At 41.7% G+C, this 72089-nt stretch overlaps 2 protein-coding genes and 1 pseudogene across 3 annotated transcripts; all 3 read right to left on the bottom strand.

The window, feature by feature from the left end:
* Positions 1-1143: 1143 nt before the first annotated feature.
* API5 (apoptosis inhibitor 5) lies at positions 1144-28285 on the bottom strand. Of its 2 annotated transcripts, none has more exons than XM_008146789.3 (14): positions 28107-28285; positions 22801-22962; positions 20510-20603; positions 19854-19919; positions 18733-18884; positions 17225-17431; positions 16189-16293; positions 14344-14433; positions 13223-13404; positions 12133-12226; positions 10854-10910; positions 10129-10205; positions 9492-9628; positions 1144-3277 (listed from the first exon to the last, which is right to left on the bottom strand). In XM_008146789.3, exons 1-14 carry the CDS (start codon positions 28173-28175, stop codon positions 3195-3197), a joined length of 1575 nt encoding a protein of 524 aa, XP_008145011.1. In that variant the 5' UTR covers positions 28176-28285; the 3' UTR covers positions 1144-3194. The 2 variants fall into 2 exon arrangements, with proteins under 2 accessions (XP_008145011.1, XP_008145012.1); XM_008146790.3 differs by having other exon boundaries at positions 3189-3272.
* On the bottom strand, positions 12236-12662 carry LOC114233468 (small nuclear ribonucleoprotein E-like; annotated as a pseudogene).
* Positions 28286-42667: 14382 nt separating the features above from the next.
* On the bottom strand, positions 42668-43099 carry LOC103291033 (baculoviral IAP repeat-containing protein 5-like). The gene has a single exon (XM_054725570.1). The coding sequence runs from the start codon at positions 43097-43099 to the stop codon at positions 42668-42670; it is 432 nt and encodes a 143-aa protein (XP_054581545.1).
* Between the last annotated feature and the right edge of the window lie 28990 nt (positions 43100-72089).

Genomic DNA, 72089 nt, shown 5'->3' on the forward strand with positions numbered 1-72089 from the left:
GGCTTTTTCTAACCATTCTTGCTATGCTAGCTCTACCACACACTATCCCAACAGAATGCTTCAGTGTCGTTATAAACTCTTACTAGGCTCTGCATAATGAACTCCAGGAGTTTGCTTGACTTGTTCACCACTATATATCCAGAGCCCGAAACACTACCTTTGACTTATTGAAAGCACCGTTTTTAGAGGCTTGAGCAACACGCAAAAATCCTTACTTTGTGGCATTTTAGCCACATTATAGTCTCATCAGGGGGAGACAGAGAGTAAACATATAAGCAAATTATATGCTCCAGAAAACATGGTAGGGTAAGTGGGATCTGGAGTCTTAGCAGGATAGAAAGGGGCATTGCAATATGAAATGATTCCGTGAAGTGATCTTTGAGGATCTGAATGGAGTAGGCAAGCAGACATAAGGAAGTGTGGCTAGAGGGAACAGCTAGTGCAGATTCTAAAGCAGGAATGTGTTTGCCTAGCCTGCATGAAGCCAACTGACTTGAGCAGTGTGATGGAGAGGAAGAGTAGCAGCTGAGGTCAGAAATTAAAGCCACCGCAATGCTTTTGATTTTTATTCCGAAATGAGGAGCCATTGAACAGCTTCAAGTAAAGGAGTACATGTCTCTTTGCTGCTGTGTTTAGAGCAGGCCAGAGAGTCGTGTACTAGCAGGAAGACCAGGTTATTGTGAAACTCTTAAACGAGAAATGATGGACACAAATTTGGCAGTCCACAGCATATAGGTGGTTTTAAATCCACAGAATGTGACTACCAAGGGAACTTATCTTGTCCTGGTGCATTTTAACTTTTGGCTTTAGAACATTCCTAACCTTTGATACTACTTCAGAAAGATTTTTTAAAAAAATTATTATTATTATTTTTTATCAAGGCTGGTAGTCAAATTAAGAAGTTCCAACTTGTTTTTGCATATTAACTTGAGGATGGAAATATTTCATGATTTGGCAAGTATCCGATGTTTTGCTTTGATTAGAGCCAAATCCTTTTTTTCAGAAGAGTGAATTAGCTTCTAAAAATAAATCCAAAAGAATGAAAATTAAAGATAATTTGCAAGACTGAACTTCTTGAAGGCAGAGCCGTAGCTTGTCTATCTTTGTATTTTCATGGTAAGACACACTGCTTGGCACATGAAAAGCAATCAATAAATGTTTAATGAATATCCAAGAATCTGAAGTTATCATAATCATAACACATCAAGACACAAAACAAAATTACAAAAGGAAATTTATTTCAAAAGCATAAGGAAACATTTACTTTTGAACAATGTGATAAACAGATGTCTTGCAAAAGAAAAACAATCATGACATGAAGTTTTTCATTCAAATTTTTGAAGCAAAAGTAACCTAAGTTGTGCATTATTGCCTTAGGAAAAGGGGAACAATGAGGTGGCAAAGGAAGAAACACAGTCAACTCAATATCAAACTTAAAGTAGAGTCAATTCTGCTCAGCTTTGAGTTTAAAATTTTCTCTAAAAAAGAAAAAGAGGAAAAGCTACATTTAATGTTCAAATTTATATAACTGTAGTCCTAATACAGTTCCTATACTTGAAATGGCTTTTGGCCACCTGGTCACAGTTTTCAAATAACAATTCCAGATTCCTATGTCTGTTCAGATTCCAAGGGAGCTCAGGTTCAGCTCATTGTCTTTTGGAATGTTTAGATTATTGCCACCACTCCACAATCAAGCTGACCAATTTCTTATGCTCACTTGTATAATTCTAGACTTCAAAAAATATTTATCCCATAAACATGTGCAGTAATTCTAACAAAGGGGTTTTGTTTTTCCCCCACTATAAGGGTTAACAGTAATGAAGACACTGCCATTGGAATTACTAACTATTCCTCAAAAAATATGCCAAACTACTAGAAAATGTTATTCAGACATTGGATTTGAGTAGCAAACTTGGGGAGGGAATATTAACTGTGAAACAAAAATATATGAAACATTCAAATGCAGAGCAAAGGACCTATGCTACTAAAAATGCCCATGACATTAAACACTCCACAAACCCCCCATCTGTTTTTTAACCTAAAGATTCTATTGGCTAACTTATACAATAATTTTGATTAATAACCTGAGAAGTTAAAATCTTCAAAGTGGCAAAAGCAAACAGAGAGCATCCCTTATTATTGGTAGAACATGTTATCAAGTCACTTTTCCTGGATTGCCCTGGTTATTCAATTCCCAAAGTCTAAATTATTCTATGTCATCCTGTAGAAACCTATATGTACATCAGATTCAGTATTTTGGCTGTATTTCTCCAAAAGGGTTCGCCAAACTCATCTTTGAAAACGCAGCCTTTGTTTATTTTCAGTTTTAAATAACAATAATCATGTAAGTGCAACGGACTCAAAATCCCTCACTACTGGGAAGAAAACCTAGATAACTAGTTAATAATGGATTCAGCCTCAAAAGGGTAATCACCATGTCAAAGATTACCTGTTCCTGGAATTTTAAAAAGTGATTTACGTTGTGTAGTCAGCATGCATATATATATATACACACACATATATATCTTAGGTATGTATGTATGTATATTATACATATACATTTCTATTCAAATAGTAAGATCCCATATTCAAAAGCTTATTATCACAACATATGGAGAAGAGTTAAGTAAGCAGTGCAAAGAAGCTTACATTCTCCTAAAATGTAATACTTCTACATTTAAGTATTTTGCTCTTAGTACACTAGGTAGGAATGCTGAACCATTGCCTAGCAGCTTTATTAAAAAAAACACACAATGAAAACCAAATGTTAAAATTGACTATTACTCTTCTCTATACATTGGGGGAAAAGGACAGAGGGGAGAAGAAAATCAGTAAGCTTTCAAAACTGATCATCTTTACCAGTTATCAGAAATAGAATTTCATTATATTTTAGATTTGAATAGCTCTCAACAAATTATTAAGATGTTTAAAAGATTCACAATATGAAGTCTGAATAATGATGATATTGCAAAAACAAGATTGCGCACAAAGCATCCAAAAATATCGCTGTGGTTTTACCTTGGACACAACCATGGTCTGTTACAAAAGTAGATCATACATACAAAGGTATAAAGAACAATAAGTTTTTAGCTGAAGGCAGCAGTCCTTTTTAAGGGACATCCCCGGCAATCCAATGAGTAGTAGAATTTAAGTATATTAAGCTCATGACGATGCTGAAGAATGTGATGTCTTATTCAGTAGAGTCTTCCCCGACTACGATTTCCTCGTGCTCCCCAACCTCGGCCACCTCTACTTCCCCTGAAGGCTCCTCTCTGCTCTACGAAAAAACGAACAAGGGTTTAGGTCTTGCTCAGGACTTCATGGTACAGCAAATACAGCTCAGTGCTCTGAAGGAAGCAGTAGGCACTATAAAAGCAGCATTGGTATTCTGCTACACCATCCACAGATTTATTCTGTACATAAAACCAGGACAACATGTATATCAAAGAACATATAACAAGGTGCAAAATATAGTCATAGTTGGTACTCAATTAAATGTACCCCATTAACAAAGATGTTTCAAGGTCACAATGTTATGATAACTACTTATTAGTTCTTTATTTCAGTGCCTATCATTATCACAGATAATTAATGAAACTATAAAAATTTCTATACTTAATATGAAATTAAAAAAGCCACTGGCTTTCAAAAGTTGGTGACATAAATGCAAAATATCTTAAACTATGAATGATCAATTATGAAATATTAGGCTAGACTGACAATTTTTATTTCAAATGCGATAGGCAATTTGTTTTGGGTCATCATATTTCAAGCACCAAAACTCAAGAAAAATATAGACATAAATGCTGACAGCTTTTCTCCCTGCTTTATCAGCTATATGAGCTGCTCAGAGATGCTTCCAAAAAGTGATGATGTGTATACATATGATATTTGGGTTACTGATTATAAATTAAGCACATCTTTTGCTGAAAAATCAGTCACGTGTGTCATATGGTAGAATAAGATGTTGACTCACTAGGCAGTCTCTTTTATAGCTCCAGAGACATATTCCTGAGGAGTCTTTCCAGTAAAGAAAATTGACTGAAGTTATCAGCAAGCTTGGATTTTCATCATACATAAATTAAGAGTCTCAAATTTCTAATTCCAGAGATCAAATCTCTGCATTGAACTTTCAAACTTCCTCATTGCAGCAATATTATTAGGAGCAACAAAAAGAACCTGTGTTGCTATTTTTGGATCCATAATGTTGGATACTTGAAAAATTCCTATTAAGTCGGCACTGCAACGCATTTTTTTTTTTTTTTTTGCCATTATGGTTAGAAATATAGTTATCTTATTTGGGTGATGTTGTGATATATGTTTTTTTCCTCCAGAAACTCTGAGTTAGAAAACTAGGTCTTTCTCCAGCTTAGCCAACATTTCTAATAGAATGGGATCTGATTCAAAGTCACCTCTCATGACACATTTTTCTAAGTTGATCAGTATGCACACCATTTAAATGAAACCATCATATTTATTACCCCAGTGAACACATTCATAATATTACTAGATGTTCTGAGGGGAAGAATGCAGTGACCATGGGTCATTCAGGTAGTGTTGCAACCTATATGTAGCTATAACTCTGCATTTTTTACCAAGAATGGGCCTCATCTATTGCATGTCTGCACATTTCCCCCCACCATCCTACCTAATAAAAGGGAAGTATGCAAATAACCATCACTCCACTATGCCCATGATTGGGCCGGTGGCAGGCTGGGGGCGAGACTCGGGGTGGCCAATTGGGCTGGCGGGTGCGGGAGGACCGATGGGGCCAGCGGAAGGCGCCAGTGGCGGAACTCGGGGTGGCTGATTGCGTGGCTGCTGGCACCAGTTTTCCTTGAGCACCAGTTTTCCTCTGGCCACCCGCTGATCGGAGCGCCTCCCTATTGGAGTGCCTCTCGGGGTGGCCGATCGTGCTGGCGGGTGGCCAGAGGAAAACTGGTGCCGGCAGCCACAAGGAACTCGTGGTGGCCGATCGCGCTGGCAGGAGGCACTCCAATGGGCGGGTGGCCAGAGGAAAATTGTTGCTGGCGGAAAACTGGTGCCGGCAGCCAGGTGAAGGAAGGTCTATTGCACGAAACTTCGTGCAACGGGCTTCTAGTACTCATTATAAAACCTTAATTTGTCACCCTAACTGGTTTGGCTCAGTGGATAGAGCGTGGGCCTGCCATCTGAAGGGTCCCAGGTTCGATTCCGGTCAAGGGTATGTACCTTGGTTGCGGGCACATCCCCAGTAGGGAGTGTGCAGGAGGCAGCTGAATCGATGTTTCTAACTCTCTATCTTTTTCCCTTTCCCTTCCTCTCTGTAAAAATTCAATAAAATATATTAAAAAAAACCACACAAAAAACAAAACAAAAAAAACCCCCTTAATTTCTCAGTAAATTTAACATCAACACACTAAACATCCTCATCAATATCATTATTATTAGCTATAAGCTAATAACAGACTACTAAAACCCACCCTTTCAATTGTTTTTCAATCAATTTTAATATGAAGAACTGGGTTCCCCTAAATTGGTCGGCTATTTCTAATGACAATATTTAAATATGCTGTATGATGGCATTACTTGATCCTGTTATCTTTTCTAAACTGGCTATTTCTTTTTGATCTGCAACTGATATAGCTGTTATTATAGTACAAAGAGTCACCAAGTTTTCTTTTTGAAGGGCTTCATCCTGAGAGACCATTCTGCACTTCTATGTTTTTTCCAGTGGTTTCAAGCTTATATTACTAACTTAAAACATCACTACTCCCAGTTAAAATTATGCTATGAAAATTATTTTTATATTTTAAAAAGGTAAAAGGTAAAGGACACAAGTCACAAAATATAGAATGTTTACTACTCCCAGGTTACTGGGGAACTTTCTTCATAGGAAGGAAAACTAAACATGGGTATATTTATTTGTAAGTGATTTGATTGAAAATGCACCAGAAAGCTGAACTCAGTTGTGGAAACCAATACTATGTTCATAAATAAGTGAGACATGGACTAGTAAAACAATAAACTTGGATAAGGAAGCAAAGTCTAAATATATCTGCATGGACTCAAAGAACAATCACAAATTATGGCTCCTTCTTTATAGTGAACAAGGTTAGGCCCATGGCACACATATTATCAGATGGTAATAATGCATCTGAAAAATGCAAACCCTTAGATTGTATGTGATATTTTTTAAACTATCAACGTGAAAAACATTTTTAAAATGTTTTGTACAGTTTATTTTCTTTACAATAGACCTGTTCTATAGGGTGGGTGGTAATATTAACACTACCTGTTTCCCTAATAACACAAAAGGAATAAATTTCCCAACCCTTTAGTGTATATGACTTAAAAAAATCAACAACAATTCAGTCTTCTCTGGAAAAAATAAAACAAAGCACAAGCTTGGCTGACATAGAAAAGTAGAATTATGATGATTTTGCCAAATGTAGGTAACAAAATCTATTCTATTTTTATTTTTGAGGGATAAATGGATAGTATTTATTAACATGTTTTGTAAAATTTTAAATTCAATACAATGGAAAATTTTATTAGAAAGTATTGCAATTGGGACATTTTGCAAAATGCCCTGTTTTTTCTTGTAATGTAAATCATTTAATCCCATTATAAGAAAATTTAAAAATATAAACAAAATCTATTCTTAAAAAGACCACAAAACATTTTCCCCCTCCAATTTTGAGGCAACAATAACATCCCAGAAAAAAAGAAATGCAACATGCTTCTGATATGTAACATCTTCCTGATATGCTGTCATTTCCCCAAGGACAGGCATAAAAAAGGGGTAAAAATTCTGAGTTAGATGGCCCCACCAATTCTAATCTGTAGTACTGCAAGAATATGCATAAGCAGATAACCAACTCTCAAAAATAAAAACTAGAATTTACTCCTACTTTCTATTAAGAATCAGAGTTGAGTTTGCTTTATATTCAATTTATGACAAACCCCCAATTACAAGTTGCGCCCTATAGAAATATTAAAGTATTGTAAAGTATTGTAATACCAGACACAAAAGATAATCATTGGGCATGCTTGTTTGCCCTTTGTTAACTACAGAACTGAAGTTGTGACTCCTGGATTTTTGTCTTGGGTAAAAATGTTTTTCACGTTGATAGTTTAAAAAATATCACATACAATCTAAGGGTTTGCATTTTTCAAATGCATTATTACCATCTGATTCTCACTATCAGGCACAGGGCAGAATCCTCATGGAAATGCTGGAGTAACTGACCTGCCCAAGTGAAGTAATACAATTCTCTATGTATTGCCATAGTTCTTGATTAGGTTCATTAAGTCAAATGCCAGAATCTGACCTAATAGTTGATTTTAAAAATGGTTAATTTTAAGATATCTTATTAACTCGTAAAAGTGCCAGAGGAAAATATTTGGACAAAAGTCTAAATATGCCTAAAGTAACACAAAATCCTTTCCATTTACAAAATGCTTCCACAAATATTATTTGAAGTTGTTAAAATCTTGGTGTTACACCTATTTTTCAGGTAAGAAAAGAGGCTGAGGTGCATGTTTTCATATTATTACATAAGTAAAAGGATTCAGGGATCTTTTCCCCACTAAAGTTGCTTCAAAGAAAAAAGGCAAAAAGCGAAAATAGTATTTAGTGTTTGTTCTGCAGCAAGCCATTATCGAGGCAGCATGCAACGAATAGTGTAAGTGGCTCCACCAAGTTCCTTTCCCAGGAACTACACTCATTCAGCATCTCAGTATCAAACTGCCATAGCTTTGAACAGTATCTGTGAGCACCTGTACTCTATCTTGATTTTATGCGTACCCGAGCAAGATGTGTTCTAAAATATCAGAAAAGCCTGAGACTTTGTAAAGGTGTTATGCTTATTTTAAAACTGGATGTAATTAAGCGTTTCGATTGTGGTGAATGAAATAAAGATGCTCTGTGTTGAACCAGCCTCTGTCCACCATTTGTACTACTTACACAGAGAATGTTGAAAGCTGCTGGTTACCATAGATTCTGCTCGTATCAAAGTGATCTTTTACTTGGCATCCAGTAACAGAAAGTATACTGCTTGAGTGGGACTGATGCGTGTAAACATGGTGTGCATTTATCATCATTCCTGCTTTGACTATATGTATATTTTTATGTTTTTTTACTAGAGGCCCAGTGCATGGAATTTGTGCATGGTTAGGGTCCCTAGGGGCTGCCCGAGGGGAGGGGAGTGGGGGAAGCCTCCCTTCCCCTGGCTGCCTGCTGCTGCTGGCCCTGCCCCCTGGTCAAACTCCTGATTGAGGGGACAATTTGCATATTAGGCTTTTATTAGATAGGATGTATAATTTGGTAGGTTATTTTTTGGGTTTTGGAAGGCTCTAAAATTATTCTACATAAACATAATTGCTTCACTTCACACCATTTCGGCTTATGAAAGGTTTATAGGAATGCTCTACTTATGGATAGTTGGGGAAACTTGTACTGCAGAATTACTTCTGATTGGTAATCAAGGCCAATAACAAGTATGTTTGAGTGCTAGTATTATTAAACTAGAGGCTCAGTGCACGAATTGGTGCACATTGAAAGGAAATTAATTAGAAGAAATATTTTAGAGGCCAGGGAGGGACCAAGGGAGGTTGGCTCCAGGGTGTGTCCAGCCCGTCTCGCCCATTCCTGATCAGCCAGACCCTGGCAGCAAGCTAACCTACCAGTTGGAGCATCTGCCCCCTGGTGGTCAGTGTGTGTCATAGCAACTTGTCGGGCGGTCGACCGATCAGTTGGACACTTAGCATATTAGGCTTTTACATATATAGATGTCTTAAAACGAGATTTGTGGAGTCAATGATATTTTCGTCTATTCTTCATTGAAGGGAACTATGAGGGAATAAGTCGATGAGAAACAAACTTCACTTCTCATTCGATAGCCCTGGGAGAGAATAGATTAGTGGGCAATCCTTCTGGCACTAACAGCTGAAGCTGACAGGAGGACTGCACTCTGGACAGCAGGGAGACCACAATGGGTCACATCTTCCTTGCCAGGTGACACTTTAACATCTGACTCCATTTCTATGACTTCTCCTTTTGAAACAGTTCAGAAGACGGGAGGACAAGCAGTAGGCTGACAAGGACCAGGGGGGATCACTAACACCACATCTGCCAGAAGCTATAGCTCTATCCCTGAAGGAGAATGCACAGATTGTCTTGCCTTGAAGCTAGAACAGGGAATACCAGGAATGGATGGTTCAGGCTAATTTCATTTCTTTCTTTTTTTTTCTGTTGGCTCCTCTGAATACAAGAGGCATATTTTTCTTTTTTAAGTGCTTAGTGCTACATGCTCAGTTCAATGAGCCCACAAGAATGTGTCAAAAAGAAACAGGGTCAATTGTTTCCCCAATAGCTCTAATTCCCCAAGCTAACTCAGAAAAATCACACAAAACAGCTATAATCTGTATATAAATGATAATGAAAACCAAGTACAACACAATTTCTGTCTAATCTCTCATATTGCTTATACCCAAACGGAAACGCTCACCATAATTAAAGTTGCCCAAATTGCTGCTATATTTCCCACTAGGAGGATTATAAATCTGCCTTGCATCTCTTTTTGGTCCTGCTGGAGATTTCTTGGGTGGTGAACCAGAAGTTGTATCTTCAGTGGCTCTCTTTTGCCTATAACAGTAAAAAGAACCGCAATAAAAAAAATTGCATTAAACCAGAGGCACTTATAATTTAGCATAGTCACTCTAAAGATGATAGTCATATCAGAAAAAAGGAATAACATTCTGATGTCATCAAATTAACTGTGCCTTAGTTATGCAGACATTATCAAAAAAGATTTACAAGGCTTTAAAATAATCTAAAATACGTAGCTTCAAAGACTATATGCAAGTGACCCATTTTGTAAAACTTGTCAGAAAGTCTAGTTATGCCGCATGAGTACAAACAGGCTGAAAAATCTAGGGCTGTATTCTACCAGTTTATTTTATAAGTACTGGAATTAGATTTTATATTTTAAGTCATACTTCTAATAGTTATATTTTAACATCTTATTAAGAATCACTTAATAATGTACCATTTTGTACAGTAAATGTAACATCTGAATTCAGATTTTTATATTTGTAAATCATAAGTATTAGAACACTTAAGTTGCTTTTAAATATAATTCTTACCCAATTTCAACCTTCTGTACAGGTTTCCAGGATAATGTTACTGTGCTCTTATAAGAGGGAGGAATGTGGAAGAGATCCTGAAGAGACAAAATTAGACAAGATTTCTATGTATTTGATGGTGAGTGGAGTGGTTGGGTGGTGAGGGTAAGAAACAGAAAGACATCTTAAAGATTAATTTTAGGAAAGGAAGCTTTCTTGCTCTTGTGCTGGTGATTAAGGTCCTAAAAAATGCTGCAAGAAAAAAACTAAACAAGGACAGTTTTGTTAAAAGTTACACCCCTATTACTACCTTGCTGGTGTTGCTCAGTGGTTGAGCGTTGACCTATGAATCAGGCGGTCACATTTGGATTCCAGGTCAGGGCACATGCCTGGGGTTGTGGGCTCGATCCCCAGTGTTGGGCATGCAGGAGACAGCCAATCAATGACTCTCTCATCACTGATGTTTCTATCTCTCTCCCCCCCCGCCCTTCCTCTCTGAAGTCAATAAGAAAAGTATATATTAAAAATAATTCTTTTTTAAAAAGGTACACCTATTATTAATCCCTTGTTGTGCACAACACTCAAGAAATGGAAGCTAAGTTTTTTCTAAATGTGATTTCAAGTTTCAGGATAAAATATCAATAATAATTAAGTATTTCTCTTGCATATTTTTAAGTAGTTCAAAAGTAGAACACTACTTTTCTAGCAAGCTTGGGAGGACTGGGTAAGAAAGGAATACTTATTACCTTGATTAAAACATTGATGTTATTTGTTATTTTCAATGCAACAACTTTAATCTTGTTCTGCAAAAAGAAAAAACAAACATAATGCCAATAACTTTTACAATGCATATTCTATTACACTACTCTTTCAGAATCATTATTCCTATTTTTTTTTACTTTAAACCCGTGCAGAGATGGCAAAGAAAGCAAATAATCCTGAGAGGTTAGAAAAGTGGTCGGCAAACTCATTAGTCAACAGAGCCAAATATCAACAGTACAACGATTGAAATTTCTTTTGAGAGCCGAAAACCGACTTCTGCGCATGGGCCACGAAGTTTTAATCGCACTATACGTGCGCGCCCGCACGTGGTATTTTGTGGAAGAGCCACACTCAAGGGGCCAAAGAGCTGCATGTGGCTCGCGGGCTGCAGTTTGCCGACCACTGGGTTAGAACATTAAAGTGTTATCTACAATCTACCTGAAAAATGAGTAAGGGACAGGTCATATGCACATAGGAATTATTTAAAAAAATAATCAGTTTAAAAAACACACATCAGTTTAGCCTGGCAGGTGAGGCTTAATGGTTTAAGCATCAACCTGTGAACCACGAGGTCACATATCCACTCCTGGTCAGGGCATATGCCCAGGTTGAGGGCTTGATCCCCAATGGAGGATGTACAGGATGCATCTGATCAATGATTTTCATCATTGATTTTTCTATCTCTCTCTCCCTTTCCCTTTCTCTGTGAAATCAATAAAAATATATTTAAGAATACAATCAGTTTAAGTTAAAGATAGACATGATGAAAACTTAAAATATTTCACTAGGATTGGGATAAAGAGTGATCAAAATAGATGAAACCAGGGAACCAAATATCCCAACACAAACATAGTTTGGTATAGAATTGGCAATTTAATATTTTTCCTAATATTTTCCCCCAATTTAATATTTGGGTTTCAAAAAGATGAAATTAAAAATATGACAACCATCAATCAAATATTTAAACAATACTAGTATGTGCTGCTAATGAGACCCTAGTGAAAGATTGGTATGTATCTAAGTTTGGTAACATTTTCCACAAACATTGGAAACATTCAAGATATTGCAACGATGACAAAAATACAACTTAGCAAATAACTAAGTATGTAGACAATCTTCTAACATCGTGTATCACAACACAGACTTAGAGCACTATTTCAAATAAAGTCGCATATTACATTTCAATGTATGAATTCAGTCTGAATTGGTAATAAATGGTGGCTATTATAAAAATTTCTTTGAAATGTGACCCAGTATTCCTACCTCATCTGTTTTTAAGGCCTCGCCTGTTTTACCCTGGAGTGCCAAGCGAAGTTGTCTGATATAAACCTGCAGGCCCCGTGCAAAGTACTGCAGCCTAAAGGAAGAAGTATTTGTTAATTAGCAAATTATCACTTCAACGTTGTTTTCCTACTTCAACTTAGACAAAGGACACCTAAAAAACACAAACTGTATTGCCTTCTCAACAATTTCTGACTTCAACTAGTCATTTCTAGTTGGAGACACTTCGGAGCAGAGTAATATTAACTCCTTTTAGCATGATCCAGCCCATTTGTTTCCCTGACTGTTTTAGAATGAGTACCTTCTGTATCATCTAATATGAGGTTCATATACGTATCATAACCAACAATAGAACCCTCTATCCGAGTATTCTCTTGCTCATAAAGTCACACCTGAATCCAAGATCTATTCTGCAAATATCTGAAGATGAGGTTGATGGGCTGTACCATCACCTACAGTTTTTGGCCCTGGCCAAAGTACACCATCTTGGGAGCTGACAAAACCACACTAATCCGCTAGAGTAGTGGTTCTCAACCTTTCTAATGCCGCGACACATTAACAGCAGCAAAATTACAGTTACGAAGTAGCAATGAAAATAATTTTATGGTTGGGTGTCACCACAACATAAGGAACTGTATTAAAGGGTTGCGGCATTAGAAAGGTTGAGAACCACTGCGCTAGAGTAACTTAAGTTGCCTGCTTCTGATCAAATGTTTCATATTAAACCTCTGCTCTACCAAAGAGTAGAGGACAGTAACAGATGATACAGCAGCTAAGCATTTCAAAATTTAAGATGTAAATTTGTTAATTTGGGGTGTTAGAATGATTGGGGAACCTGCCCAAATCATAAAGCAAGTGGGGAGAGCCAGAGTCCATTTTTTGGAAAAGTTCTTTCTCCCCCATATATGACAGATGTTATATGTTTGCACCCATTTCTCTTTTGTGGCTCTTCTTTTTGTTCCAGTGGAGGAAGGCAGGGTGGGAAGAAAGCTCTTGTAAAAATGAAAAACCCAGGGAGCATCAGATAACCATCATCTTTGCCAAGGAGTGGACTACTTCAATCATACATCACCTAATTTTAAAATCTTTGAGCTTTTCTGCATTCAGTTTGGCTGTTAAGAAATCTGGAAGTTTTCGGCCCAACTGGTGGAAGCTGTACAACAAACACTCCACATAACTGAACTGCAGCTTAGGTTCTTCATTGCCAGCATTCTCCCCATTTTCTGCTTCTTCTGGAGGGAGAGGCATGTACTCCTAAGAGATGAAAATACAGAGATATTTGCAATCTGTTCTAAATAATTATAAACATATATTAAACTAATTGTAGGGCATGCTTTTACGGTAAGGTATGAAGCATTAAAACGTACCAAAATCAGAAATTTAAGTAAGATATGTCTTTTAGACCTATTGGATAAATGATCTATACTGTCAATTCTCCATATTAACCTATGTTATAGCTATTACTAAAACTAATAATGACAATGAAAGTAGCTAACATTCATTAGGCACTCAATGTAGGTGGAATTCTGAAAGCGCAGTATCTTTCCTATGGTGAAAAAATTAGTCAACCTAGGTTCAGCCTCATAAGTTGATGATCTTAACCTAATAAATTATGCTAATTCCAAAAATCTTCTTTGAATATTAGTCCATATTCTCTAAGTATTGACTCTTTTTTCATTCAAAGTACCAGCAAAGGCATTTGTTATCAGTACTATAGCACCCTAGTAGGTATTACAGATACTGGATGACTCCATTCACACTATGGACCTAATCCTTACCACTGTGTCATAACTGCTCACACCCAACAAAATAATTTGGTGACTCTGATGACTTTATCAGACGGACTATTTTATCCACAATTATGAATTAAATTTGACTTTATTTACTAGTTGCTAAACCTACCAGGCCTTGGGCAGCATCCTGAATGGTGGAATATTTTGATAAAGGGCTAGCAGAAGGCCCTACTATATAAATCCTGTATACTTTATACAAAGCATCAACAACAGAAAAAATGCCAAAGATTAAAAATAGATTTTTTTAAAAGTAGAAAACATGTGGCCTGAGCAGCTAACAGCACTTGCTAGTATTGTCTAATACTGTAACTTCAAAATCTGGCTCTCCATAATGTAGAAATTAATACTACACTACTATACTCAGGGGCTATATAGTTTTCATGGGGGAGGGGTTTCTTACCAATAACTTATCAAACAGTTTCCTTAAATTTGTTTCTAGCTTTTCCATGTCACCACAAAAGGAACTCATTTCCGCCAACAGTTTCAATACCTAAAATACACAATTCACTGTTATTAGTATTATTTTCTTGAATGAGAAAGAACTATAAGGTCAGAGAGATTATGTGACTGGTCAAATCATAATATATGTCATTTGCAGGGTAAGACCCTAAAAACCAACTCTCAGAATTTTCAACAATCAAATATAATAAGGAAAAGAATATGTATGGTATTTTCTGCTACAGGTTAATAATGATAGTGCTAAATACAATGTAAAAATGACAAATACATTAACTAACTTGACAATTTGTAGAAAAAACTGAGGAAGTACTCTTAACAGCAAATAACATGTTTTTAATCCTCATCTGAGGATATTTTTCCATTGATTTTTAGAGAGAGTGGAAGAGAGCGGGAAAGACAGAGAAATATTGATGTGAGAGAAACATCGATTGGTTGCTTCCTGCATGAGCCCTGACCAGGGCCCGAGCCCTTGACTGGAATCAAACCTGGGGACCCTTTGGTCCGCAGATCGATGCTCTATCTACTGAGCCAAATCGGGTAGGGCAGTGGTTCCCAACCTTTTTTTGGCCATGCCCCACCTATGTATCTCTAAAATCCTGATACCCGCCTGTGACAAATAATTATTATTCAAAAAGTGAACTTCTATTCACATGGAGGAAGCCTAAAAGGCCATTAGCTTGGTCTAAACAAGCATCCAAAGAACATGGCATCCATGAAAGAGAAAAATAAAAGAACGAAAGGGTAGTTGAAGTACTGGGAAAGAAATCACTAAGAAATTGTAAAAAAAACCACAAAAAAACAAACAAAAAAACACACACACAATGAAGTGATATGAAAAATTAGCAAATAAAGTTTCAAAACATATAATACAGAACTGAAATGCATAAATATGTCACAATATATATTTATATACTGTATTTGAGGCCCCTAGAACCATAAGAAATGCAAAAAATTCACTGTTAATAACCATCTCGAATTGCCCCCCTTAAAAATCAAATTGCCCTCCTGTGGGGTGTGTGCCCCACATTGGGAACCACCCAGCTAGGGGTTAGCAGCAAATAACTATTTACTAACACTTAGAGAGGGCCTCATTTGCTATTAAAATTTAGTCTCTGGTATTTGCCACTATTCTTGAGGTTCATCTTTGCTTTATTCAATCCAGTCTGATAAGCCAAACCGAGAACATTTGAAGCAAACTACAGTGTACAGTGAGTCTTCTCTACCCCAAAGACCTATGAGGGAAATACATTTCCATATTTCAGTTTGATTCAACAATCATCAAGTGCCTTTCAGAATCAGGCACTAGATTCTAGGGATACAGAGATGAATATGGTTAAATGTGGGGAGATAAGTAAATGTAAAGTATTACACATGCTGTGAAAAAATGTATATAAACATTGAAGCTGAGATACAAAGGAGCGAGATGGAGTAATCAATTCTATTGGAGAAAGGATAAAGGATATTTTGTGTTAATCCAGCTTAAATCTGGCTCTATCAGTTGAGGATAGAGATGGGAACTATCATTAGTTAAATACCTTATTTAAAAGTATTAAGGCTACAAAGGTAGAGACTGACTACAATGACAACTACAAGCAGTGCTTTCCCATTACAACAACCTTTAAGTGAATTCATAAATCATTCCTATGTAATTCATCCTAGGACAGATTACTTGCTAGTCATCACCAGACCTCTATTGTCTTAGAAATCGGATTTAAGTTAGTGGTTTATATTTTTATTAAAATAGGAGAATGGCTTTTCAGTACCAGAAGGAGAAATCTTCTCTTACCTCCAACTGTATATCAAGACCCTCCACTGGAGTAGTTAAGGAGCTGAGGTTAGGTAGAACCTGCTCACAGAAGTAAGTCACAAACCTTGTGGAATGCACATTTTTCTGTAAAAAACAAAAAATACTGAGTTGTCAAAAAAGGGAGACATATTCTCTCAAATACAACAGTAGAATGTCATTCCCCAAATGCTAACTGAGCACTACAGCATCAAGCACTGTGGCTACAAATACAATGCAGTGCACACCCCGGAGCACCCCAGAAATAAATCTTTGTTTTTTTAAATCCTCACCCGAGGATATGTTTTTATTGATTTTTTTTTTTTGGGGGGGGGGGCAATGCAAGAAACATCGATTGGTTGCCTCCTGTACGAGCCCCGACCAGGATCTAACCAGCAATCCTTTGGTACACAGAATGATGCTCCAACCAACTGAGCCACTCGGGCAGGGCAACATCTACACATCTTTTAACTGTTGCAAATTTTGGGGAAGATTTTAGTGTTGAATTTCAGATTATACATTTTCATAAAGGATAGATCCTTTAAACTTTCTTTTTAAATTATGGTATGCACATCCCAGAACACTGATGGCTAGAAATAGCACAAAGCCAGAGATAAAGAGCATATATACTTAGAACAACAATCTGTTAGAATTTTTAAGAAAAAAGGTTAAATTACTAAAGCAACTATTTTAGAAACTCAGCCAAATTATAATTTATGATGCAAAATTCTCAAGACTTTAAAAAAGTCTCTTAGAAAGACTTTAAAGAAACTTCTTACCACTTTGGTCTCTCACCAAACCTACTCAAGCCCCCATAAACTAAATATTGATTCCACTATATAGGAACCAGGAGGTCACATTTGGATTCCAGGTCAGGGCACATGCCCGGGGTTGTGGGCTCGATCCCCAGTGTGGAGTGATCACTGATGTTTCTATCTCTCCCTCCCTCTCCCAAATCAATAAAAATATAGTTAGAAAAAGAAGAAATATAAGCTAACAGAGTAATAAAAATAGCATCTATGTAAAACAAAGAGCTCACAGAGAAGAGGGGTACCGCCTGCCGAGTGCACTGTAAGAGCCTGTCCACACAGTCGGGATCTGACGGGTTGAAGGTTTGTTCCAGGTCAGCCTGTTCAGCCACCAACTCTACAAGTTGCTGCCTTCCACTCACTGTCTGTAAGCTCTTTAACCCAGACAGTATCTTCATGAACAGGACAAATTCTTCACCAGTCACATCTTCTAGGACCTGGAAAGAGATAGTAATTAAAATTAAGTGTCTTTACCACTTGAATGGAAAAGATCAATATTAAAGTGTAACATTTATTTCAGTTACTAAAGTCAGTTTGCTCTTAATGTTTCTGAAATACTAATGAGAGTATAACTTCTAGCTTCAGTCAATTTAACTTCAGAGTAGAACATTATTATCAATACTAGAGGCCCGATGCACGAAATTCGTGCAAGAGTAGGCTTTCCTTCCCCCAGCTGCTGGCACTAGCTTCCCTCTGGCACCTGGGACCTGGGCTTCCCTCTGGCCGCAGGCAGGTACCCAGGCTTCCCTTGAAGCCCCAGCTTCATCCGGAAGGATGTCCAGTCTAATTAGCATATTACACTTCTATTATTATAGATGGGACACAATGTTGTCTCCAAGGCGGCAAATTTGGTTCTTGGAAAATTTTAATTTATGTCTAAAGCACAAATTTACATACAGTAAATAAAAAGATATACAGTATATCTGTGGCATTAAAAATGCCTGGAAGAGTAGTGAAGGAAAAAATAAGTCTAAAAAGGCTCTTTTGGGAGTGACAGCAAAATAGAGATTGAGAAATTATGTAGTAAATCAGATGCAGTTTCCTATATTTAAAAGCAGCCTCATTCACACTAATGTGGTAATTGGATACAAAATAGAAGACCTATTCCACCAGATTATTAGTTGGAGCATAGGTAAAATACGCTGACACTCCCAGCTGAATAACTGCTCCTTTCTCTCTCACTGAAGAAATCTTATTAGTAAGCAAGTGAACTTTGGAATTTTCCTAAACATATAAAAAAGTAAATTATTCCCAAACTTTTGCATTTCATAAGTGAAAATTACTTGTGACACATCTTGATAATCTCAGCATCTATACTTATGCTAGATCTGGGGGCACGAAGAGCTTAGTGTGCCATGGGGTAGGACAAAAAAAAAAATAGGTCATTTCAATGTGATTACATTTTTATTTTGAAACTATCCAGAATACTGAGAGATCAACCTAAGACGGGTGGGAATTAGATAAAATTTCCTGAAGGAGTTGATCTGTAGACTCCTGGAATATGCATAAATTTTGAGGTTAGCAACCACAAAGGATTTAAATGTGATCACATCCCTTTAAATTAACACGCATTCATCATTATAAGCAAGCAAAATGCAAAATACAATATAAGAAAAACTTGAAGTTCTACAATGGTTCTAATGGGATATGTCATTTTATATACATTGATGAATACTGCTAAGTTCAAATATGTGCTTTTGTTTTAGAGACGTTCTATTAAATGATGACTGAAGCTTACCTTTTTGGATTCTGTTAGTATAAGTTCCTCTACTTCCTTTGTTAAGACTTCATCTGGTAAAGTCTTAAGTTTTGTAGAAAGGAATTTGATTGCTCGTTCTCTAACAATGTCTTCTCCTTGAAGGATTTGGCTGAATAAGCCACCTAAAGTCCCTGCAACATAAAATAGTTTTGTGTAGCAAGTTAATTCTATATCATAATGAAGTTTTTAAATATAACTCAGTTTACAGTATTTCTTCTCAAGTGAGTTAACAAACATCCTGAGTATCACTGATACTGGTTAAATTAGTATGAAGCTTTTAGAGCTCCAACTGTAAGAGTGATCACATGCTTTCTTCATGAATTCAGAGTTAGACTAGCATGACTTACCCTTTTTAAAAAAAATAACATATTTATATTGATTTCAGAGAGGAAGGGAGAGGGAGAAACATCAATGATAAGAGAGAATCATTGATGAGCTGCCTCCTGCACACCCCCTACTGGGGAAATGAACCTGAAACCCAGGCATATGCCCTGACCTCCTGGTTCATAGTGACACTCAACCACTGAGCCACACCAGGTGGGCTTATCATTACTAACCCTATATAATAAAGATGTAATATGCAAATGGTTGGTCATGGCGTAATGACTGGATCAGGGATCAGGAGGGTGGGGCAGTGAGCTACAAGAGGGCAGCAGAGAGCTACAGGAGGGGGCAGGGCAGCAAGCTATGGGGGGTGGGGTGGGGCAGAGGAAGCTACAGGAGGGCGGCAGCAAGCTACTGGCTATAAGTGGGCAGCAGAGGGCTACAGGAGGGGGCAGGGCAGCAAGCTATGGGGGAATGGGGGGAGCAACAGGAGGGTGAGGCAGCGGGCAGAGAGCTACTGGCGAACAGATTCATGCGCAGGGCTACTAGTAATAAATAAAACTCAGGCATTTTGGAACTGCTTTTGCAATTATTTCTGCTGGGTTTTCGACTCAAACCTCTTGAGCTAAATAGCTTTTTAAAAAGAACACTTAATATATTTATGAAATAGATATGTGGGTGAATTCCAGACTTTATCCTTTATGAACTGTGCCAAACTCCCCAATTTTTAAGACATAAGACTAAGAAGAACAATTCAGAACAAGAAGTGGCCTTACCTTTTGCATCCATCTTAAATATACTTAACAGGGCATTGTTCACTAAGTTAAATTCTGCAGAGTCATCTATAAAGAGAAAAAGTGGCACAATGCATAAAATAAGTAAAAAATATCATCTGCTTCATTTTCAAACATAAGATTCAACATAGACTCTCATGGATTACATTGAGACACATAATTTAAGTAATTTTCTTAAGTACTGAGAAAATACATCTTCCTTAAAAAGGTAGAGAACCTGATATAGCATGCCTGGAAAGGTTTTATATTAAGATAGTACAATTATGAAACTATAGGAAACTGGAAGGGAGGGGATCATGATGCATCAAAATCCCCCAAAGAATCTAGTAATTTTGACTTTATAAGTAGAACTAAACACAAAACAACACTAGAAATTAGATAATCACAAGTCATTAAGTTTCAAACTATTAAATACAAGAGAATTTTATTTTTAAAAGCTAAAAACAGAGTCATTTCAGAGAGAAGTTACATATATTTAAACTGCAGATTTAAATACTATTATTTAAATAAATTTATTTATATCTTTGTCTTAAATCTTTATTGTTGCAAGTATTACATATGTTCCCCTCCCTGCCCATTGACCCCTTATAGCCTGGAGAAGTTATATTCATTAAAAGGATAATGTTACTATTCCTTACCTGTTTGCAAAAGTTGGGTTAGAATATCTGCCACTCGGGGAAGATTTTCTCCAGTGGCAAATTGAGGAAGCTCTTTAATTGCTTGCCGTCGAATCTGGATATAATTTCAAACAAAAATTTAACCAAATACTATCATCAACAAAAACAACAAACCCAATCTTTAAAGAAAACTAAAACCACAGAAAAACCATAACTAGGGGGCAGATGAGTCATAAAAATATAAAACATGAAAATTCTAGCAGTTTCAGAAATAATTTGCTTCAATTTAACATTCAAGCTTCACAGAATAACTAAAATAAAATGTGGTGGGAAGAGACATTAAATATGATTGTCTGACTGGAGTAGACAGATTTGAGATTATAAACCATGGTTTATATATATTGACTAGAGGCCTGGTGCACGAAATTCGTGCACGGAGGGGGGTTGTCCCTCAGCTCAGCCTGTACCCTCTCCAATCTGGGACCCCTCAAGGGCAGTCGGACATCCCTCTCACAATCCAGGAAGGCTGGCTCCCAACTGTTTGCCTGCCTGACTTCCTGATTGACCCTAACCGCTTCTGCCTGCCAGCCTGATCACCCCCTAACCACTCTGCTGCCAGCCTGTTTGCCCCAAACTTCCCTCCTCTGCCGGCCTGGTCACCCTTAACGGCCCTCTCCTGCAGGGTTGATCACCTCCAACTTCCTTCCCTTGCAGGCCTGGTCCTTCTCAACTGCCCTCCCTTGCAGGCCAGGTGCCTCCCAACTGCCCTCTCCTGCTGGCCATCTTGTGGTGATCATCTTGTGTCCACATGGGGCAGGATCTTTGACCACATGGGGGCAGCTATATTGTGTGTTGCAGTGATGATCAATCTGCATAGTACTCTTTTATTAGATAGGATAGAGGCCTGGTACAGGGGTGGGGGCCAGCTGGTTTGCCCTGAAGGGTGTCCCGGATCAGGTGGGGGTTCCCTTGGGGCGTGGGGCGGCCTGAGCGAGGGGCCTGTGGTGGTTTGCAGGCGGGCCATGACCCCTGGCAACGCAAGCGGAGGCCCTGGTATCTGGAATTTATTTTCCTTCTGCAAGTGAAACTTTGTAGCCTGGAGCAGAGCCAAGCCTGGGGCTCCCTCCGAGGCCCGAAGCCATTTGTGTTGGGGTTATAATTGAAACTTTGTTGCCTTAAGCAGGTGGCTCGGCCAGGGTGTGCAGAAAGCTTTGCTTCCCCTGTTGCCGGGGGCAACCCTGGCCTGCTCTCTCAAGCTCCATTCTGCCGCCATTTGTTTGAATTTGTTTACCTACTATAATTGAAACTTTGTAGCTTGAGTGGAGGCTTAGGCCTGGCAAGGGCAGGCGGAAAGCTTGGCTTCCTCTGTTACCTAGGAAACCTTGCTCTCTGTGGCTGTAGCCATCTTGGTTTGGGTTAATTTGCATGCTCGCTCTGATTGGATGGTGGGCGTGGCTTGTGGGGGTGTAGGAGGTATGGTCAATTTGCATATTTGTCTATTATTAGGTAGGATTATTAGGTAGGATATATTATTAGGTAGGATTATACACAACTGTTGTGTTTTTTTTTAGGGCACATAATATGTATCCCTTAAGAAAGCCTACAGTGGCAATGTCATATCTTGTTACTATTTACTTTCCAATATTCAGTATTGACTACTTAATACACATTTGTGAATATTTTGTGTATTTCACTCCAAATATGTGGTCTTGGCTTATTTAGTTTAACCTAAAAATGTATGGGAGTTACAGCTAGCAAATTCTGCATGAAATGTTAATTCACAAATTTCATTTGAAAGTCATGAGTAGCTGAAAATTCTCAGGAAACTATATCAGCAGGCAGAAATGCTAAAGGCTAATTCTTCTTATTCTAGTTACCATACAATTATTACACATATCAAATATTTTTCTGCTATGAAAAATATTTAGGGTTGTTGAAACTATGTTTTATGATGTAATACTACTAATACTTTAAATATCTAAGGTAAGCATAAATTGATTGAAAACTAACATTAGCCTGATTTCATATGCACAGTGTATAATGATTTATAAAATAATGGCCACAACCCATTTTTAACGAATAAGCAAAACAAAGTATCTTGTAATTCTATGCATTTTTCAGTTGAATGGTGGTGAAAGAGCAAATATATTTTCTCAAATGTAGAGAAATAGTCTGACATTGTGCCAAGCCATATTGCAGTATTTTTTTGGTCACTGATATGATTGGTACTTAATTATAGTAACTACGCACATACAATGTCTGGAAATGGTAACATCTGAAAACTTGTTGAAAAGCATCAATCATAAACTTACTGATACATCTTCATCCTCACAGAGGTCTAACTGTGCATTGATAGCAGAATCAGCCAATTCTGGAAAATGCTTAAAGAATTTTGGAATAAACTGAGCTGCTAATCTTTTTTCCTTGGTACCACCTTTCACACCATCCAATATCACTTGATAGGCATCTTTATGCTGAAAGAATAAAGCAGAAAAGAAACACAATTTTGAATGATGAAAAGCTAAACAAACTTGTTTGAATCTAAATTAGTAAAATTTTACAAAGGCTAAGCTTAGAAATAGGGCTTATTTTGGAGTGTTACTGCTTAAAATGGACACCTACCTTCCTACCATCTGTTCCCTGCCCCCTGCCCACGAGTTATTTTGTGAGTAGGGAAAGAGAGAAGGATGACTCTAATTTTAAGTGGAAAAAGCAACTAAGCTTGTTGATGTACCAACACTTCTTCATTCTAGTGATTACTGACCCCAGCCTGTGACTGTATCATGCTTTAAAAATTGTAATGAATGTGGTAGAATCCTCAAAGAATTGTGTTACATGTATTTAAATATATTTGTTTCCAATTGGCACTTTAAAGCAGGTGAAGAGAATACATTCCTGAAATTAAGCAATACCACAAAGGTTAGAAAGCTTTACTTTGCCTCATATTTTAGAATATGAAAATGATCATTCTATATAGCCAGCCAATTTTGGATTAAGAAAGATTCTAATGTCACGTATTTAACTTTTTATTAGAATAATACATTCAAAGCTCATCTGTTTCCTTAAAAAACAAAAATTTCAGAAGTGCCCTCCTTCAGATACTCATGTCAACTAGTTCTGAATCCTCCTATATCCCTGCCTCCAAACCAGTCCTTTCAATAAATGACAATGACCAACCTGGCAAGAACAGTAACAAATATGGAGACTATAGCTGTATCTCCTGTTTGGACATCAGGATAAAACTTTTAAATTACTAGAAAACTTTCACCCTTAAACATTATAATAATGATACCAAATGTATAAACAGCATAGTGTTTACTCTGTATAAGGCAATTCGCTAAGTGCTTTAGATATGTGAGCATACTTCAGGCCATCAAGAGGGGAATAACTAATAAATATCCAATGAATTATAGAATCACCAAAAATTTAATTAAATAAAGCAGGATGCAGTTACTGAGTTACAGTAGAATCTCAATTAAGGACATTCCCTTATTAAATACTCAGAAATAAAGTGTTCTATGTATCGAAAGGTTAGGTCATATATTGCCAACCTACTTAAAAAACACATTCTAAAAATCAGTTCTAAAAAAACATATATTCCATAAAAAAAGATACCAAAAGAATGCTATTTCATGAAATATAAGTCAGTAAAGTTTGTCCTCTTCCACCCTGAAAAGCCAGTGTATCCCTGTGAAAGGATCTAATCTTAGAAAACCCTAAGTGTCAGTCCCTTAACAGGTGTTTGTATTTTGTTTTGTTTTTTAAACTTTAAAAAAAGTTGACTACATCAAATTAAGTATTTACACTTTAACATTAAATAAATTCATAAACATCTGAAGCACAATTTAAAATAATGACGGCCACAGCTCTATTATGGCTGGTCAGAAGCCCTGGGCAGAGCCCAGTGGAAAGGGGGTCAGAGGTAAAGGCACACACAGCAGGGGAAGGAGGACTGAAGGGGCGGCAGATCAGAATGGGGAAAGGAAGGCTGAGTAAGTAGGTGGAACACAGGAGCTACAAGAGGAAAGGTGACAGATGGACTGGAAGGTTTTGAGGTATTAAATAATGCTTCATTTAGAATTTATCAATCACAGTTTGCTTATCAGAAAATACATGTGCATGGACTGAGTGGACTGCCACAGTTCAAACCCGTTTTATTCAAGGGACAATTGTAAAAGGATGCAACCCTTAACTCTAAGAGTTTTTACAATTTAGTAAGGGAATAAGAAAAGTCCTCACATGAAATAAAATACAAATCTGAAGTACTATAAATGAATACACAGTGCCAAGGAGGTTAAAAAAGAGAAAGATGTGATCTGCTTGAGGAAAATTAGCTGACAAAACCTCGGAGAACTTACTTAGTATTGACAGTAGTGCCAAGCGCACTCCCTCAGTGAGGCAGCAACGTGAGCAACTGTGGTTCTCAACTCTTTGTCCAAGGGTGAAAACCACAATAAAAGTCAGAAGGGAGGTCTAGACTAAGAAACTCAAATATGGTCTCAGAAGTGTCCAGATAGGTATCTATCAGGAGACTTGAGTCTTTTTTTTTTTTAAAAATATTTTTATTGATTTCAGAGAGGAAGGGAGAGGGAGAGAGAGAGAGAAAAAAAATCAATGATAAGAGAGAATCATTGACCAGCTGCCTTCTGCACGTCCCCAACTGGGGACTGAGCCCAAAACCTGAGCATGTGCCCTTCACCGGAATCCAACTTGGGACCCTTCAGTCCGCAGTCCGGCGCTCTATCCACTGAGCCAAATCAGCTAGGGTGAGGAAACTTAAGTCTTGACTGTAAATCTAAGTTAACATGAAAATCAGGCTTTGCTTCACTATGAAAAATTTTTTCTCTCCTTAAAGAAAAAAAGGCAAGCAGTGTCCCTTCCATTAAGTTGGCTCTTGCTTTTGTTAAAATTCACCAGCAGAATCCTAAAACCCACCCTTCTTTTTGGCTGAAGTTTTAGAGATTTTTTTCTAAAAGGGACGACGTATTACACAAGAGAGAATTTGTGAGCATTATGGTTTAGTTGAGCTTTAGGTCCCTCAGAATTCACTTCATTATGCAGAGGTCTTTTTGTCTTAAGCAGTTGCTTGACAGCTGTCATTACAGTATCATGAAGGTCCTGATCTCCCATCATCAGGGAACTGTGCTAAAATTTTATTGCCCAGCACAGTGTCTGCTACATGGTAGGCACTCAAATGTACTGAATAAATTAAATCATGGGCCCTCAGTGAAGTCTGCAGGAAAGATGCCTTTTCTGCTTTTCACAAACTTATGGCTCCTAAGCACTCTTCCTAATTTAAAAGCAGATTTTTGCTTTGAGGAAGACATTTTTGACCTCTTGAGGGAGATCAATCTAATCTGGTAGTATTTATAATTAAAGATGCCATGATGGGAATGCAAGCAATTCTCAATTATCCATAATACTGCACAGATAAATTCTAGTTTGGCTTTCATTTGCCCTATCGTACACTGTAAATAGGTGGCTGTCAACCGTTTTTCTACTCCAGCAAAAGGGTGGGAATAGCCAAGATCTGGAAAAAGTCCCATCAGTGCATGAGTGGATAAAAAAGCTGCAGCACATTTGTACCATGACTACTACATAGCTGTAAAAAAGGAACTCTTAAAGTTTGCAATAGCGTGGATGAATCTGGAGAGCAGATTATGCTAAGTGAAATAAGCCAGTCAGAGAAAGACAAAATACCGTATGATCTCACTAATGGGTGGAATCTAATAAACAAAATAAACTGACAAACAACATGGAATTGGGAGCCGGAGGAGGTGAGTGGGTGATTGGATAAAGAAGGTGAAGGGATTAGCTAAAAAAAAAAATATACAAATACCATGGACACGGATAATAGTGGGGTGAAGACCAAGGGATAGGAGGTGGGAGTGGGTGGAAATGGGCAAGTGCAATAATCAGCACTGCAAAATTAAAAAAAATGAAGGTGGAAATATGGGACATCACTATGCATATGATTTCAAAGTTTCCCTACAAGATTCCTAATCCACCTCTTTGGGAGAGCATCATATGCAAACCCACTGAGAATCACTGTTGTAGCTTCTACCCTTCCCTCTGCTGATGTACAATTTTAAGTAGAACAATCCTATCTAATAAAGAGGGAATTATGCTAGTTAGACTGGACGTCCTTCTGGACGACCTTCCGAAAAAAGCGGGGGCTGTGAGGGAAGCCCGGGTACAGGGTGCCTGCTGGCAGCCCAGCCAGGGAAGGAAGGCTTACTCTTGCACGAATTTCACGAATCGGGCCTCTAGTTTTCTATAATCTTCCCCAACTCAGCCACAATGAATGAGAATATCTTCACTACTACTTCTTTCTAGGAACAACAACAAAATCGAACTATGATTGACCAGTTTTTCCCACATTGTCTTATTAGGCAGACAGTTTCTCCTCCACAGCAGATCTATAACCCACACCTTACATTCATCTACAACAGGCAGCTTATATTTCTCATTAGTGACGTCAAAATTCCCTACTGAAGAGGGAGGTATGTAGGGAAGGAAAATCATGATACTTGAAACTGTCTATTTACAATTCCTGATTAAGCTCAAATAAGGTTCCAACATTTCCCCCTCTTCGGCTCAGAAATGACACATGTCCAGAGAAGGGACCGGGAGGGGGCAGTACCACCGCTTAGCTAACGTGAGCAGCTCTAGGATCGTCCACTTCCTACTTCCAGCAGAAGAATCCCATGAAGTTCTAAGCACTGAAAATACAGATGGCATGGGATTTCGGACAAAAACGGTCAAGATCACCCTCCGGGAGAACCTGGTTCTTTTCCCAACAAAACACAGGCACACGCACAGCTAGCAACTCCTCAACGTCCCCGCCCCCGGGGCTGGGAAACTCACAAAGAGGCCACGGCCGGTGCGGACAACCGCACTCCTCCAACTGCGTCGGGGCAAGCGCTGCAGACAGACCTGCTGCCCGACACCTCTATTTATAACGCTGCACTCTCCTCCCCCCTCCCACGGCCCTGCTACATTTTACAACCCTTTTCATTAAAAAAGTAAAATAAAACCTATCTTCCTTATTGATTTATCGCTAGTCTCCCTCTTTAAGAAGACATCCCGGCAGAGCGCCGGTCAGTCCATCTTGTACTTGCAGCGCCCGGCACAGCGAGCGTCCCGGTGGGTGGTAGGCGCTCAAATCAGGTCCCGAATAAATGAAATCCCAAGCCCTCACTCAAGTCCGGGCGAAAGGCTCATTTTCTTTCTTTTTTGCCCCCTACAAACTTCTGTCTCCTAAGTGAAGAGCAGGTTTTTAGCTCAAGAAAGACATGTCTGACCTCTCGAGAACTCTCCATCTAGTCTTTGGAGGGACTGAACTCCACCGGGAAGGAGGAGGAAGACGGGCTCGGGAGGCTGAGTTAGAAAGCGCCACGGGGTTAGGAAAGGCTGCCCCGGGGAGGCGGAGGGGGGGCCGCGCTCGTCCTGGGGACGCCGGGGTCCACACTCCCAGACCGGGGCCCACCGCGACGAAACAGCCGGCGCGGCCGGGCGCTCGCGGGGCAGCGCAGCGCGGTCCCCCCCGCCCCGGCCCGGGGAGCGCTCCCGAAAGGCCGCGGAGCGCAGGGCCCTGCAGGCCGCTCGGGGAACCTACCTGGCCCACTTGCTCCGTGGCATCGGCTAGGATGCCATAGTTGCGGTAGAGCTCCTCCACCGTCGGCATGGCGAGCGACAAGCCGAGGGCTCGCTCCTGCGGTCGTCGTTGTCCTCGCCGGCTCCACCGCCGCCCCCGAAGTCCCAGCCCCAAGCCCGCGAGCCGCACTATGAAGCCTCCAGCAGCCGCCAGCACCGCCTCCAGTCGCCGCGCACGGGGAGGCTCCGCCCCTAACGCGTACGTAAGGACGTGCGCGTCGGGAGCGGCTTTATTGACAGCCGAGGCACAGCCTGGGGTTGTATTGCCCTCTAACGCTTGGAGGTGCAAAAGGCGGCAAGCACGATGCCTTTGGAGAGCACTGCGCCTGCCTAGGAGCTTTTTGGTTTTGAGGGCAGGAATGTACAAAGTTGGCCAGAAAAGTGATCTTAACGGGAGGAAAACAGAATGAGGGGAGGGAGTTCAAGCTGTATGAGATGAGTCATAAACTCTATTTCCTCCTGACTCAAGAAAGATAACAAAATCTCTAGCAATAGGAGGCAGTGGGTTCAGTTTTATTAATGAATGAATGAGAAACCAAAGGCTGTTAAAAAAAAAACAAAAAAACTATGTCCATCAATCTAAACAAATCTCGAGGTGAAGTGTAGCCGGATGGAAAAGTTCATTTATTTTTGCTTGCTTCCAGAATAAAGTTAGGGCCATTTGATTGTCTCTAATTACAAGAGGGTAATAAATACGTGAAACCATATGCACTTACTGATAAGAGTCTCTAAAATACAAGTTTAAAATTTAAAAATGGAAGTTGTAACAACAGGTATAAAGTAATCACTATGTAAACAAATGACTTTAATAAAAATAAAACAGACAGTTATTTTATCAGCAAAATGGGTTAATTTGGGAATAGCAGAGGATAAGCAAACTGTAGCAAAAAACCATGGTCAAGTTCAATAAAGGAGAGGACCGTTATTCTATAGAGAAAAAGGAGGAAATTGGAAGAGGCTGTTTTAAATGAAAGTCTATTGGAGGAAAGCAAAGTTCAGGGTGGTGACGGTTTCTAATTGGCTGTTTTGGGGAAGGAAAGAAATCTTCCATTCTGCTGGGTAGTAAAGTAGTAAAGGTGCATTTATTTCTTCCTGTTGAGGGTCTATAATTGACATAGAGTAATAATGGGTGAGGGCTCCCCCCTCTGATCTCTCAACTCCATTTTAAATTTATTTTATTAATTTGCACAAAATTAATTTTCACAAAAACAAAAGCATACAAAACAAAGTTATGCGCATATGTGTAAAAAGATGCTAACGTTAAAATCTCAGTATTGAAACAAGAACCTTTAAAAGGTGGTAAATTTCAAAGCCAGATCCACTTGTGCAGAATATATGCAGGAAATGGTTGCAAAACAGATCCCCTACCCTTGTACTCCTCAGTCAGATTGAAGATATTAAAAAGGATTAGGAGAGGGTGGATAAGACTTTCTTCTTTTTTTATGAGAGAAAGATGCTCTGCTGGTGAGTAGCTTGAAGCAATTATTACCTTCTTTCCCCAAGTCCTAGGAGCATTCTGAGGAGCTTGAAATGTGGTTCCTGTAGTTGGGAGACACAAAAGTCTGGTGCCTGACATGCATGAAAAAGCTTCAGTTACCTGTGGCAGCAGAGTGCTGGTGTCTATGGGATTTGCATGTATGCTCTTTAGCTAATCCTTTCAACTTCTTTATCCAATCACCCCCACTCACCTCCCATCTGGCTCCCGAAAGACTGTTCCACGTATCCGTGCTTCTGGTTCCATTTTGTTTGTCAGTTTATTTTGTTCATTAGATTCCACATATTAGTGAAACCACAGTTTTTTAATCCACTCAGTGTTTTGGGCACAAGATCTTCCAGATCTTGGCTATTGTAAATAACGCTGCTATAAACATACGGGTGCATATATTCTTTCTGATTGGTGTGCCTTGTTTTACTTATTTGGCAATGTGTTTCTATAGATCTTTCAATGACAGTATTGCCTAGTATCAATGCGCCATAGTTGATTTATCCATTTATTTTTGGATATGTCGGTTGTTTCCTATTTTTCTTTAGTATAAACTCCGATGAATGGGTGATTTTATTTCCTACTTTGTGCTTTTCTGAAGTGTCCAGCTTTTCGACAGTGACTTCTGTCATTTTATTTATATTCTCTCTCCTTGCCATTGGATCTGTGAATGAGTCCAGAGGTTGTTTTGTCAAGGTCCCTTTATTCTTATAAGGCAAAATTAAGTCCCAGAAAAGAAAATGATGGATGGCCTAGCTTAGGTCATATGTCTGCTGTGGTACAATCAGTTAAGACCAGGAAAGCAAGGTCAAACAAAGCAAACTTGGCTGCTGGGGCCCATATATACAGAAGGAAGAGAGTGGGGCGGGTCCCAGAGAATGTTTGAAGGCCACCTGAATTCCATTCTACCAAGCTGCGTGCTTGAGTGGGGGCTATGTTTGGCTCTTTATTCAGCAAGTATTTATTGAACACCTTCTATGAGCCAGGCACTGCTTTAGAATGCAGCCAAGCCAAGAAGGCATGCAGCTCACATTCTGGTAGAGGGAGAGAAACCATAAACAAAATGCACAAATAAAATACATTTGGCTTATAAAAGTAAAGCAACAATATCAATAGTCAATACAACCAACCTATAGAAAGATTTCATATACTGACACTGTGGTATGTGACTGATGTCATGGTCTGGAATCAGCCTTAAGATCTGGGAAGTCACTCTCCCCTGGGATCTGCAGTGAACATCACTTCCCTTTTATTGTCCTGCTACAGCACTATTTTTTTCCTAGCCTGGGTTGCAGTTGTTTGTGTACCCCACCACTAGCTAATAAAACTTGATGATCAAGCCCTAGCCAGTTTGGCTCAGTGGGTAGAGTGTTGGCCTGCAGACTGAAGGGTTCGATTCCAGTCAAGGGCACATGCCTAGGTTGCAGGCTCAATCCCCAGTAAGGGAGTGCAAGAAGCAGCCAATTAGTGATTTTCTCTCATCATTGATGTTTCTATTGCTCTCTCCCTCTCCCTTCCTCTCTGAAATCAATAAAAAGAGGCCTGGTGCACAAAATTTGTGCACTCGGAAGGGGGTGTCCCTCTGCCCAGCCTGCACTCTCTCGCAGTCTGACATCCTTAGCGCTGCTTCGGAGGCAGGAGAGGCTCCTGCCACCGCTGCTACACTCGCCAGCCATGACCCTGGCTTATGGCTGAGCAGCGCTTTCCCTGTGGGAGCACACTGACCACCAGGGGGCAGCTCCTTAGTTAAGCCTTAAGATCTGGGAAGTCACCCCCCTGGTGGTCAGTGCAAGTCAGTCAGTGCAGGCTGACTTCCCAGTTGTTCAGCCGTTTGGTTGATTTGCATATTACCCTTTTATTATATAGGATATATGAAATCAAAAACTATTTATTCATGGTCAACAAATGTTAAATGAATGAAGGCATGAACCAAGAAATAAACAAATAAATCCAAACTTTTCTGACCAGCTTATTAGAGTACTAGAGGCCTGGTGCGCGAAATTCGTGCACGGAGGGGGGTTGTCCCTCAGCCCAACCTGTACCCTCTCCAATCTGGGACCCCTCAAGGGGGATCGGGCCTAAACGGGCAGTCGGACATCCCTCTCACAATCCAGGACTGCTGGCTCCCAACTGCTTGCCTGCCTGCCTTCCTGATTGACCCTAACCGCTTCTGCCTGCCAGCCTGATCACCCCCTAACCACTCTGCTGCCAGCCTGTTTGCCCCCAACTTCCCCCTCTGCCGACCTGGTCACCCCTAACTGCCCTCTCCTGCAGGGTTGATCACCTCCAACTGCCCTCCCTTGCAGGCTTGGTCCTTCTCAACTGCCCTCCCTTGCAGGCCGGGTGCCTCCCAACTGCCCTCCCCTGCTGGCCATCTTGTGGTGGCCATCTTGTGTCCACATGGGGCAGGATCTTTGACCACATGGGGGCAGCTATATTGTGTGTTGCAGTGATGATCAATCTGCATAGTACTCTTTTATTAGATAGGATAGAGGCCTGGTACAGGGGTGGGGCCAGCTGGTTTGCCCTGAAGGGTGTCCCTGATCAGGGTGGGGTACCCTTGGGGCGTGGGGCGGCCTGAGCGAGGGGCCTGTGGTGGTTTGCAGGCGGGCCATGACCCCTGGCAATGCAAGCAGAGGCCCTGGTATCTGGAATTTATTTTCCTTCTACAATTGAAACTTTGTAGCCTGGAGCAGAGCCAAGCCTGAGGCTCCCTCCAAGGCCCGCAGACATTTGTGTTGGGGTTATAATTGAAACTTTGTTGCCTTAAGCGGGTGGGCCCGGCCAGGGTGTGTGGAAAGCTTTGCTTCCCCTGTTGCCGGCGGCAACCCTGGCCTGCTCTCTTAAGCTCCATTCTGCTGCCATTTGTTTGAATTTGTTTACCTACTATAATTGAAACTTTGTAGCTTGAGTGGAGGCTTAGGCCTGCAACTGCTGGCAGAAAGCTTGGCTTCCTCTGTTACCTAGGAAACCTTGCTCTCTGTGGCTGTAGCCATCTTGGTTTGGGTTAATTTGCATGCTCGCTCTGATTGGATGGTGGGCGTGGCTTGTGGGCGTGGCGTGTGGGTGTGTCGGAGGTATGGTCAATTTGCATATTTGTCTATTATTAGATAGGATGGCAAATGCTCTTTTTGGCAGAAGGAATTTTTTTTTTTTTACCTTGGTTTTATTTTTATTTGTTATTTTCAGGAAAACCATTCCCTCTTTCTTATTACTCTCCCTTCCCCAACCTACCTAACAATCAGTGGCTTCTGTTGCAGCAAATTGTGACATTTCAAGTGCTGTGACTATCTTTGAATCTATTTATTTTGTAATCTTGAAATTGGGTTTAATTGTCTATTAAATATATGGTGAAAGGCTTAAAGGGCCACCCCCTCCCCTGCCATTACTTTACATGCCTTGTACTTTGGATCAATCTTAGAGCCTACACTCTGAGAGCTGTTATTTTAATCCAATTTCTGTCTTCTAAGGAGGCCTTTTTAATTCTAGCAGAAAAAAGATCACGGCTCTAAAAAAAACAGAGAAAGATTAAGGTCTAGCTGGGTCTTAATTGAACTAATGATAATAATAGCAAATATCCATTGAGTGTTTGCTGTGTGTTTAACAGCATGTGTGTTAGAGGAATAGCTAAACCTTATGGAGAGGCTGCTATCTGCCAAGCTTGGCCCTAAATGCTTCACAGGCTTTAACTCACAACAACCTTATGTAGGGTGGGTTCTTGCACTATCCCCATTTAAGAGATAGAAAAACCAAGGCACAGAAAGGTTAAGTACCTGCCCAGGGTTACACAGGTGGTGAGTAGAGGCTTTGGAGTGCATATCCAGGTGGTCTGGCTTGGATGGCTGCACCCCTAACTACAGTGCCTCACTGCCTCTTGGTTCAATGCTTTTCTTAGATGTGTTATCTCTGGAGTCTCACCGTTCTTTATTCAAGCATATCCAACCTCCCAATCTAATGTGGGCCTTGCCAAAAGAGGTTTACTTACTTATTAGTGGAACCTACTTTGTAAGATTATTGTGAAGATTAAACAAAATACTAGAGCTCAGTGCATAGGACAGTGCCTGGGCCATAGTAAGGGCCCAGTCAATGTTAGCTCCCTTCTCTTATACCATCTTACCTTAATCACATGTATTTTAAAAATGAGTGACCCTTGGTCATTGCACGTTATTCTCTGGAGTTTGGTTTGCTTCCACTGAATGTATCTCCAATATTGGAAATAAAAGTGTATTAGTTTTCTGTGGCAGTCAACAAACTACCACAAACTTGGTGGCTTAAAACAACAGACATGGGTTTCTGTTGTCTATCAAATATCTCCTGTGTGTCTCTTATAAGGACATTTGTCGTGGGACTTAGGGCCCACCCAGATAATCTAGTATGATCTCATCTGAAGATCCTCAACTTAATTGCATCTACAAAGAACCCTTCCCTCCCCCCCCACCCCCAAATAAGGTCATATTTCTAATCTGGGGATTAGAAAGTGGGTACATCATTTTGGGGACCACCATTCAACCTGCTACAAGGCGTTAAGACCAGATGCTTGGGAGTCAGTCAGCACTGGTTCTGGCTGTGCTCCTTATTCAATGTGTAAGAGATTCTCAACATGATGGTCTGTAAAAATACACCCCTCCCCTTGCAAATCAAGGGACAGCGAGTGGCTCCTCTTTTCTCTGCCTTAGTGTTGAGAAGATGACAACCAAAGCTGACATCCTTTCCCTAAAACCGCATTGGGCTTGTATTGGTCCTGAGAAACAGAACCAATAGAATGTGAATACAAACAGAGATTTGTTATAAGGAATTGGCTCATGCGATTATGAAGGCTGGCAGGTTCAAATATGAAGTGTTGGCCACCAGGCAGGGACCCAGGAGAGCTGAGGGTGCAGTTCTAATCCCAAGACAGTCTGCTGGAGTCTTGGTGGCTCCCGAGGAACTACGCTTCCCAGTGTTCATACCCTGTGTAATGACCTTCCACATTAACCCGAGCTTGCTCATGTGACTTGCTTTGGCTGATGGAACAGCAACAAGCATGATGCCAGAAGAGGCTTGATAAATACTTGTGTCTTATCACTTGTGCCACAACCATGTAGGGGTGTAGTTAGGTGCTGTAGTGAGGGTCTAGCAGCTTCTCTGAGGATGAAAGACCACACACAGAGAGAGAGAGAGAGAGAGAGAGAGAGAGGCTCAGTTATCCCAACTGTCTCCACTGAGCCCATCCCCAGCTCACCCCACAGCTGAATGACATTGCCTGAGTGAGCCCAGGACAAACCAGCAGCGGAACAGGAACAGCCGAGGCAAACCATAGAATTGTGAGATGAGAAACACATCACTGTTGTAGGCCGACGGTCTGCAAACTTTTCCTGGCAAGGGCCAGATAGCAAATAATTAGGCTTTGCGAGCCATACAGATTTCTGTCCTAATGACTCAACTCTGCCATGATGGTGTGACAGCAGCCACAGATGACAAGGAAACAAATGAGTGTGGCTGTCTTCCAAGAAAACTTTATTTTCAAAAACAGGTGGTGAGCCGAATCTGGCCCCCGGACTGTAGTTTACTGGCCCTGATACAGGCCACTAAGTTTTGGGACCGTTAGTTTTGCTGCCGTAAATAAGGGAAACAGCCTGCCACATTCATCTCATTATTCCAGGTGTCCTCATTCTTGAGAACATCCCACTTGCTATGGCTCCACTCCTGACGACTCCCTGGGGTGGGATGCCCTCATTCCTCAGGCCTGGCACTAGGAAAATGAAAAAGTCAGCAGCGTATGTTTTTAGCGTCCCTGTCAAAAGGTTCTAGGAGGGCCAAAAAGAAATGGCTGCGGAAGTGCTGCTGTCACAGGCATGGAAGGTGCCAGCAACTGAGTTCCAAATGAGTGGAGGAGTCTCTCTCCTCCTGCCTCCGGCCCCCGAGGCTCCAGGAAGTCTGAGCGGGTGACTTCAAGCTGCAGTTAGTGTAATGGAAGTCTTTTAGCCTGATCGTCTTGTTATGTCATTACAGTGACTCAGCTGTCCCCATGAAGTGGTGGCTTCTGACCCCCAATCCACACATTGCTCAGAAGCCTCAGGTTTCCTGGAATTTCTACTAGAATTCCTAGAACTCTAAGTAATGGTCTTAAAAAAATCAGAATTATTGCAAAAGGAAGGGTTAAGCATCAAGGAAATAGAGTCCCGCCCTGTTGTTATTTCAGTGCTAGTTGGCAGTCCACCTGGTGGGTAACGGGTGCAAATCCTGCCTCCCGTCCACTCGTCACTATGTGGCCGTAGGCACATCATATCATACTGAAGCCCAAGTTTCCTCAGTTGTAAAATGGTCATAAGAATGGTACTTATTTGACAGTTTTTTTTGTGTGATGATTGAATGACATCATTTATGAAAAGTATTTATCACAGTGCCTGGCACATTCTAATCATCCAATAAATGTGGCCATTATAATTACTAACTCACTGTCAGTCAATTCAATAGAGTTTCCTGATTTAGAAAATTATTTTAAATAATAGCTTGTTGATTTTAAGAAAAGGAGGGAGGGAGAGGGAGAGAAATAAACATCCAGGTGAGAGTACAACAAAGATCAGCTGCCTCCTGCACACTCTGTACGGGGGATGGAACCCACAATTTGGGCATGTGCCCTTGACCAGGAATTGAATGGCAACCTCTTGGTGCACAGGACAACACCCAACCAACTGAGCCACACCAGCCAGGGATGATTTCTGAGGTTTTTATAGAATATTTATATTATTTCCTGAAGTGTTCTCACCTCTGTATTTCATTGGTTTGCCTGAAATTTCTTGGGATTAGGCATCACAGTAGTAATTAATCTCAATTTAAAGGGGAGGAAATTGAGGTTGAGGTGTTGGGGTTCTTTCTTTTGTTGTTGTTCAAGTTATCTTAATTCTTGCCCAATTATGGTGGCAAGAAACAAGTATACCTGTTCCATATCCTCAATTTACAGGTTGGTCAAAAAGGGGCAGGGACTTGGGGAGTGCAAGAAAGAACTAACATTTAAGTGTTGCAGGACAATTCCCAGGGAATAGACTCAGAAGATTTGCATGAAGCGAGGTCATTACGCAAAACTCTCTGGGATGACAGCTGTGGGGAAGCGAGGAAAGCGGGACTGGGCAGAGGGGGAAGGTTGGGTGTGGTTTACCCTCCCTCTGAAGCTGGAAGGACCCTACAGAGTAGACCCAAAGGAGGCATCAGGTTGGGCCTTCATTGGGTGTGGGCCAACCCTGATAAGGCACCTGATCTTGGGCAAGGCTGCTGTCTTTAGATAAGACCAGAGGGGATACTCAACTGTGTGCTCTCAGCTATCACCAGTGAAGGTTTTGGGGGGATCTGGGTAGTGTCCCGCAGCATCCACAACATCCAGCTTCTACTCTGGGCCAGATATTGTGTTATGAACTTTCATGGAGGTCATTTTATTACAACCTCACAGCAAACGAGCAGAATAACTAATGAAGAGAGCCATGTTATTTTTAGTACCGTCCGTAGTAAGTCCAGTGGTCTACAAACTTTAGTTCATACAATTCGTTCTTAACAACTCATCAAGGTTGGAATCACTTGTTGCATCTGGTGGAAGAGAAATGGGCAGTTCAGAAAAGCCAAGTTGGCGCTCAGGACATCAACCCAGCTCTGTTTCACAGCAGAGCGGAGCGCCTCCCACTGGGCAGTACCGATCTATTTTATAGATGGGTAACTTGAGGTTTAGTGAGATGAAATGACTTTCCCAAAGTTCAGAGCTAGTCAGGTCAGAGTTGGGGCTTAACTCAGGTCTGTGGGATGCTCTTGCCTAAGCACCATGCTGCTTTGCTTAAGTGAGGTAGTGGTACATTAGGAAACAGGAGTAAGACCATGATGTAGTGCGGGGTGGGCGGGAAGGCAGCTAAGATGCAGCTCAACTTCCCTAAACTCTGTTAACTTCATCCCTGGCGCTTCACGGCTTTTAAGACTTTCCAGAAAGCCTCGGTTTATGGGCTTTCAGTGTCTCAGTAGGGCTGGCTCAGAAAGCTTTAGAAAATTACATCTCTGATTTGCTCCCCCCTCCCCCCCTCTACTGCTATATCAGCTTTTAGAAGTTGGCCACGACTTTGGGGAGGAAGTGAGTGGGGAGAGGCTAGAAGCTTTGGCTTTGGGGATATTAAGTTAAAATGAAGTCTGGTGTTTTGGCTGTATTTGCTGCACTTAGATGCAGTTGGGGCCAGTAGATGGCGCTCATCCTCCATTTCCCTCTATCGTGTATTAAAATATTAATAGCTTAAAGTTATTGAGAAGTTGCTAAGTGCCTAGTAAGTTCTTATGCTAATAACTGTAGCATAGTTTACATAAATTATCTTTATATAAATTATCTCATTTAATCCTTACCACAACCCTTTAAGGTAGGTATTGCTATTCTTAGTTTATGAATGAGGGTAAGTAATTTACCAAGTAACAAAGCTAGTTCAGGATGAGCCAAGCCAGGATTTAAACCAGGTGGTCTGATTTAGAACTTTGACCTTTATATTCTCTGTCTCCCCAATTATTATGTTGTGATGACAATTGGGCACTTACTATGTGATAGTTTGTAAAGTTTCCTTCATTTTATTTATTATTATTATTTTTTAATCCTCACCCAAAGACATTTTTTCCATTGATTTTTAGAGAGAGTGGAAGAGAGAGGGAAAGACAGATAGAAATATTGCTGTGAGAGAAACACATCGATTGGTTGCCTCTGCACAGGCCCTGACCAGGGCCTGGGCTGGGGAGGGGCCTGCACCTAGGTACATGCCCTTGATCAGAATCGAACCTGGGACCCTTCAGTCCGCAGGCTGCCGCTCTATCCACTGAGCCAAGCGGCTAGCGCAAGTTTTCTTCATTTTAAAACTCTTAATGTTCTCACCAAAAAAAAAAAAAAAAAGTGACGTATGTGTTAATTAACTCAATGAGGAAATTCTTTCACAATATATATGTATATCATCATGTTTTGCACTTTATCTTACAATTTTGTTTTTTGGTTACACCTAAATAAAAATACTCATAAGGTCCTTGTGAAATAACTACTATTATTCTATGTCATCTTATTTTATTTATTTTTAAAAAATATTTTCAAACTGATTAAAAAAAAGTATATTTTTATTCATTTCAGAGAGAAAGGGAGCGGAGAGAGAGATATAGAAACATCAATGATGAGAGAGAATCATTGATCGGCTACCTCCTGCACGCCCCCTACGGGGATCGAGCCCACAACTCGGGCATGTGCCCTTGACTGGAATCAAAGCCAAACCAGCTAGGGCCAAACTGATTTTTATAGAGGAAGGGAGAGGGAGAGAGAACCATCAATGCGAGAGGGTAACATCGATCAGTCCTTCTATTGGTGATGGAGCCCCATGTGTCATGACCTGGAATCAAAGGACATCCAACCAACAGAGCAACACCAGCCAGGGCTCTATTTCATTTAAAAAAAGTGAGAAGATAGAGAATAGAAAGGTAACTAATTGCCAAGATATAGCTAATTAGTGGGACCCAGACAGGAATCCAGATTTCCTCGGCTGTGAATCCCTAAAGGTTTACCTTCTGAGGGATGACAAAAATGAGAATATTGGCCCACTCTGATTCATTGGGGATCTAGGCTTTGGGAGACACCCTTAGATTCTCTGTGTAAGCACCTTCTGCTTCATGGAGGAGACGCTCAGAGGAGGTAGGGGTGGATGCTGGGAGGAGCCAGGCTTTGAGTCAAGACCAGGCTCAAATCTTGACTTCTCTGTGTGGCTTCAGCTCAACCTTCCTCCCATTAAACTTCGCTGAGCTTGCTCCCTTGGTTGTAAACATGCGGATATCATAGTCGCAGCCTTGCAGTGTTGCTGTGAGACCAGAGTCCAGGCAGGGAAGGGGTCCCCTTTCCCTCCCTCTAGGAGCCCACATGGTGTAAGAAGGTTCAGGAGGAGCTTTGGGCACAACTTTTCCTAAGTGGATCAGAGGCCTGTAAACAAACCCAAAAAAGAGAGACTTTATATTGCAAATTTGGGAGGCGCAGTCTCCAGCAACAAACTGAAAGTGTGCTCCACAGACAAAAGGGAGGCCATTATAAAAACAAAAACAAAACAGAAATTCCTGCCCAGTTCATAATTATGCCATTTTATGTAAAGGATGTAACCAGATTCACATGGTTCTGATTGATCTGAATCCTGCAGTTTTGATTGGTGTTAGCATTCTGATTGATTGTTATGGAAGAGTCTGATTGGACAGGGCAGGTCTCAGGCCATTGGTTGAAAAGCCAAACCAGGAACCCTTTATAAGAGCTGATGCAGAAAAAAAAAAAAAGAGCTGATGCAGGCTGAAATAAAGGAGCAGGGCCTAGTGTGGGAAGCTGATAGAGGGTATTCCTGGTGTACCTGAGACCATTAGATGATCTCTACAGTCTCATTATTTGTAAAACTAGACACCTGGTGCATGAATTCGTGCACCAGTGGGGTCCCTCAGCCTGGCCTGTGGGAATCAGGCCGAAACCAGCTCTCTGACATCCCCCGAGGGGTCTTGGATTGCTAGAGGGCGAAGGCCAGGCCAAGGGACCCCACCAGTGCATGATTGGGGCCTGGGAGAGACACAGGAGGTTGGCCAGCCAGGGAGGGACTGGGGGAGGGCTCCAGGGCGTGTCTGGCCTGTCTGCTTAGTCCTGATTGGCCAGACCCCAGTAGCAAGTTAACCTACCAATTGGAGCATCTGTTGGTGGTCAGTGCACATTATAGTGACTGGTTGACTGTCTGCTCCCTGGTGGTCAGTGCATGTCATAGTGAGCAGTTGAGTGGCCTTAGCATATCATTAGCATATTAAGCTTTGATTGGTTGAACAGCCGACCAGTGGACCAGACACTTAGCATATTAGGCTTTTATTATATAGGATTTGGGCCTTTGGCTGACCATGGGGAGTCCACCTCCGCAGTTAAATTCTTTCTCAGGTTCTACAGGCCCTTTCAAATTGATGCCTCCCTTTCTGGAGATGCTGAAAGAAGCAATTACTTAATGCATTTCTTTGTGGATTTGCTTAATGCCTCTTTTCCCTTCTGGACTAGATGGTTTATGTTTCAGGGCCGAACTGGGAGACCAGAGGGTTGAAACTGCAGTCCCCATGGTCTTTTACAGATCCAGAATCCACCCCTACCTCCTAACCCCCCTTTGTGGCCCTTCTCAGATTTAAGAGTGAAATCAATGAAATAGAAGGTGGGACAAGAAGTTTCCGATACAAAATAAAAATTAATAAATAAGACAAGAAGAAACTTGTTTCATGTACTCACAACTGTAAACCTACTTTTGCCCCACCCTGTGTTTTACTGTACTTTTTCCTTTTTTATCCAATAGATGGCGACAAGTTTCCATTGAAAAAATAAAATCCAGCGTTCACTGTTCAGCCTGTGTTGTGCGAGGAGGCCTTTGGGAGTGGTTGAAACAATCCAGACTGAGGAGTCTCCTTTGGGAGGCATTAAGCACCCCTCAGGGCACAAGTAGGCATTCATCAACACCCAGAGGGACTTCTCTGGAATCCTTTTAAGGGCGTTTCTCCCCAACACAGCAAGCACAGATACAGACTTTATATTTGTAGGAAAAGATCTATTTTGTTCCCAGAACAAGGGTACATATAAGAATATATATAAATATATATATATATCTACACTAATAAAAGAGAAAGATGTAAATTGACTGTACCTTTGCGATGCCCACCAGCTAATCAGAAGTGAGTATGCAAATTGACCCAACAAAGATGGTGGGTTAGTTTGCATACACAGGCTCCATGTGCAGGTGTGCTGCACCGCCCCAGCCACTCAGGGCCTCTGGGCAGCATGGGAAGGCGGGAAGGCAGGCGCTGGCAGCCAGGGGAAGGAAGGCCCATTCTTGCATGAATCTTCATGCATCGGGCCTCTAGTATATATATATATATATATATATATATATACACATACACATACACACACACACACACATACATACATACACATATGTGGATATATACATACACATATGTGGATATATGTATATATGTAAGAATGGATATATATGGATATATATAATATATATTATATATTCTTGAGGGGACCCAATCTTAATGGTTAGGAGTTGAGCCTTATCTCACAGGTAAATCTCAATATTTTGCAAGGCATGGAAATGTCTCAGTGAATTTTGGACCACACCTGGAAGCTTCTTGGCAAGGTAGGCTGTGGAATCAGACATGGAATCAGAAGCTGCTTAATTATTAATTAATCAGTTTATTTGTAACAGTCGTCAGCAGGAAGCCCAGACTCTGCGCTATGGAAGAGCTCTCTGCCCATGTATCCAACCTCTCCCCCGCTTCCCCCCCCCATCCCTCCCACCTCAGCGATTCAAACCCGGTGGTTGGTGGTCGCTGCCCAAAGGCTGCAGTTTAACAAGCAACCCAGGTGACTCCTATACTCAGTAAGGCACAAACTCCAAACGCAGGTTTGGCTCAGCAGATAGAGCGCCCGCCTGCGGACCAAAGGGTCCCGGGTTCGAGCTCCGTCAAGGTCATATACCTCAGTTGCAGGCTCTTCCCCGGCAGGCTGGGCTGGCCCTGGTTGGGCTTGTGCAGGAGACCACCAATCGATGTGAGATGTCTCTCTTCCATTCTCCCTAAAATTCAATGGGAAAGAAGGAAGGCAACACATGCATGAATGAGACTGAGGGAGGCATAGGGCTCAGAAGCCAGAGTAAGATAGCGTGGGCAAAGGCGGGAATCAGGCCCAAGGGGAAGGGGTGGCTTTGTGCCCCGGGAGGAGCAGCGTGTACCCTGGACGGTCTCAGCACACAGCCTGCCTCAGGAGGTGGCTCAGGCTCCAGTCCTTGTTCCAGCAAAAGCCTCAGCTGGGTGGAAGTTGGCAAGGAAAAAGGACCAGCCACACCAGGTGCAAAAGGCAGAAGTAGCCCCGGCACCACTTTTTAGAGAGAGCAAACAGAGTTTAAGTGTTCTTATTTCAAATTCAACATGTCCTTTCCAGAGTCGCTTTCCGGCCCCAGCGAGCAGCCGGGAACGCTGCGGACCCAGCCTTGGCCCTGACGCCGCCCCCGTCACTCCTGGTCGGCCAGCTGCCGCTCGATGTCACGGCGGACCTTCTTTGCAAGTCCCCGCAGTCCTTCCTGCCGTCGGTCCACTTCCCTCATGATTCTGTTCTTGGTTCTTTCCTTGTCCAGTGCCAAAAACTCACCGAAGGACAGCTCTTCCACCGGCTTCGTGAGAGCCAGGAAGGCACAAGCAGGCGAATGCTTGCGATGCTCCTCTGCCGGGTCGTCGTCCGGCTCCCAGCCTTCCAGCTCCTTGAAGCAGAAGAAACACTCGACCAGGTCGGGCTCGTTCTCCGTGGGGCAGTGGACGAAGCCGGCCGCGGCCATCCGCTCGGGGGTGCAGGCGCAGCCCTCCCGGAAGGGCCAGCGCCCGAAGGTGGCGAGGCGGTGGGCTTCGCGGTAGACCTGCCAGGCCTCGGGCAACGACGCGGCAGCCATCCCACCACGCGGTGCTGCGATGCCGGCCCCAGCCCCGGCGGTTGTGGGTCGCTGCCCAGAACCCGTTTTATAACAAGCAACCCAGATGACTCCTGTATTCATTCAGGTTGGAGAAGTTCTGGCCCACAGGATCTCAGATGGAAGGGATTGCTCGGGCCAGGCCACAGGTAGCTCGTTCTCTTTAATTCAGCGGGAGGGGGTGAAGGATAAGCGAGCCGTGTCATCCTGTGTCATCTGTGCAGTGTTATTATCCCTGAAGGACACTTATATGGTCCTACTGGGTTGCTGTACCTTCCCAACAATACTTGGGCTCAATCTCATTTGTAGCTGGGCTAAGGAGGCTCAGAGGTGCGGGAGGAGCCAGCAGAAGAGAGACATGAGCTCAGGTCTTCTACATCCATCCTGATTGGATTTCAAATTAGTGTTAGTAATACAAGTAATAGCTAACATGCAACGCATGCCATGTACCAGGCCGTTATGTTAAATACGAACTATATTATTTCAGATAATCCTTCTTATAATTCTAAGGGGAGGCTGCTATTATTGTCACCATTTCACAAATGAGAAAACTACAGCATAGAAAGGTCAATACACTTGCTGAAGGCCATGGAGCTGCTAAATAAATGATTGATCTAGGATTATAACTCAAGCCAGTATGATTTCAAGCCCGAGAGCTTACACGCGGGAGATTTAGCTCTCTCCAAGGGCTGTATAAATTCCCGGTATATATGTCATTTTGAAACACTTAACTATGATTATAACCTACTTTGGAGTAAATCATTATTTTGAGCTTCAAATGAGTAATTATACCAGGACATTCTTCCCTAATGTTTAGTACCTTTTCTTAGTACCTGTATCAGTTCCCTAGGACAGCCGTAACAAAGTGCCACAAACTGAATGGTTTAACACAATAGCAATTGACCAGTTCTGTGTGAAATCCAGGCACCAGCAGGGCCAAGTTCCCTCTGAAATTTTTAGGACAGAACCCTTCCTGCTTCTTCCTAGCTGCTTGCTAATCATCCTTGGCGTTCCTTGATTTGTAGCTGCACAACTCTAAGCTCTGCCCCTGTTTGCACATGGTCTTCTTCCCTCATGTTGGATTAAGGGCCCACACTACTCTAGTATGACCCCCAACAATATAATTACATCTGTAATAACCCTATATCTGAATAAGGTCACATTCTGTGGTACTGGGAATTAGGACTTCAACATTTTTATTTGTGGGAGGAGCGGGGGGGGGGGGGGCAGACCACAATTCAACCTATAACAGCATCTCATAAGGTAGAAACATGGCCAGGTATGTGGGTTCCAGAATCAGAATGCCAGGGTTCAAATCCTGACTCTGCCACATAAGCTGGGTGACTCAGAGCAAATGGCAGTGGTCGGCAAACTCATTAGTCAACAGAGCCACAATATCAACAGTACAACGATTGACATTTCTTTTGAGAGCCAAATATTTTTAAACTTAAACTTCTAATGCCACTTCTTCAAAATAGACTTGCCCAGGCCGTGGTATTTTGTGCAAGAGCCACACTCAAGGGGCCAAAGAGCCGCATGTGGCTCGCGAGCCACAGTTTGCCGCTCTGTTGACTAATGAGTCTGCCGACAACTGGGATAGGGGCTTAATCACAAGGAACAACAACAGCCTGCAATTATTGGAATTGAGAGTCTAGGTCAGTGGTCGGCAAACTCATTAGTCAATAGAGCGGCAAACGGCAGCTCACGAGCCGCATGTGGCTCGCGAGCCGCAGTTTGCCAACCACTGTCTTAGACTATCTGACCTTCACTTTTCTCCTTGGTCAATTAGGAGAACCTCATAGGGTTGTCATGAATTAATACACCTAAAGCACCTATCCAGAACAATGTTGTAGTAGAAACAGCTGGTGCCCCTCTGAGATCCCTTTACCAGCTGGTGCACCCCTTCCGAGCCATGGCTAACAGCTCACACCAGTGACTTCCTATGTATAATTGTCCTTGGCTTACGGGAGCCACTTTATTGGAGATGCCTGGGAGGTTGACCACCTGACCTGGTTGGCTGACCAAGGCTGGACTTACCTGAGACCACATCCTTACTCAGTTCTTTCCTATTGCCTCAACTCTCTTACAGTCCCCCCTGAGAGCAATACCTCAGTAAGTTATGTATGTGCCTCTGAGGACTCCGCTCAAGATGTGTGCCAAGGATGAAAGCGTGAGACTGATTGTTATCATCATTTTTAGGGAATCAGGAATTAACCTACCAATTTTCCTGCCTTTCCCATGACTTGATACGGCACTTGTGTTTTATTTTTCCTGCTATTCATCTTCTCCTGCCAAGAATGGCAAAGCTACCCCATACACATTGAGTCGTCTCTGGGCTGAGACTGTCCAGTCCACCCCTTTGGGGAAGCTGCTCCTTCATTGCTACTGGTCACCTCTGAGTGTGTGTGCAGACCGGGGGCATTTCTCTTCAGTGTACCTCAACTCTGGACTGCTCAGGGCTCTTCCTTGCTTCATTTGGGCATCCCATTTCCCAGTGCTTGCTCTGTAACAGAAATGGTGATTTGAAATTGTTGTTGGCTTAGCTAAGCACAGTTCCACCTGTCTGTCTTCAGGTCGGCTGGGTACCCATCCATACTATCATCATCATAACATTCACTTAGTGAATAATGTGTGGCAGACAGATAGTATATAGTACCTATGGTAAGATGGATGTTAGTTCTAAGCCTCCAAAACTCTTTGAAATGGAGAGTGACACCCTCATTTTATTAACAAGGTGCAGAAGGTCAGAGAAATTAGGTCACATGTGGTCATGCGACAGTTGAGTCAGACTTTGAACCACAGTCGTCTGGTAGGGAGCCAAGTGTAACTCTCAAGTTCCTTATTGAAACTACATTCTCTAAAGCAATCAAACCACGAGCCACAGATTTTCTCCCTGTGAATAGTACTTTTAATAGCAGGTGTTCTAGGCCCTTCCCAGCAAAGGGAGTTGATAACTCCTCGAATATTTCCTTTACTTTTTTTTCAAGCCTGGCCTTAAAGTCTCCTCAAATCCTTTTATTTCTACCTGCCATCTGATGCTTTGTTGAGCTTCTGCCCTACCATCCCTACCCCTACCCCATTCCTCAAGCCCCAGACAAATTCACACATATTATCCATACACTTCCTTCTGTCCACAAGATTTCGGTTTCTCTAGCATTCCATTTATGTCACCCAAGTTCCAATAAATCATAAAATGTGCATTTTCAGACCTACATTCAAGTCAAGGCATATGAGAATCTTGCTTGTCATAGACATTGAGAGGGTGTAATGGCTGTGTCATTTCTCATAGTTTATTTATAATTATGCCTTGGAAAGACCTTATTAATTGAGCTTCTAAACAATGCCTCTTTATTTCTTCTCCCTCATAGCCCAACCATTCATTAGGATAGGCGTCCTCAAACTACGGCCCGCGGGCCACATGTGGGTGTTTTTGCCATTTTGTTTTTTTACTTCAAAATAAGATATGTGCAGTGTGCATAGGAATTTGTTCAGAGTTTTTTTAAACTATAGTCCGGCCCTCCAACGTCTGAGGGACAGTGAACTGGCCCCCTGTTTAAAAAGTTTGAGGACCCCTGCATTAGGATTAGATTACTCTAAATTACCATTTGATAGCAACCTGTGGCAGATATCTGAATTACTTAACAAATCACAGGGGTTCTATGAAATTGCATAGGGAAAGGCTTTGCAAGTGAAAACATCCACTAATGAACTCATCACTCACAGCAGTTCCCAATCAGGCAGCCTCCCCCGGTCAGCCCTAGCCTCTCCTCCATCCCCTTGTATTACCCAGTGTCTTGGTGGGTGTGTGTCAGGCTCTTGATGATTTATGAAGGGTAAACATCTGAAAAATTCAATGTGAATTCAATGTAAGTCAGTTGCAAAGTAAACCTAGAAATTCTGCAAAGGGTGTAGGATTTCATGAAGTCAATGGAATTGATGTTAGAAGGCTGTCTGAATTGAATGCATGCTGTTTGGCTAAACAGGATTGCAGAGTACCTGAAGGATTAGAATATAAGACACTTAAGAGAGTCCTTCGGGAAAAGTGAGGAAGACTACACATTTTCCAGAAATGACTCTCTTATTTTCTCTTGCTGTGAAAGTTAAAATATGAAATCAAGAATGCCCCATTGTGCAATCACATAATTGTGTGGAAAATGATGCCCAAGGAATCAATACATGATTTATTTTTTTGCTCTGGAATAATAATGGCCTAAATTTGGTTAAATATAAGCCCAAATAAATCAATTTCTATAAATTTTCATTTCAGTTTTTAGTAGAGGGCCCCAATAAACCTATTCGTCACTGTTTACGGTGACATTTTGCTCTCATTTTAAGTAGATTTCAAGGTCAATTACCCTTGGGGGCCAAGAACCTGCCCACCGGAAGCTTATGGTTTTATTGGGGAGGCTTTCCTAACACACTGGGGACAGGACAATGAGGAGTGAGAGGATCCCTTTGCCAGGTTGCAACTATGGTTTAGCTGGGGCAGGAGTGGGTGGGAAAAGGAACATGGAAATGTCTACCACTTGCAGTCAAGATCGGCAGAATCCTAAGCCTGGTCCTGGTCTCACTTTCCTTGGCTTCCAAGATGACTCCCCTTTGACACAAACCTTCCTGCCTGCTGCTGTCAGTAACTTGTTGACAAAGCTCTTTTGTCTGCTTCCTGAGGGAGCTCATGAAAAAACACGTTGGGAATTCAGCAAAACACTGGAGCTCTAACTGCTCTTGAATGAGACGGAATTAGAAAAATGGAAAACTTAATTTTCAATTAGTGCACATTCAGGCAGGAGTGGGAGGGATCAAGGGATGGCAGCTTGTTTGGTTAACACGATTTTAAGAAGACATACTTGCAAGCTATTAGTTCGCTTTCTCCTTCCCTCCCCCTCCCACTGCTCTAAGTACTAGCTCTTTAAAACGGACTCAGGCAGGTGGCAGTGGGATGAAGCCTGTCGTCTCTGAGACTGGCTTGTGTGTGTCACCCTTGCTGTGGACCCTTGGAGGCCACAGGTGAGTTTGTCACCTCTAAACATGCATGCTCTTCTAATGGCTTTAAAAAACACCTTCAGAAAAACATTTTTTTTCTCTCTCCAACATATTTGATACAGTATGAGACTCGCTATTGGGCAAACATGCTCCGTATAGGTTCAAAATCTGGGGTTTGTGATGAGAGAGTTGAATTGAAGGTGGGGAGGGTGAATGTTACAAGAGATGGATATGAAGTTGGGTGTAGGTGATGGCAGAGACTGCCACCGATCAGGGACGTGACTGGGTTTATGTGTCCTCTGGTGCCCTTCCTTCCTGGTTTTTCACAGCCCTCATCCTTCTCTCTCTCTTTCTCCCTTTACCCTTTCCCTCATCAGAATACTTTACCAGGCTCAGCGTGCTGTGGCAGCCACAGCCTGTTCCCTTGGTGAGCCCTGTCTTCTCCCAGCACTTTGGTCCCACAATGAGTTAACTGTGGAGATTCATTGTCTCCAAAGTGCTGCCTCAATGAACACGTGAGCACGTAACACAGGGTGTTTACAAGCACTGGAACGAAAAATCATTAATTCAATCAGCAGAGCAATAACTTCATTAGGAACTTCTTTCTGTCATGAGTAGGCTGGGGTAAGTGTGCTGCAGTGATTAAACATGGCATTTCAGACGCCACAGCAAGGCTGCTGTCTTCTTGGCAGGTGCTTGTCATCTTTTCATGTTCCTTCCAACTCCACTCCGATCCAGCAAAGCTGGCTGCGAATGTTGGGAGCAAGTGTTGCATTTTTATAACAGACATGGCCGCTGGCTCCGCAGATCTGTCGCTAGGGCTTTCCTGACTTCTTCCTTGACCTTGGCTCACCTCCAGGCCCCCAGCTCCTGGTGACATCTGCTCCCTACAGACTGCCCTGAACAAATACCAAGTGCCTTTACTTAAGGCTCTCTCTCTCTCAGGAAGTGCAATCCTCGGCTAATGTAGGCAACCCTTTCTCAAAGGCACCGATGTCTTCAGCCACCACTGGTGAAATCCTCCCCAAGGTTAAACTCTCCAGAGAAGTGATCACCACACACTGTTTCTTCATTAGTCTTATCCCGCCAACGAGCCACTCTTGTTAATCCTCTTTCTCTGCCAACCCAGCTGTGGGCTGCCAGCCAGTTTCCAAGAAGTGTTGGATTTAATTGGAGAAAGGATGAGAATGAGAAAAATTAGCGGCTTAAATGCTAACACAAGTTTCCAGACTAACAAAAGGAGAATGGGAAGACGTTTCGAAAAACAACTTCTGTTAGACAAATACCAGTGAATCCTGATAGCTCAGAAGCAATTGACTTACACAAATGAAACTGAAAACTAGGGTTTTGGGGTTTGGAGGGGTCTTCTAAGTCTTGTAATGCTTTTATTTTATGAATGGGGAAGCTCGGACTTAAAGAGGCTAAAGGGCCTGCCCGTGTAACTCACTAGGGAATGGTAGAGAAAGGTCTCTAGCCCACAGCCTGACACTTTCTGTTGCCTGCCCTATGCAACACACCACAAAGCCTGTCTCTCTCTCTCTCTCTCTTAAAAAAAAATATTTTTATTGATTTCAGAGAGGAAGGGAGAGGGAGAGAGAGAGATAGAAACATCAATGATGAGAATCATTGATTGGCTGCCTCCTGCACGCCCCCCACTGGGGATTGAGCCTGCAACCTGGGCATATGCCCTGGCCGGGAATCGAACCAGTGACCTCTTGGTTCCTGGGTCGACATTCAACTGCTGAGCTACACTTGGCTGGGCAGCCTGTCTCTTCTTTCCTTTGGTGAAAGCAATTGAAAAGGTTTTTGGTGAAGATGTCAAAGCTCATCTACTTATGACTTTTAAGGATGCCAATATGCTTCTTTCCGGGATTGAGAGGCATATCAGTCAGAGCTCTTTTGGTTACAAGGGAAAGAGATACAACTTGCCCAGAAGGAGAAGTTATTAGCCCATGGAATCTGAGGGAGGCTGGCTTACCAAATCATAGAAATCTTGGAGACAGGAAAGATTAGAACAAGGACTGGAGTATCACTAGATCTGTATTTTTTACTTTGCCACCTGTATTCTTTCTCACTGAAGGTTGCTTTGTTTTCTTTCTTTTCACAGTGATGGAAACTATTGCTAGCAACAGCTCTAAATTTTTCATCTTATAACTCCTATCATTGGAGAGGATTTAATCACACATCTGTGGCTTCCGTCCTTGGAAAATATCTGATTGGCTGGAGGTGATGGCTTCCCTGAGCCAATCAATTATAGTCAAATTGGATGGGATATTATCATGGGCTCAGTTTGAGTCTGGGGCCCGACCCAGGATGAGTCACTAGTGGTTATGGGGTTAGGATCTATAAGAATGTGGTTCCTCCTATATGGTTATCATGGTTAGAGTTTGTATGTGGGGAGAGGGGATGACATTTCCACCAGAAAATAGGTGCTGGATCAAGAAAATGACAGCAATCCCACTATAAGGGGTAAGTTGTCTCTTCTCATTTAATGAATTCTATTTCATCTTAATGTTCACCTCTATGTAGATTCTGAAATGACACTTAATTTAAGGGACAAATTTCTAGTTTTTTAATATTTCAAACCACCTTTCTAATTATAAGGCAATAGAAGTTGAGAAACAAAATAAGAAAAAAAAATGCTAGTTTAATGCATCTCATTGGATTGGTCAAATTTGAAAGGGAAAACATTTTAAAGTGAGAAGCATAAATTTGTCAGGGGCCAAGAGTTGGTCAAAGGATTAACTCTGACCTTCAGTAAGTTACTGAAACTAGGCCCACTTCCTCTTGCCTGAGGACAAAGCATTCCTTCTGTAGCCGCCCTTCAACTGCCACACCCTTTATCTATAGTTACGACTTTAGCCGATTATCTAGGTCAGCCCCCACCCCTCCTAGGTATCCACCCTTTTAGAAATCACATATAAAGAACGCTGTAAAAAATAAAATTTTGAGGCTTGATCAGAATCCCTTTTGTCTTGCCTCCATTCTTTGCGTCCCTTGTCTGTCTTTCATTCTCTTAGGTGCGCCGCCTCGGTACCCCCGTTAGAAGACCCCGCTGGCCAGGGCATAAATTTATACTCTGCTATAGTTTAATTAATCCAATACTTGGATTTAAAAATAATAATATATTTTTACTGATGAATTTGTTCATCATTTGTGGCCATGTACCCCAGTTCTGGTTATAAGCCCTTCTGTTGATCTATCCTAGAGTAGCCTAAAGTCTCAAAGTGACAGTCACATCTTTATCTCACTGGTGGGATGTCACAACACATATTTTTATTTATTTATAATGATTCCCAGGGTATAGCATTTATCATAAAGTGAACATGAGTTATTGTTGCAATGAGACTATAAACCGTCTATTCCTTCTCCATCTTTGCATTTGTAGCTTTCCTGATACAAGGGGATGTTCTTCTGGCTCCGGTAATTATTTTATCCCTTTCATGGGTGAAGGCACAATTAGATCAGCAGTCAATAGAATAATCATCATAATAACATCAACTATTATTGAGTGCTTACAATATGCCACTTACTTTTAGTTTTAAATTTTTAACCTAATTGATCCTCATAACACCTCCAGGAGTTTAATACAATAAATATTATTCCTCCTTTATAGATGGAGTTAATAACACAGATAGGTTAAGTCACTTGCTCAAGTTCACACAGCTAGAAAGTGGCAGAGTTGGGACTTGAACCTGGGCCATCAGAGTTTTGGGTATGTAGATTAAGCCATCATGCAATTTCACTTGTAAAGTAGCTAGACACTCATATGGGACTAAAGGAGTTTTGGAAAAGCCTCAGATACTTTACCAACCTGTTGAATAATGACCTAGAATGATTTAATTCAAAGTATCAGTTTTACTATTAAAAATGGAAATACTCCTGGGAATAACATTCTATTAATTTAAATTAGTAAGTTACCCTTAATTTCAACGACCATTTATTAAGTGCCTATTGTTTGCTCTAACATTTCCTCACTATATTAGCACCATGAGGTGGGTGGTATAATCTCCATTTTCCAGGCAAGGAAACTGAAGACTTAGCTAGGTAATGTTGATTGCCAAAGTCACATGGAAACAAAGTGGGCAAGCCAGGATTTGAACCAGGACTGCTTCCTTATAATCCATGTGCTCTCTGTAATACTTGCAAATGAAATGAATCTGTCAGATGTTTGCTGGTTGGCAGAGCAGGTTTTAATAGGGAAGGAAGGTGGAAAGTGCATGGCCTTGTGACTGTGCAAGGGTAAAAGTGGAATCCCTTGAAAGATGGGTGGGAATCCTATCTAATAAAAGGGAAATATGCAAATTGACCATCACTCTGCAACAAAGATAGTGGCCCCCATAGCCAATAAGGAGGGAATATGCAAATAAATGTGACAAAGATGGTGGCGGCTGGGCTGGGATGCTTGCGTCCTTGCCATGGTGATGACGTAGGTGTTCTGCCCTGCCCCGGCTGCTCCGGGCCTCTAGGCAGTGTGCACATGCAGGTGCGGAGCGGCCGGGGTGGGGTGGGATGCTTGCTATGAGGAGAAGGGTGGGGGGGGGGGGGGGTAGGGAGCCACAGGAGGGTGGCAGGGCCGGAGCGAAGGCGTAAGGCGATTCCAGCAGGAGTGAAGGCGGAAGGTGGCAGCCAGAGCGAAGGCCTGGATCCTGGGTGCTGGAGGGAAGCCGATGCCGGCAGCCAGGGGAAGGAAGGCCTATTCTTGCATGAATCTTCGTGCATTGGGTCTCTACTTGGTATATAAAGGAAAAAAGGGTGGATGTGAGAGGCTATCTTAGCACGTTTCAGTTCTCTCATTTTGCTGTCTAGGGAGCAGGGAAACATTTACTGAGCTAACGTTTGGGAGGGCTCTGGCAAATAGGGTGTTAATATTCGGTGTAGTCACAATTATGCTGTACCTACCAATTATGGGAAAACTCATCATTTTACGGTAATGTAATTACACTAAACAGCACCAGTCATGTCAGTGCGAAGACTGGGGCAGCCTCTAATTATCCACTGTACCCAGACACCTCAGCCTGGATCAGGAATAATTGGCGTAATGCAGTTTTGCATTTCAGGGTTGGCCCCAGTTTTCCTCTGGAAAGATTTTCTTACTTTCTGATCCTCCCTTGTGTGTGTAATTCAGCTGTGTTTGTGATCTGGAAGCAGATGTGATGGTAACATCTCCAGTCTAGGTGTGACAGCATTTCTCCAAACTAGAAAGTATTTGGGAGGCATGTTTCTCTTATAGGTGGCGAACCCTTTGAGGGTCCAAACTATATTTTTTCTTCTTTTCTCGCACCATCTCATGGGACAGAGAATGAGGATCCTCCGTGTCTCCCATATAGTAGGGGCTGTGCTAGGTACTTTGCATGTTTTACTATGAATTCCCAAAACAGCTCTATAAAGGAGATATCAAAATCCCCACTTAACAGAAGAGAGAGCTAAGTTTTCCAGAGAGACGAAGCAACTTGCCCAAAGCCATAGAATTAACAAGTAGGACAGCCAGATTCATTTTTTCCCCAAAGCCTGTGCTCTTTCTACTCCTTCCCAGGAGGTGACTAATAAATATTTATTAAATAAAGATGGAGGAGGCCAAACACATTTGCATGAGAGGATGGTCCTTAACTTCCTGGTCTGTTTATTACATCAACTTCTTCAGAATTAGATCTCTAGAAACTGTTCTTTCCTTCTTACCTGACAACCCAGATCCATTTTTTTTTTTTTTTTTTTTTTTTTTAGTATTTGGAGAGTGTCTCCTAGTGATTAATGTGTGTGTGTGTGTGTGTGTGTGTGTGTGTGTGTGTGTGTATGTGTGTATACGCATGTGTATACATTTAAAAAAATCAATCAATTGGAAAGTTAATCTGAATGAATATCCTTAAGGAAGACTCAGGTCTTAGAAGGAAACACTGAGCTGCTGTGAGGTGAAGAGGACCAAAGGTCTGATAAAGCTAAAAATGGTCTTATTTTCCTCCCTTTTTTTGATATCTGGATTTGGCAGTGATTTGATTTAAAAATGAGGGGAGCGCAGCAGATGGTATAATTTAGATTCACATATAAAATGCTTTTCCCAAGAGATTTAGAGGCCCTGGTGGGGTTTTAAAATTATAATAGCTGTGATTATTGTGTCATATTTTATAGACAGTGTTTTGGACATTCCTGATTGATTCCTTCTCACCTGAAAGCAGGAGAGGCAAGAATAGGCACCCCCATTTAAGAGACGGGGAAATGGTAATGGAGGAGATGATTAAAAAATAGATTTACCTTGGGAGGCATCAGCACAGGTCACTGAGGCCCTGAGAGCCCAGCCTGATGGAATTCAGTTCGCCCTCGACAGAAACAGATATTATTGCAGTGGAGGTCAGTAACTGACATGCACCGGCAGTGGGATTTAGTGCTGACTGCTGACTGATCGGCCTCACCTTTTCAAATGAATTTTCTTTGCTTATCTAGAGTCTCCTCAGAGAGGCTGTTATTGGTCTCTGTGGAGTAAGAGAAGTTAGACTTTTCTGTTTGGAACTTATGATAGTCAGTCAACCTGCAACTGGGCTTCTTAATTAATATCTAGAAGAGAGAGCTCTTATTTTGGAAAACCTTCCAGGTATTTCACAAGGTAAATCAGGATGCTGGGAAGGGCCTACTCTTCTACCAGGAGAAGCTGAGGAGGGAGGGGTGGGGCTGGAAATTGGAGAAGAAGGAATTTCAGGAAAATCCCAGGTATCAAAATGACATGTTGGGAAAGCTACCAGCACTGCTGTGGACCCTGGAAAACCCCAATATCCAGATATTGGCATACAATTTTCAAAGCGAACCAAATTTCCTCTATAGTTTGATCTTAACTGTTGCCTGTCTAATTAAAACATTTTATTATCTCCTTTTTATCCTCAAAGTAATCAATGCTTATAATAAAACTCAGTCCCAGGGGATGTAAAGGAAAAGTAAAAGACCTGTCCTTACCACACCTCCATCACAGTCTTTAGGACTGACAACTGTGGATAGCTTCTTGTGTTATCCACCTAAGATCATTTTACTTTAAAGCAAGCGTGTATTTATTTATACACATACAAATCATACTCGTCATACATTTCCACAGCTTTTTTTTTTTAAAATAAATCTTTATTGTTCAGATTATTACAGTTGTTCCTCTTTTTTCCCCCCCGCATAGCTCCCCTCCACCCGGATCCCACCTGACCCTCTTCCCTTACCCCCAACCCCCACTGTCCTCATCCATAGGTGTACGATTTTTGTCCAGTCTCTTCCCACACCCCCACACTCCCCTCCCCCTGAGAATTGTCAGTCCACTCCCTTTCTATGCCCCTGATTCTATTATATTCACCAGTTTATTCTGTTCATCAGATTTTTTATTCACTTGATTTTTAGATTCACTTGTTGATAGATATGTATTTGTTGTTCATAGTTTTTATCTTTTTCTTCTTCTTCCTCTTCTTAAAGAATACCTTTCAGAATTTCATATAATACTGGTTTGGCGGTGATGAACTCCTTTAGCTTTTTCTTATATGTGAAGCTCTTTATCTGACCTTCAATTCTGAATGATAGCTTTGCTGGATAGAGTAATCTTAGTTGTAGGTTCTTGCTATTCATCACTTTGAATATTTCTTGCCACTCCCATCTGGCCTGCATAGTTTCTGTTGAGAAATCAGCTGACAATTGTATGGGTCCTCCCTTGTAGGTAACTAACTGTTTTTTCTCTTGCTGCTTTTAATATTCTCTCTTTGTCTTTTGCCCTTGGCATTTTAATCATGATGTGTCTTGGTATGGTCCTCTTTGGATTCCTTTTGTTTGGGGTTCTCTGTGCTTCCTGGACTTGTAAGTCTATTTTTTTTCACCAGGTAAGGGAAGTTTCTGTCATTATTTCTTCAAATAGGTTTTCAATATCTTGCACTCTCTCTTCTTCTGGCACCCCCATAATTCTGATGTTGGTACACTTAAAGTTGTCCCAGAGGCTTCTTACACTATCTTTGTATTTTTGGATTCTTTTTTCTTTTTGCTTTTCTGGTTGGGTGTTTTTTGCTTCTTTGTATTTCAAATCTTTGACTTGATTCTTGCGATCCTCTAGTCTGCTGTTGGATCTCTGTATATTATTCTTTATTTCAGTCAGTGTATGCTTAATTTCTAATTGGTCCTTTTTCATATCCTCAAGGGACTCACTAAATTTATCAGCGGTTTCTAGAAAATTCTTGAAAAACCTTATAACTGTGGTTTTGAACTCTGTATCCAGTAGTTTGCTTTTCTCTATTTCTGTCATTTGTGACCTGTTTCTTTGTCTCTGCATTTTGGCTGCTTCCCTGTGTTGATAGAGTGGCTTTGTGTACTAGGTGTCCTATAGGGCCCAGTGGCTCAGCCTCCCCAGTTACCTGAGGTAGACACTCTTGGTGCACCCCTTTGTGGGCTGTGTGCACAGTCTTGTTGTAGTTAAGCCTTGATTGTTGTTGGTATCCTGGGAGGAATTGACCTCCTGCCCAATTGGCTGTGAGGATCAGTTGTGTCTACGATGGGAGAACTTCTGTGCTGGAGACACTCTTATGGGGCAGGACTTGCTTCAGTGGGGTTTTGGTGCTCACTGAGTCTGCCCCCTGAGTGTGTCCCTTATGGATCTGAGGAGTTGTAATCTGGATGGTCCCACTCTGACCACTGGGTATACTGGCTCTTGGATCTCCAAGGAGGTGTAAATTTAGCTCTGCCTAAGGCCACCCAGCAGGAGTTATGGAGAGATCTGAGATTCCTCTTCTTTGTTTGGGGTTTGGAGGTGCCCAGATGAGGCCCAGCTGTGAAGCAATGCAAGCTGCTGTGGAGCCTTGGGCCTTCTTTTGGAAGTTCTGGGGCTCTCTGACCCAGTTGCAGTTTGTTAGGTAATTTTATATTGCAAAGGGCCAGGCCATTCATATGCAAAAGCCTCTGCGCACAGCTTGGGTGGGGCGGAGCAAACAGCTATGGCTGATCCTCAGCCCTGCCCTAAGAGGCCCCTAGGTCTCAGTGTCCCACGGTAATCGCTGCAAGCACCTCTAAGAGAAAGCCGCCCTCAAGTTCCGCCCAAAGCCAGACAGTCCAGTTTCTCCCCTTATGAGTCTGGGTCCCCAGAGTCTCTCCCGGAACTGGAGTTCAGAGCAGTTGGGAGCTTGTGTCTCCCTCCTGACTGAAAAAGATAACCGCGTACTCAGTTGCCAGCCCTTTGTGCACGCATGCCTCCGTACCTCCTCACTTTATTTCCGCACTTCCTCTGAGACTCAGTGTGCTTTTCTCTTCCCTTCTAGTTGTAGAATTTCCACTCAACCAGCCTTCCTGTGGTTCTGGATGATGTCCGTTTTATCTTTTAGTTGTAGTTTTGAAGTGGTTGTGCGAGGCAGCAAGTTCAGGTATTTACCTATGCCGCCATCTTGGTTTTCCTCATCCACAGCTTTTAAAAAATACTGTATCTTGGGTGTTGTTCTATATTATTAACCATAGATTTATCTGTTCATTGAAAAATTATTGCAAATTATTATAGTGTATAGATGTACCATTATTTACTTCCATTCCTTATTGGTAGACCTTTGGGTGGTGGTCAGGGTTATTTTTTTTCTTTATCATTTAAAAAAAATTGTTGTTGTCATTGCAAACTTTGCTACCCTGTACACTTTTGTACCAGGCCAATTTAGAAACCTGAAGACCAGAGCTGAAAGTATCATTAGAGGTCAGCAAGCTCAAATTCCTTTATTTGCAGGTGAGAGAACTGAGATCAGAAAGATGAGAAGTGACTTTCTCAGGATTATAAATTCTATTATGGTTTAGCTATCTCTATAAGTCCTGATCTCTTTACTCTAGCATCGTCTGTGTCCTGGAATTTAAATGACTACTGAATATTCCTTGAAATAGTGTGTTGGCCGCATTTGCCATTCTAACATCATACAGTTTTCTGTTGGGGGTGCTGAATATGGATGCACTAAGGCACCCAGACCAAGAGGTGAGCAAAGGTGGAAATTCAGAGTGGCTGTCCTAGCTAAGCCCTGAGCTGGGCCTTGGTGCTGCATCTAAATGGCGTTCCCAGACTGGACACCGTTCTCACAGTTACCCAAAGGCACCACACAGGTTGGTAGCTTATTGCATCTTATGATGATGCAATATCATTCATTTTAGTGGAAATAGATTTCCAGTGTTGTTTGCACTTTCTCACCCACTCTTCCCTGTGACTGACGGTTTGCATTTGATAGACAACTACTAGTATGTGGGACTAGGGTTATTACCAGCATATGGTCATGGGCAGGTTAAATTTAAAAAGTATATTTTTATGTTTCATTTACAGCTGACATACATTATTATATTAGTTTCAGGTGTACAACATAGTGATTAGACATTTATATACTTTATGAAGTGATTACCCTGGTAAGTCAAGTACCACCCATCTGACACCATAATAGTTATTACAATAGTATTGGCTATATTCCCTATGCTGTACTTGACATCACCATGACTATTTTGTAACTATCATTTTGTACTTCTTAATCTCTTCAACTTTTTAACACAGTCCCCTAATCTCCTTTCCCCTCTAGCAATCATCAGTTTGTTCTCTGTATCTATGAGTCTGTTTCCATTTTGTTTATTTTGTTCTTTAGATTTCGCATGTAAGTGAAATCAAATATTAGTCTTTGTCTGATCTCCATCCATGCTATTGCAAATGGTAAGATCTCATTCTTTTTTAATGGCTGAGTAATATTCTATTGTATATATGTACCACCTCTTCTTTGTCCCTTCATCTATCTATGGATACTTAGGTTTCTTCTGTATCTTGGCTATTGTAACTAATGCTGCGTTAAACATAGGGTGCAAATATTTTTTTCAAATTTGTGTTTTGGATTGCTTCAGATAAATAGCTAGAAGTGAAATTGCTGGGCCATATGGTAGTTCTAGTTTTAATTTTTTGAGGAACCACCATACTGTTTTCCACAGTGATTGCACCAACTGCATTCCCACCAACAGTGCATGAGGGTTCACTTTTTTTTTTTTTGCCTGTTTCAAAGTTTATTTTGTTAATAACATTTCTAATTCTTTTAAGTTAAGAGTTAAAAAAAAAAAACCCTCAAAACAACACAATTAATAAAGCCCTTTAGCCAGGTTTACAACCATATAGCAAAATATTACCTCAGATTCCTGTTATCAGTTTAAATCTCCCAGCTTTCTCTATAGTGTATTATTATTAAAAAACAAAAACAAAAACACACCTGACCAGCATTGCTTAGTGGTTAGAGCATCAGCTTGTACACCAAAGGGTCTTGGGTTTGATTCAGAGTTAAGGGTACGTGCTTGGGTTGTGGATTTGCTCCCTGCCCCTGGTCGGGGCCCGTGTGGGAGGCAAGCAATCAATGTGTCTCCCTCACATTGAGGTTTCCCTCCCCCCCTCTCTTTCTACCTTTCTCCCTCCCTCTCTATGAGGTTTCACTTTTATCCACATCTGCATTAACACAAGTTGTTTGTTGACTTTTTGATAATGGCTATTGTGCTAGAATGATTTAATGTTGCTCTGTGGTTTATTTATAATTCTTGGGAAAGGATAAGCATTGGATGCCTAGATGGGTTACTCCATGAGGCAGGTAAAAGAAGGAAATATTGGAGTGATTGGTTGTAGAGCAAGAAAAGTAGAGGAAGCATGAGATGTTAAAGAAGGGTCACCAGGAGGAGCTGATCAGGGCTGTAGGGAGTTACAATTTATGAAAGACTGGAAAGCTATGGAGCTCGAGAAGGGGAGCAAAGGCATGAAACAGGCAAGAGGGGAGCTGGTTATGGGAGATTGCCAAAGAGAAGAAAGACGAGGGGGCCAGAAAGCATTAACTTGGGGAAATGTTAAGGTCTGGTGGTGGAAAGGTGGCTCGGCTTAAAGAGGCTGCAATGTCTGGGATTTGATTTTCTAATGAGAAAGAGAAGTGGAGAGAGAGGAAAATAAAGACATTAGGGAGACACAAAAAGGGATGAAGAGAGAAAGAGATACACAGATCAAGAGAGAAAAAGAGAAAGATAGAAGGAGGGGAGATGGAGAGAGAAGGAGAAAGGAGAGAGGGAGAGAGAATGAGAATAAAAGCAAGACAAGAAGAGACAGAAAATAACAAAAACTAAGATAGACACACACACACACACACACACACACACACACACACACAGAGTACTTCAACTGTTCTGATGAGGCAAAAGTATGAGGGAACCAGGAAGTTAAGCCTATTAATAACTTGATTAAAGAGTGGGAGTCCCCCTTTGATATCTCCTAAAGAAGGGTGTGCCCTTGGCCTTTGGCTGCTTCTTGGCCCTCCACACACAGAAGTTACATACTCTCATTCTCCAACTCACTGACTACAAAGACCTCAGGCTACCAAGACACAAACTAAATAGAGGCACTTTCTAAAGATGAGAGAAATAAAGCCTTGGGCAGAAGAGGGAAACAGGCCAGCCAGCCAGCCAGCAAACACTTGTTCTTCTGATGGAGCTGGCAGGAAGGCCCCTGTTTTGAAAATACCCCCTCCCGCCCCCCCCCCCCCCTCCGCCAGCACCCTGTGTGATGTTGTCCTGGGTCTTTTGTTTTTGTCATTGTTTTCAAATTAAAACCCGTTATTAAGGCAGAGAGGTTCCTTCTTTCTGGGCATAGGTTGGGATGAGTATCTTCCTGTTAGATTTTGGGAGTTCAGGTTCTTTCTTATGCTTCAGCTACTAAATGCTTACCCTTTTGCCACTCAATAAAGTGACAAATCAGCAACAATGTAAACAGGGAAAATCCAGTGCTTTATTTCATTAAAACGTGGCAGGACCCAATGGGAATGGAGATCTGGCTACTCCCAGGTTTGGTGAGTGGGTAAAATATCCTGCCCAACTCTTCCATGGTGACTCTGTGAACCAGCCTGCAACCTTATCTGTCCCAGCTGGACACAGAGCTGCTCTGAGTTTGGGGACAGTGGCACCAACCTGCTTTCCAAGTGACTACAGAGACATGTGTCTTTCATCACCTCACTTCTTCTATCAGAGGAAGAATGGTGAACGTTTGTTAAGCAACCCATTCGTGATTTTGTGAAAGTGAGCACTTCAGATTTGAAAGCTTGTGTTGTTTAGGTGTATTCCTAAGAGTGGGTACAAATAATTAGATCTAATCCTTCAAAGCCAGCAGACTCTCAAAAGACCAGCAAACACAGATAAACAAAACAAATATTTATATTTTTGGCCTGAACATGGTGAAGGCTATTTTGTTTTCCACGGACCAGAAATCAGCTAAAGAAAGAGGCCTCGTAGTCATTCACAGTTTTGTATCTTCAATTTCCATTATCAATTAAAAGATAGTAAACTCTTATCCTGAATAGAAGTGCAATTAGATCCAATAATGAAATCATCAAGTACTGCTGAGGCGGAACTTGGCAATAATTAGTTTTTTGATACATAAATACAATTTCCAAATGCAATTTGTCCCTAAACTCAGACTGCTGATTCAATTCACCGTGTTTGCTATTACAAGGGGATGTGCAGTGAGGTGTGTTTCAATTCCTCAGGGCTGTGTCTCTCCATGGAGAATGAAGTGAGTTGGCTAACATCTGAAATTTCTGGTTGGACATGGAGAGGAGATGCTGTGTGGCTCCCCTGGGGTGTCCCCTCAGGATCTCATTGGCATGTGCATCACTCAAATCAACCTGCCTTCCAAATGGCTATGGAGAAGTGTATCTTCCATGGCCTCATTTCCTATATCCATCAGGAGGCAAGCTGGTCCTTTCTGCTTGTCCTTTTTTCTATGTCTGTCTGTCTCTCTTCCCCATCTGTCTCTTCCTTTATTTAAGTGTTTATTTATTCAGTATTTACTGCGGGTCTACTCTACTGTATTAGGTGCTGGGATATAGAAGTAAAGAAAGTTGACACAGTTCCTGTCCACAAAAGACTGTTAGTCTAGTGTTCAACATGAAAGGAATGTTTGTTCATACAATTGTTGTAGGGCTGTGAAGGGTCCTATGAGAGTGTGAAATGAGAGCTCTATCATAGTTTAGGGGTTCAAGGAAGATATATCCACGAGAAATTGACAGTACTTCTGTGTTCTGAAATATGAATAGGACTTAGGCAGAGAGCTTAGAGAAAACAGCCAGATGGAGAGAATCCCAGAAGGAAATTTCTTGCAGTAGAGAAACAGAGAGAATGCCAGCGAGGCAGGAGCAGGGAAAGAAACAAGCAAGGGAGTGGGTGGGTGAGATGAGGCTGTGTCTAGAGAAGGGCCAGATCATTCAGGGCCTTGTAGCCCCTGTTCAAGGTTTTAGGTTAGGAGTTCTTTGAAAATTTTAAAAATCTTCAAAGGAGGAGCAATATGATTCTACTCTCTAGTCACCAGGCTCCCCTAAAATCCAATAGCAATGTATCTCGATTTGATTTGGTCGTTCTTCAGGTCGTTCTTCCACCACCTCTCAACATTTTCAGAGATTCCAGCTGGGAGGGAAGGATAGCCAGTGGCAGACCCTCCATTAGTAACTTGTGATGTCAGAATTTCAGTGCTTTAGTGCTATGAAGCCCTAGCAACCATAATTAAAAGTTCTTCAGGCAAAGGTTAAAGATACATGCTGTGGATTCATCAGATGAAAAAATCCCAGCTTCTGTGTGAATGAATATATTTGATAAGTATTGGCAGAATGTGATACTTCCCCCTTGCTGTCTTTTTAACCTCAATCCACTATAAAAGTACTCAGATCATTGCTTTATTTTCACCTCTTAAGCGGGTCTATGGGGAGCCTTAAGACTGCCTTTAGGTTCTTTCTGCAAAATTGCAGAGTGAAGTATCTATTGATTAAATTTTCTAAATGAATGGCGACTGTACCTTCAGTTGCCCCAGTGTGTTGGTTAAAAGAAGGTAGGTTGCCGTAACAGAGAGACCCAACAACATAGCAGCTTAAAGAACAAAAAAAGTTGATTTCTCTTTCATGTAGCATTCCCGATATGAGCAATTCAGGTCATGAGAAAACTCTGCTATCTTGTTCACTTGAGATTCCAAGTTCCTCACAAGTCATTACTCCTCTATCTCCTGGGACAGTGTCATCAGTGGCATAAAAGATGCTCCATCGACATTCCAGTTGAGGATAAGGTGGAATAGAACCTCCCAGAAGACATTCCCAGATATCTTAAGTAATACACATCACTTTGTTAACATCCATTGGTAAAAACTTAGTTCATAATGAGAATTTAGTCACCCATGATCACACCCAATTGCAAAGACTATGAAATGTAATTTACATGGCTGGTTACAATTCTATTACTATGGAAAAAGGGGGAGTGAATATTAATGGGCAGCTTAGATTCTTCACCACGCACAGTGTGGTAGATTGATTGCAAAATGGCCCCAATCCTTCCCATCTCCCTGTGTCCACACTCTGCAATGTGACATTGAAGCTCCTCCCATCAAGAGATGGAGTCTGTTTTCCATCCCTCGAATTGGGTTAGGCTTGTGTTTGCTTTAGTCAATAGAATATGGTAAAAGTGGCAGTGTGCCAGTCTATGCCTGAGCCTCAGGAGAGTTTGTGCACTCTTTTGGACCCCCCGTCTCCACCACTAAGGCCATCCTAGACAAGCTCAGATAGCTGGTTGATTCCCAAAAGTGTGAAAAAGCCAACCCAAGATCCACAGAGCTGCCTACCCAGCCCACAGTTGACCAGGGATGCATCAGTGTGTCCAATTGAGAAAAAAAAATCTACTCAGCCAACCCATAGACCCATGAGTAGTAAGTGTTTTAAGCCACCAGGTTTTGAGTGTTTTTAGCTGTTTTCTTACTGTTTTTATGTAGCCTGTGGTTTGGTTAGAAAGGAAAGCTAATGGACATGGTGCCCATATAAAATAATATTAAACTAGGTTGAAATAATGAGATAAGGTAACATAGTTACCCAGTTAGGCTGTGATCTAGACCAACCAGTAAAAAGTTCAAAGCAGGAGTCCCAGAAATTTAGCTTTACTAGGTTGAGGGCCTAAAAGTATATTGAACAAAGATAGGAAAATAATTTGCAAGGATTCTTTTCTTAGAGCTTATTCTCCAAGAGAGAGGGAGTATCTGCTTCTTCCCTCAGATCTAATGCAAGAGGCCTCAACTGCATGATTTGGACAGCTTGACACATGTTCTCTGCAGTTGGAGGGCACAGAGGATTAGTTAGTATCTGCCTTGATATTCCCCAGGAAATCCTGAATACAAGAAGTAACTGGTGAGTGCTTTGGAATGGTAGTCTGGAAACTTATTGTATTTTGTGATTGGTATATAATCCCAAAATTTTAAAAGGAAACATATGTGGGAGTGTTCCCCCCACACATGTGTCCATATTCCACCCTCCTCCCCCGTCCCCCATGGACTGGATGTGGACTTGGCATGCGAGAGAGACAGTATAAGGTCACCTTAGGTTTCGTCAAAAGGGGCCTTCTGGATGGCAACTGTACCTGGATAGAAAGGGAGCTGAAAGTGGATGCTGGGTTTATGGGTTAGCATGGGAAGGAATGTATTTGCCTAGATCAGTGGTTTTCAACCAGGGGTGATTTTGCCCTCCAGCAGGCATTTAGCAATGTCTGGAGACATTTTTGGTTACAGCCTGGGGAGATGCTACTGGCATCTAGTGGGTAGAGGGCAAAGGTGCAGCTAACCATCGTCCAATGCATAGGAAAGTTCTTCACAACAAAGATTTACTCACTCCAAATGTTGATGGTGCTAATGTAGAGAGCTCTGGCTTAGGTCAAAGTGATGTTGGGGGTCTTTGAAGAATGAACAAGAAAACAACTGTGAGAGAAAGTCAGCTTTAAGCATTTGGTAGGCTCAGAGAGCACAGAGGCATCAAGGTGTAAGCCTGTCATGTAAAGACATCCCTGACCCCTAACCTCTCCTGGCTGCCCCATTTCTACCTTCCACTTCCCAACCCCCAGCACCATTGTGATGGAGTCAGAAACCTCAGTTATCAAGAAGAGGAAGCACATGGAAGTACTGTGTGGAGAAGGAGATAAGAAAGACCACGAACCCCTTTTTATTGATGGTGGCAGCAGGCCCCAGCTAGGCAAAGGCAGATTCATAGTTAAAATTGGGTTTGGAATTTGAAATATTGCACAGGACAGGACATTTGAATTATTGAGTTGAGACAGCGTTTACAGTTGAATGTAACCCTAGGACTCCCTGGAGTGAGCAGAAAAATCTTGGGATCTACTTACAATTTTACCCAGAGCATTCTAAAGGGATTTTGAGATGAAAAAATACAATAAAGTTGCCAATTACATTCCTGGGTCCTGCTTATGTGCCCATTACCTTAACAGTTACTGAACAGCCAGTGTAAAAGCTGGGAGTGGTAATATATATTACCCAATTTAATCACCAGAATTGAGGAAAGCATTTATTTTTCTCTTATTGTTTGAAGCAGAATGATTATTTTTTACGTCAGAGGGAGGAAACCAGGGCTTAGAGATGTGGAGAAACTTGACCATGTCACACGCCAAGAAAGGGTTGGATGGTGGGCCTGGGGGTGTGGAAGTGCAGGAAGTGTTTCTAGAGACATCCATCTTGTTGAAACATTCATTTTCAAAATCCTGCTGTCCTAGGGTTAGAGTGCAGCAATCCCCAAAACTAGACCCTGATGTGTAGCAATATATTACATTTTCATGTCAATGTGAGCAGCTAAGAGGGAGAGAGGAAGAGTTTTGATCATACTGCATATCAACTGACTCCAAGAAATCATTTAGAACCAATATTTTTAAGGTATGGGCATCTGGAGAGAGGAATCCAGAACTAAGCCCCATTCCAAAGGTGTCTTTTTGTAGCTGGTTGAGTTAGTCAAGTGTGTGTCCTCTCCCTCTGTGGGCTGACTAAAAGACTTCTTCATGACACTTACAAACCTATGTTACAGCCTGTGCCACATTGTCTTATCAGAATACTAGAGGCCCAGTGCACAAAATTTGTGCATGAGTAGGGTCCCTAGGCCTGGCCGGCGATCAGGGCCAATCAAGGCCTTCCGCCTGCTGGCCAGGGATTCCCTTCCCCAGCTGTTGGCTGCCTGCTGGGATCTTCCTTCTTTCCGCACTGCCCCCTGGTGGTCAGCACACGTCATAGCGAGTGATCAAACTCCTTGTTGAATTCCCGAGGGGACACTTTGCATATTAGCCTTTTATATATATAGATAAGAATTATTTCCCATGTGTTTTTTTTTCTTGCCAGGTAGGTAAGCTCCTTCAATCTGAAGCTTTTTTGCTTAATTCGCTTTTATATCTGGTAGCAACTAATATATAGTAGATATTTAATGTGTGGAATAAATAATTTATTGAGTTAAGATCCTTACCTTCAAGGAGCTTAAGGTATACACTGGGGAAACATGAAAAAAGGAAATTCTAACATAGTATGAATGATATAATTTATATTTTAAGATACATATACTAGTATATAAGTACATGGACCAAAAATAATACCTGAAGAACTCTGCATCAAATTGTTAACAGTGGTTACCTTTGTGAGGTCAAATGATAGGTGACATTTTCTTTCTATGTAATATTTTCTAGAAGTAAGCAGAAATCTTTTAGTCATTTAGTATTTAGTCAGGGGAAAATAATAGGTATAAATAAAAGAAATGAAATACTAATCATGCTAAGTTGTACATGATTAGTTTAAAAATGAATGCAGCATGTAGCCAGCATAGTTGGAGTCCATTGGGCATATCAGACCGTGGACTGGGGTGGTCATGGAAGCTTCTAGAAGCATTTTGAATCTTGCTCATTATTCAGGGCTTTGAAATAGATTCCTGAAAGGCATTTGGATCTTGAGCTTCCCATTTGAACTCAGGATCTTGTTGTTGCTTTTAGATAAGCCAATGCCATCTGTTTTTGGAAGCTGGCACTCACACCTGCTTGCTAATTTGGACTTCTAAACCACTTTAAAAATGAATGGCTTTATAAAAGGTCTGCAATTCTCTCTTAAGAGTTTAATATCATATTTATAAACTCAGTTCATATTGCGTTTTGGCATATTGCAAATAATTTACAGTGTTGTCCTGCTCAGAGCATAAGTAATGTGGAACCACAGCTGTGCAGATAACTTTTCCTATCAGTGGATGATAAACTATAAGTGGCCCCATTTGGATGCAGGGAAATCATCCAGATTTTAAAAGCTGCATTGGTGCAAGGGGGAGGGATATTCTACAGCCATGGCTTCTCTTACCTGGAAATCATTGCAATAGTAATAAATACAGCCAGCCTCATTGCTACTGGGTATTATACCTAGAAAGAGTGAGCTGGTCGTGAAGTTTATGGCCCTTTGGTCTGCTTGCATGAAAACTTTCCTGAGAAGTTGCTAAATAGTTTGGAAAGTGGATCAGCCAGCCCAGGGGCCCTGAGGTCAAGAGGCAAGATCTGGAATGGCCCAATAGTTGGACTAAGGTTTTGCATTTGGGTCAGTTGCTCCATAAGGATGAAATGCCTAATGGGTATGTTTATGTCTTTTACTTGTGCGTCAACATCTCTTTAGTAATTTCTTAGTGTATTTCGGGATCCTGGAAATCAGCTGTTCTTCCTTAATAAACCAGGTGTGAGGTTCTTGCTTTTAAGGTCTTGTTTCTTGTGCAAGATTCAGTCTACCTGCATCTTGAGAATCGTAATTACATTGACTCATTTTGTATCTTTTGAGATGAAGTACCAAAGGTGTTTGATGTTAAATTTATTTTCAAAACTTTAAAGTATGTTTTTATTGATTTTAGAGAGAGAGGAAGGGAACATTGATGAGGAGAAACATTGATCAGCTGCCCCCTGCCTATCCCCTACTGGGGATCAAGCCCACAACCTGCTCATATGCCCTAACTGGGAATCAAACTAGGGAAATGGTTCATGGGTTGGTGCTCAACCACTGAATCACATTGGCTGGGCTGATGTTACATTTAAATTAGAAACTCAGATGAAAATCTTACACATTACTCTGTTCAGCTAAGTTGAGTCTGGGTCTCAAATTTTATTCATTTTTGTCAAACATTAATTAATGAGTACCAATAATGTGCTAAGGATGGTACTTGGTGGTAGAAATAAAATGTAAAAAAAAAAAAAAAAAGTAAACAAACACGTCTTTTGTGTATCCTGTTCTCTCAGCCTAGAATTCCCACCCCACTCATGAACTTGGTACTTGGAGATCATATCCAGGGCAAACATAACCACTTGCTTTTATTTTAAAATTGTGTCCTGAAGGGTCCTAGTTTCTGATGAAGTGCCCCAGGAACCACCATAGAAGGCAGGAGACAAAAAACACGATTCTAGAGAAGATTCTGGGTTGGCTTATCCCAACCATCAACCAGGGCAGCTCTATTTTATACTTGGAGTTTCTGATAGAGTGGCTTATTGTTTGGGCAATTATTCATTTGCTTCCTCCTTTCGCCTCCATGCAAGCAGAGGTACCTACACATTGATGTTAGGCTCAGCTATATGATTTACCTTGGTCAGTGGAATGTAGGTAAAAATGACAAGGTGCCTTTTCTGAGGCTAGGCCTTAAAGAGGCAGTGCTCTTTATCAGCCACAAGAAGAATATGACCCAGGTAGCTTCTGCTCCTCCAGCCTGATCCTCAGAGTGAGACACATGAGGCATGTTAAAATAAACACTTATTATTGTATGACACTGATATGTTTGTGGTTATTTATAAGGCAGCAGTAAATGATTTATACAAACATCTGGCTAAGATCTCATTTGGTGTAAGAGTTTGTTCATTGGCTCATTCATTCATTCATTCATTCATTCAAAAAGTATTGCGTGCTCTTTATATGTCAGGCAGGACACCACCGGAATAGGTGATTTTTAATATCTATTGGATTTTTTCATCTCCCAGACTTCTACACTTTACACTTAATATAAAGAAGTTTATGGCTATTTATGATATATAGACTATAAGAAATGCAATCAAGACAAAAGGTAGTACTAAAACATCAATTTGAGAAGTGACAAAAAATTAATGTTAATTATGTGCAAAATAATAAGCAAACAACATGCAAGAAAAGATAACTGAACACTATCTTTTGCAGAAGAGTTACTGTGTGATGAGAGGACTGGCTCCAAGCATTTACAATTTTAGTGCTTGCTCTGGGAATTGTATGCCAAAGAAAACCCAACAGGAGTCCCTGACAGCCTTAGAGAAAAAGGGGGCTGATAGGACAAAGCCAGCTTTCCTCTCTGCCCTGTGTGACTAGAGCCTGTCTTTCAGGCTGGGGGAAGATGCCAGAGCTGATCTGAATGTATTTAGAATGAATCTTCTTAATGATCTGTCAAGTTCAGAGGAATTGCCAGACCTGGGCTTTAATAATTTCCTGGTTTTTAGTACCTGAGCCTATAAAGATGATATACAGGCCACAGAGGATGGAGAGTGGCCAGGGTGCGGTGAAAGGTGGGGGCAGGGGAGTCGGAGCTGCCATCAGAATAGGTGGCACGTGTAAACCCGTCCAGCTGGGTCTCTTGGTTGCATACTTGTTTTTGCAGCTGAAGACAAGGGGATGGAGAGGGCAGAGGTGAAGTAGCTAGGGATGAAATTAGGGAATAGACAAAGCTTGAATGGGAGGCCCTCAGGCCTGCCTTTTTACAAAGCCTTCCTGAGTCCTGCCTTCTCTTGCTCCCATACTCCCTCCATCCCCATCATCTGTTCAATCGATCGTATTTTCTTCTCTTAAAGGCATTACTCTTTTGGTTGTCTTATAAGTCACAGTGTATAGGACTCGATAGTGTGATAGAGTCATAAATAAGGAGCAGCATTCCAGACCCCTCACTTGTAGATGTGGACTCTGAGACCCCCAAACAGGCTGACTTTAAGGACACTTTCCAGCTAGTCAGGTGCAGACCCAGAACTGGGTCTCCTGACCTCAGATGATGCTCTTTCCCGTGTTCAACTGGGAATTAATCTGTGCTAAAGTATTGAGATATTATCATCACTCTGAAACTCTTGAAGAAAAAGTGTAATCCTATATAATAAAAGCCTAATATGCAAATTATCCCTTTGGGTGTTCATTCGACCAGGAGTTAGACCGGGAGACTGGGAGTTCGACTGCTCGCTATGATGTGCGCTGACCACCAGGGGGCGGCATGGAACATGGTGGGTGTTGGTGATGTGGCGCTGGCAGCAGGTGGCAGTGGCGGTGCTGCCAGCCCCAAAGGGCCCCAATGAGAGCAGGACCATGGCGGGATGGTGGAGCAGGTGAGCGGGTGGTGCCCGGCCAAGGTGGGTGTGAGCAGGGGCCCGATTGCCCTGCTGATTGCCCTGCAGACGTCCACCAGCAGTGGTGGTGGGGGGCCCCCAGTCCCAATCGATCGCCCTGCAGGCAGGATGGTGGAGCAGGTGAGGGGGCAGTGCCAGGCAATAGTGGGGTGCCAGGAGGAGCTGCGGGGCTGCTGGGCTGAAGGCTTGAGCTGGGGCTGTGAGCCTGGGGGCGTGAGCTGGGGCCTGATCCCTGCAGGCCACCCTGAGGGACCACACCCATGCATGAATTCATGCACCGGGCCTCTAGTAGAGATATAAAAGGATAATCAAAAGATTTCAGTTTTCAAAGATCAATATTCAGGGAAAACATTTATGGACAGAGGAGACCTTCAGTGTCTCTCACATTAAGCTTTGTCTGCTATCTCCTATTCTTCCCATGGTGTGTGTGTGTGTGTGTGTGTGTGTGTGTGTGTGTGTGTGTGTGAGAGAGAGAGAGAGAGAGAGAGAGAGAGAGAGAGAGAGATCTTTTTAAATGAGAGCCTCTGAAACTGCCTGTTGTGCAAAAGAGGCCATCCTTTCAGAAGTTCAGTATGTACTGACACTTTGAGGGTCTTATGCTATTAAAGAAGTCTCGTGTTAGCAATTCCTACCATAGCAAATGTGATTGGGTTCTATTTTGTAATATTAAGGGAGATTTTCCCCCTTAATCTCCCATTTCTTAGATTCCTAGCACCTTCCCAGCCCCATTCATTCAAATATGGCATTTCATGCTTACTGCCTCAGCGAAGGGCTGACACAACAGAATGCAGCTAAAACAAAGAATCTGGGTCTCAGTCTCGAGGGGACTAAATAATGAGTGAGGAAAAAACTTCCAGTCACAGCCTGGACAAGAGCTCTAGAATTGGAGAGAGAAAGGGAGTTGGAGAGGAGAGAGGAACATTTAGAAAAGCGGCATTTTATTGGACTCTGCACCTTGTCCATCCACCCTTTGCTGAGTTTGAGGAGTGGAAGAGGGAGGGTGGTGGTAAAGAAATCCTATAGGTAAGTTTGGAGCTCTGTCTGAAGAGAGGAACTATGGTGTTATATTGGTTAACTAGTATTGCAAAACACAGTACCCCAAACAATGAGCATTTACTTAACTCATGTATCTGTGGGGTGAGTGAGAGCAGGCTGAAATTGATTGGCCAGAACTTGGTGGTTCTGCTGATATCAGCTGGGCATGTTTACTTACATGTTGAGATGTTTGGCTGGGGATCAGATGACCTAGCCTGGACTCACTGGAGAAGCTTGCCCCACCCCCCTCTCCTGCCCTTTACGTTTCTTATCTTGCTCAGCCCAGTGGCCTAGTCTGGGTATATTCTTCTCAGGGGTATAGTAGAGGTGTAAGAGCGAGAGAGAGAGTGGAAATGTGCAAAGTGTCTTAAAACCTACACTTGGAACAGGCACAGTTTTTATCTCATTCAATTACTCAAGGAAAGTCATGTGATCAAATCATAATCAAGGGACAGAGAAACATAATCTGGAGGAACTGCAAATTCACATGGTAAAAGGTGTGACTATGGGGAAATATGAAGAATTGGATCAGTCATGCTACTGACCATACTCCTCTTTTCTGAGTAGAACTCAGAGAGAGGGCAAGACCTCAGCATGCCATGGGAGAAAATAGTTATATTATTTGTCTAGAAGATAGAAGACCTTTAACTGGTCTTACGATGTACCCATCTCCCGTAAGAATATCTCCTGTGATGTTGGCCATGGTATATGTGTTAGCACAAAGATATGGGCTTGAAGGGGCCACCAAATGGTTATACCAGCAATGACGCACTGGATGAAAGGCTGA

This window comes from Eptesicus fuscus, chromosome 13, assembly GCF_027574615.1.
Source record: "Eptesicus fuscus isolate TK198812 chromosome 13, DD_ASM_mEF_20220401, whole genome shotgun sequence".
NCBI classification, from domain to species: domain Eukaryota; kingdom Metazoa; phylum Chordata; class Mammalia; order Chiroptera; family Vespertilionidae; genus Eptesicus; species Eptesicus fuscus.

Bases quoted from the DNA above. Each gene is read 5' to 3' on its own strand.
- API5 (XM_008146789.3), bottom strand. From the start codon at position 28,175: ATGCCGACGGTGGAGGAGCTCTACCGCAACTATGGCATCCTAGCCGAT. The intron at 20,604-22,800 runs GTAAGTTTATGA...AATTATATCCAG, and splicing joins GTGAGGATGAAGATGTATCA to ATTCGACGGCAAGCAATTAA. The intron at 10,911-12,132 runs GTAGGAATACTG...TTCTTTTTGCAG, and splicing joins AGGCCTTAAAAACAGATGAG to AACAAGATTAAAGTTGTTGC.
- LOC103291033 (XM_054725570.1), bottom strand. From the start codon at position 43,099: ATGGCTGCCGCGTCGTTGCCCGAGGCCTGGCAGGTCTACCGCGAAGCC.